This window comes from Ictalurus punctatus, chromosome 6 (genome assembly GCF_001660625.3).
Source record: "Ictalurus punctatus breed USDA103 chromosome 6, Coco_2.0, whole genome shotgun sequence".
Taxonomy (NCBI): Eukaryota; Metazoa; Chordata; class Actinopteri; order Siluriformes; family Ictaluridae; genus Ictalurus; species Ictalurus punctatus.
This window is the reverse complement of record NC_030421.2, coordinates 10,007,801-10,065,300: the sequence shown is the minus strand read 5'-3', so window position 1 is coordinate 10,065,300 and position 57,500 is coordinate 10,007,801. Positions and strand designations below refer to the sequence as shown.

The 57,500-nt window shown below is 39.8% G+C and overlaps 3 protein-coding genes and 1 long non-coding RNA gene across 7 annotated transcripts in view; 2 read left to right on the top strand and 2 right to left on the bottom strand.

Annotated features, from left to right (window-relative positions):
* Positions 1-1,229, top strand: part of LOC108271712 (uncharacterized) — a 5,808-nt gene extending 4,579 nt beyond the window's left edge. For both annotated transcript variants that reach the window (XR_008396534.1, XR_001813909.3), the window contains 4 exons: positions 1-8; positions 256-337; positions 555-646; positions 1,103-1,229. The exon at positions 1-8 is cut by the window's left edge. This is a non-coding gene — a long non-coding RNA (uncharacterized LOC108271712). The remainder of the gene's footprint in view (positions 9-255; positions 338-554; positions 647-1,102) is intronic.
* A 2,723-nt stretch (positions 1,230-3,952) lies between these two features.
* On the top strand, positions 3,953-33,083 carry serpine3 (serpin peptidase inhibitor, clade E (nexin, plasminogen activator inhibitor type 1), member 3). Of its 2 annotated transcripts, XM_017479423.3 has the most exons (9): positions 3,953-4,423; positions 5,896-6,195; positions 7,118-7,345; positions 9,625-9,819; positions 11,794-11,992; positions 12,083-12,183; positions 29,077-29,163; positions 31,049-31,132; positions 32,898-33,083. In XM_017479423.3, the coding sequence occupies exons 2-9, from the start codon at positions 5,940-5,942 to the stop codon at positions 32,942-32,944; spliced, it is 1,197 nt and encodes a 398-aa protein (XP_017334912.1). In that variant the 5' UTR covers positions 3,953-4,423; positions 5,896-5,939; the 3' UTR covers positions 32,945-33,083. The 2 variants fall into 2 exon arrangements, with proteins under 2 accessions (XP_017334912.1, XP_053536831.1); XM_053680856.1 differs by lacking the exon at positions 3,953-4,423 and having other exon boundaries at positions 5,713-6,195.
* A 708-nt stretch (positions 33,084-33,791) lies between these two features.
* On the bottom strand, positions 33,792-47,194 carry ints6 (integrator complex subunit 6). Of its 2 annotated transcripts, XM_017479408.3 has the most exons (18): positions 46,703-47,189; positions 46,541-46,618; positions 43,132-43,281; positions 42,609-42,698; positions 41,953-42,136; positions 40,631-40,750; positions 40,200-40,348; positions 37,756-37,908; positions 37,394-37,526; positions 37,165-37,259; positions 36,979-37,089; positions 36,679-36,885; positions 36,436-36,562; positions 36,177-36,319; positions 35,884-36,052; positions 35,418-35,780; positions 34,331-34,424; positions 33,792-34,144 (listed from the first exon to the last, which is right to left on the bottom strand). In XM_017479408.3, the coding sequence occupies exons 1-18, from the start codon at positions 46,811-46,813 to the stop codon at positions 34,051-34,053; spliced, it is 2,571 nt and encodes an 856-aa protein (XP_017334897.1). In that variant the 5' UTR covers positions 46,814-47,189; the 3' UTR covers positions 33,792-34,050. The 2 variants fall into 2 exon arrangements, 1 of the variants encoding a protein (XP_017334897.1); XR_008396538.1 differs by lacking the exons at positions 33,792-34,144; positions 34,331-34,424; positions 35,418-35,780; ... (1 more) ...; positions 36,177-36,319; positions 36,436-36,562 and having other exon boundaries at positions 36,748-36,885; positions 36,979-37,099; positions 46,703-47,194.
* Positions 47,195-51,461: 4,267 nt separating this feature from the next.
* Positions 51,462-57,500, bottom strand: part of wdfy2 (WD repeat and FYVE domain containing 2) — a 15,730-nt gene continuing 9,691 nt past the window's right edge. Inside the window, exons 8-12 of the mRNA XM_017479422.3 lie at positions 55,381-55,486; positions 55,185-55,286; positions 54,732-54,862; positions 52,481-52,589; positions 51,462-51,786 (exon numbers count right to left, since the gene is read on the bottom strand). Coding sequence (XP_017334911.1) covers positions 51,757-51,786; positions 52,481-52,589; positions 54,732-54,862; positions 55,185-55,286; positions 55,381-55,486 — 478 coding nt within the window. The 3' untranslated portion in view covers positions 51,462-51,756. The remainder of the gene's footprint in view (positions 51,787-52,480; positions 52,590-54,731; positions 54,863-55,184; positions 55,287-55,380; positions 55,487-57,500) is intronic.

Here is a 57,500-nt window from a genome sequence, read left to right as displayed (position 1 = left end):
TGACAAAGGTGAGTGAGAAAATCTGCACCACATCAGAGCCTATATGTACAAAATAAAAATTGCATTAAATAGAAATGGTTCAGTGTAGAACATTAAGAACTCAAAAAATATATATATATATTATTTAGAATTTGAATTTTGTTACACCCTTACACTGCATCTGTTTAATACACATTTTCTAAAAGGGAAACAGAAGTGGCCCATTGTAGATGTAAACAAATCTGAATGCTAATTTTCTCCCTGGCTGTGTTTTAGGATCATCAGCAAACAGGAAGCTTACGGCATTCTACAGTCACAGTACAAGGAGACATTAAATCAGTACGACGAGTTACTGAATGTAAGCTTTTTCTCTCATTAAGCCATGAATGCTGTAGGACCACTATGGCAATTTTTAAATGAGATGCAATAAAAAAAAAGTCCATGTGGTGTCAAGTCCTTAATTTCTACTTGACCAAAATTCACTTCACTTTGAATTTCCTCCTTTTTCACTGAACTGAAGCAGCCCAGTTAGCACAAAAATTTAAACCTCTTCTGCTCCATGGTTGTGTTTGAAGAGTGTGAGCGGGAGCAGGAGGCTCATAGTATGCTGATGTCACAGTACAATCAGATGAAGGAAACTTTTACCCACGATGTGGAGTCGCTAAAGGTAAGTTTTTATGTATCCGCCACTTGGTGGTGGAGGCGTTATGTTTTCGGGGTTGTCCTGTACGTCCAAGATTCTCGTTAGCGCGATGTCTCAAGAACATATCAATGTTTGTAGGATTTATGTGGAATTATCACAGTAACCACCAGATGAACTGATTAGATTTTGGAATTGATCCAAACAGCATTGAGATCAGAGTGATGTTAAATGTCTGGAATAGTTTTTCTTCAGTAGCTTCCTTTCTATTTGAAATATATTTTAAGGGTATTTGTAAAAATAGACTTGTTGGCGGCAGAGGCATCCCTGTGGAGTTCTACTTGTTCTTCTCATGTAACTACGTCTGGTATTGTGAACTGTGTGTGTGTGTGTGTTGGTTGATATTTGTGTAGTCACATTTTGTCCACAAAACAGTTAAAAAACAAACAAAAAAAAAAACAGGTTTTGGTTGGTGACTTCCAGGAGGAGAAATACGAGCCGGCGATGGAGTCCAGTGCTCAGCTGGCTCAAGCAGGCTCAAGCCTCAGCACAGCAGCTGGAGGAAGAGCTCCATGAGATGTGCAGGAAATGTGACGAGATAACAACAGTAACAACGGTATTTGGTTTCCCAAATAATAATGATAAAGATATTAATTATGTGAGGATGCATGATGAGTTACACCACACGTTACGAGAGTAGTCTCTAGAGGTGAAATAAAAACAAACAAATTTTGTTGTTATCTGAAATGTTTTTTGATTAATTTTGGGTGTCTCTATTTTTATTTGTTGTTTGTCAACTTTAAAATCTATCGGTTGATTAATTGGTTATTGGCAGGTACTGCCCAAATTAGTTATCGGTAAAATCCACTATCGGTCGACTTTTAATCAGCATCATACCCTGATGGTACCTGAGAAGTTTGGATCAACTTCTTGGTCAAAAGGTATAACAAAATTTACAAATATGCAGGCTTTTCTGAATTTCATCCAAACACTATGAATCTCACCTCTTTCAATTCCTTAGGTCTTACAGAAACCAGTGATATACCTACTTTTTCGGGGTCGTCTTAGACCATTTATCCAATCTTCACCAAATTTCACATAGATCATCATCAAAGCATGCTGGCAAAATAACTTAACATCTGCTATCACAGATGCAGGCCCAACAGCAGCAGGCATTCATGAATCTGCAGAAGCAGCAACAAGAGATCCTGACTGAAGTAAAGTGGTGCTTTAAAGTTTGTGAACCCTTTAGTATTTTCTACATTTCTGCATAAATATGACCTAAAACAACATCAGATCTTCACAGAAGTCTTAAAAGTAGATAAAGAGAACCGAGTTAAACCAATGAGTCAAAAATATTATACTTGGTCATTTATTTATTGAGGAAAATGATCCAATATTAAATATTTGTGAATGATAAAAATATGTGAATCTCTAGGATTATCAGTTAACATAACATACCTAAACCAACACATTCAACACATTTTTCAACAAGATGTAGGGTTAATTGGGTTCTCTTTATCTGCTTTTCACACTTGTGTGAAAATCTGATGATGTTTTGCTCATATTTATGCAGATATATAGAAAATTCAACAAACTTTCAAGCACCACTGTAGTGGACGGGCAAGCTACAGACTGAGCCGCCATCCAGAGCCTGCTGACCTCCTCCTCTTCCTCCTTGTGAGGGTTGTGGAGGATCCAGGGCATATCACAGGAACACTGGGGCAGGAAAATACCTTTGATTTACCTTAAACTAACACTATTATCAGAGCAAACAGAAAGAATAGTTAAGCTGTTGGACTACTGATTGTAAGGTTGTGAGTTCAAACCCTGGGACCACCAGACTACCACTGCTGGGCCCTTGTGCAAGGCCCTTAACCTTCAGCTGTATAAATGCAAGTTGCTCTGGATAAGGATGTCTGCCAAATGCTGTTAATTAAATGTAATAAGTACTTAAATATTTATTGCTAAATTGCATGTTATTGCATGTTCATTGCTAAAGGTTAGCCCAAAACTACATGAATTTGTTTCATTAAAGTGATGTCTTACAGTCTAGCATGCTATTTTTATTAAATTTATTAAATGAATTGGTGGTAAAGCAGGACTTTTTGAACTGTCAGATATTAATTTTAATAACAGTGTTGCTCAGAATCTAATTAGGTTTAAACAGAACTAACACATCAGACAGCAGTGTAATGAGATAAGAGATAAGAACCCTTGAGGGGGATGAATACATGAGTAAACACTTTACATTAATGGTATGCAAACCATATTGTTACTCATACGCACACACACATACACACTGTAGGTGTGTCTTTTCCCATGTTGCCTTTGTTTTAGTCGCTTTTAATCCCCTAAGCGTACCTGGCACGTCACTACAGCGACACCGGCTCTGGCGCCACTGGCCTCCAGTCCCACTAATCCAGAAATAAGGACATGAAACTTGAGAGTGTTACTGCTTGATATTATACCAACCACAAACAGATAAAAAGTATGATGTTCTTTAAGGGATAACAATCATTGTGGTGTAAGAGGAATGTGCTGGATGTGCTATAATAGGGAAATTATCAACAGTAATACTACACCACCACCACTGTACACCACCATGTCACACCCTCAAGTGTTTTATTTCTTACTTATAGAATTTCATAATTCTATATAATCCCCAAAATTACTACATTAATCAAAAAAGTGCTATAAACCCTAATCCATGTGAATAATTTATAGAATATTATGAATATTATTTTGTAAAAATTATTAATATTATAGTATAAAATATGATTTGTACATTTGCATATGGATTCAATCAGATAAACAGATTAATGATCATAGAAGCCATTTTTCCCTTAAATACTATTAAGATTATTTTTACTTTGACTGAAGTGGAGGCCACATTTTAACTTGAACTAAAACTGGAAAAATTAATCGGTTCAATCAAAGAATGGTTTTATTCTAAGTGACCAGCCTTTTATTGCTTGTTTGTTTATTTCAGCCATAATTTAGAGGCTTATTCATGCTCAAATTACCGTGATGCTCCTCTATCAAGTCCTTAAAATTCCAAACGTTCTTGGATGGAATGCTGGGAATCTCCATTGATGGAAGCCAAATCAGCTGTAATGAACCTAGCCTGGTAATGGATTCAGAAAAGAACCCAAATGCCTTCCATTTCACAATATATCATGGGGGGAACAAAGGGTATCTAGGAGTCATAAGTAAATGTTCTGGTTTAAAGGATAGTGGGTAAATAACCTTCAACTAAAACACTAACAAGATAAATATAAAATGATAAATACAATTTGTGTTCAACTGGCTTCTGTGATTTCCCAATAGAAAAAATTCCTTTGGTCATGAATTTTTGGAAAATGTGCGTGTGTGCGTGTGTGTGTGTTGTGTGAGGGAGAGACTTTCTTTTCAGATCAAATATGGAATTAACAAACATGGAACAGAAATGCTGCCAATGCAGCAGAGTTTGAAATAGCTCATGAAAAGAAAAGCCCACTTGTGTAATTAAGTATTGTAACTTCCCATCATTTGTAGAACCGGAGCCAAGAGCCGTGTGTGTATGCATTTTTCCCAGCTCGAGCACGGATTTGCTGCTCAGCAGGTCAAGCCTCCCGCTGCCTGTCTCCTACTAGCCCCGGGAATTCTGACTGAGTGGTACAGACGTCGTCAGCTCCCTCTATAAATGGGGTCTCATGACCGAGAACTTCCTCAGTTAGTCGTTACGTTCACTTCAGAAGCAACACCACAGTTTTGGAATCGTCAGTGGTACGAATGCTGTGAATATCACGAATCTGTAGAAAGGTAAGATGCTTGAATCTGCGCTTAAAGACATCCAGGTCATGGCATTTAATTGTAGAAACAGTATATAATAGGCTTGAATAATCATCATGCCTTACCCATTGGTTGCTGGTCGAAAGAAACATTACATTTTTAATGTCAAATATAATATAACCATGTTATGTTATATTTGACATTTACTGGTGAATATTTTTACTGACCTGTTTTCAATGTTCATGTATTTGTGAAATTAGCAAATTTACTAGGGTTGTGCATTATGATAGTGGACTTCTGCACCAGCGTTCCAACTCTTTTCAGGAGAAGGTAGCTAATGCATACTCAAAACAGTCACCAGATATGGTCATATGATGTCATAGACTAATTTGCATATTCACTGAATCATCCTGATTTTTTGCCTACCAGCAAGCATGTTACATAAAGAAATAACATTTTATATAATTTCTTATAGAAATATGGCACCACAAACCAACTATTTATTTATTTACAAAATTCAATAATTTCTATGAAGAACACATGCAAAATGAATAACTCACTTTTCTCACGTGAGTGATTAGTTGTCATGAACAATGGTGACCTTTGAGAACAACGGTGATGGGTGATTGGTCAAGGACAACATTGGTGATCAGTGATTGGTCAAGGCGAACAGTGGTGATCAGTGATTGGTCGAGGAGAACAATGGTGATCAGTGATTTATCGAGAACAATGGTCATCAGTGATTTGTCGAAGGCAATGGTGATCAGTGATTTGTCAAGGACAATGGTGATCAGTGATTGGTCATGGAGTCCAATGGTGATCAGTGATTGGACATGGAGTACAATGGTGATCAGTGATTTGTCGAAGACAATGGTGACCAGTGATTTGTCGAGGACAATGGTGATCAGTGATTGGTCATACAGGACAATGGTGATCAGTGATTGAGAACAATAGTGATAAGTCAGGCCAATCCAAGTATAAATCAGTGAGGCTTTACACACTGCTTTCTTAACTCGTATAATCAGCAGCTGTGATGTGAGCTGGACAGCCATATAGAGTGCTGGACCATCTGCTCAAAAAGATGCTAGAATTGACTCAAGGGTTTTTTTTTTTGTTTTTTTTTTAATAAAGTCAATAAAATGGGGCTAAAAAGTCTCCAGATCCAGCAACAAAGTCAACAAGTTGGCAACTCTGTTCTGCACACCATATAAACAACTATTAGTCAAAAATATATATTAAAAAATACAATTCCAAACTCTGGAAGCTGGGTGATCTATGTTAGTAGTGTTTCTTTGCAATTTCCTGACACCTTATCTGAAGTCTTGGTCTTTGTATTACGTGGTACCTGATAACTATGGGGAAAAAAATTGCAATGTCAAAACAGGGTGCAGCTTGTGAAAAAGGGAGCTTATTTCAGTTTATTTATTGGTCATGATATTTCAAGGTCTTTATAAGAGGAGGCAAGATCTTACCTTTATTAATATGTCTGTATTTCATTCCAGAACCCACTGACCATTGTCAAGTGTTTCAGGAGTTCACAGCAGCCATGTGTCACCTGTCCATGACCTCCTTCTTTTTCGGTCTATTGATGTTGGAGCAGAAAACATGCAATGGCAGTTCAGTTACTAATTTTGACGCTGAGTTCAGCATCAGCCTCTATCAAGCACTCGCTGAGACAGATAACAGCTCCAACTTGATTGTGTCTCCAGCAAGCATCTCTCTGAGCCTGAGATTGTTGCAGCTTGGTGCAAGGGGAAACACATTGGCACAAATTGAAAGAACCATGGGATATGACATCAATGGTGAGCCAGGCGTCTACAGCGCTTCATGTTTTTGTTCGGTTAAAGGGAATGTGTCATTTAATCATTGCCTTTTGAGATACCATGAGAAGACAGTGTCCTTATTTGACACTTCAGTATAGGTTCTTGTATAAGTTCTAATATGGAGCAATGACCTGTTTCAGAGTAGTCGAGCCATTAGTTCCTTGGACTTTATTTAGAACATCTAGACATTTAGACATGATAATGTGCTGGTAATATTAAATGGCAGCTATAAGGCTATTTAGAAATGCCAAACAAGGCACTGTAACAATATCAATTACGTGTCTATATCATGACTGTTTGGTTAGTATTGCGTTTTAGGAGATCCATCGTCATCCATTGCAGGAGGAGAGAAGAAAGCAGATGTTTTGGTACACAGGTACCCAGCCCTGCACATTTTAGTGTATTCCCTGTTCTAACACACCTGATTTACCTAGAAAAAATTTGGAAAGTAGAAAGGTAATGGTGTTGGGAGAAAATTTTAAAAATGGGACAAGGAAATGCAGTCACGAAGGTCCTTGAGGATGGCATTCCATAGTTTGGGACTATGCCACTATAGGAACTTCCCACCATTAATGTCAGTCTGGTCTTGGGCAATACCAGCAAACCAGAATTGGTGGACTTGAGATTCAGAGCAATTAATTATTTGGCTAATTAACAGCTTTTCCTGACTTGAAGTGGGTGTGTTGGGGTCAGCAAAAACACTCAAATGAGCAGGACAGGGGTACTCCAGTACTAGGGTTGGGAACTTGTGGTTTAGTATAAAGAAGAGGCACAACATCATCAGCATATCAGTGAAAATCATGGCCATGTTTCTGGATACTTTGACCAAGTAGACCATGATCTAGGTAGATTTGTGAATGCCATAAAGTTTTGATAATATAATTCTTTATTCTGCCCATAGACCCTACTATCCAGGAAGCTGTATCACAAGCCAGATGTGACCTGTACAATTCTAGCCAGGGTGGTCGGCTTCAGTTTACTAACACCCTGCTTATACAGAGTGGAATCCAGCTTCAGCCAGAATTTACCCAGCATGCTATGCAATGGTGCAATAGCAGCCTGATTAGTGTGAACTTCAGCCTTCCAAATCACACACAAGTTCGATTCCAGCAAGTGCCGACAAGCAGAGGTGAGTTGAACCATCCCCATGTCAGTCATAATGGAGTTACGAATGAACATACAGTGGATATAAAAAAGTCTACACACCACTGTTAAAATGGCAGGTGATATAAACCAATGAAATCAACATAAATCATGTCAGAACATTTAAAAACTTTTTTGTAAAATGTTATCCTATTAATTAAAGTGAAAATCAATAAGAATCCTTTTAGGGGGAAACAATTAAAAATAAAAAACTTCAAGCTTGCACACCGTTTTATAATTGGGAATGTGGCAGTGTTCAGAATGTACTAATTACATTGAAATGCATGTTAAATACTAATTAGTATACACTTGCTATCTATTAAAGTGACGGATTAACCCCAAATAAAGTACAGCTGTTCCTATAGGACTTTCTAGACAGCTTCTTGGTAACATCCAACTAGAAAAGCTAGTTGGATGTTATAAAACAGCTAGGGGATCTCTTTGTTGAAAAATATCAGGAGAGGGTTACAAATTTTTTTTACAAGACTCTGGATATACCATGCAACACTGTACAGGCAATAATCAACAAGTGGAGAAAATATGGCACAATAGTGACACTACTAAGAACAGGATGTTTTGGAATGCCCCAGCCAGAGTCCAGACCTAAATCCAATCAAAGGTCTGTGGGGTGACCTGAAGAGGGCTGTGCACAGGAGATACCCAGCCAATCTGAAAGAGTTAGAATGCTTTCATGAGGACGAATGGCAAAATATTGCTAAGTCAAGGTGTGCCAAACTGACTGACTCTTACCCAAAAATATTGAATGCTTTAATAAAATCTAAAGGTGCTTCAACTAAGTATTACAGTAGTTTAGAGGTGTGCACACTTATGCAGTCAGGTTATTAGATATTTTTCACTTTTCCCCCTAAAATGATTCATATTGATTTTCACCATAATGAATAGGTTAACATAGGTTACAATAAAGGTATTAAATGTTCTAACATGATTTATCTTGGTTTCTTGTTTTTTTTTTGTTTTTTGTTTTTTAACATAACAGAAACCATTTTAACAGGGGTGTGTATACTTTTTAGATCTACTGTAAGTGGGGAAGAAAGATGCTCCACCTACTTCCTGTTTAACATCCTATAACTTTCCATATGTCCCTTTCTCTGATTAAGATTCGGGACTCACCACCTCCCCATCACCTCCCCACTATTCAACAACTTCTATCCAAGAATAATTAGTTGGGAATCTGGCTATCTAGTAAAAAGCAAAGCTCCCCTGAACTCCAGAAAAAGTTCTGAGCTCTTCCCCTATTATAGCAGCACAGTCACTCTTGATGATGTGGCCTGAAGGATGATGTTTCCTGTTTTTAACATTGCCGCATCCACTACATTTTAACTTGGCTGAATCTGTCTTAATCCAATCCACCATCTTAAGTCACTGTTTTTTTTTTAAACTCAAGACATAGCCCATAGTTTCCTTTTCAAAAGAGCTCAAAGATAGTGTCTATGTGTTATGATTTGTTGTGCTAAAATTGGGCTTTATGTAGAGGACTGCTCCTCAGTAAATGGAAGTTAATGTAACTCTGTTACTTTACTCTGCTAACTGATTGTTCATATCTCCAAGGAAAATCCTCTATATAAAAAAATACACTCCGTGTGTTTTAACTTTGTGCTGCAAGTGGCCACGTGTGATCTACGTGATAGAAATTTGTTAATGTGACTATCAAAAAAGAAATATATTTATAATATATTAAAATATAATATATTTAGCCTTGCTAAAACTCATGATACTCTTGCAACATTATTTGTACTTTATACCACAGTGCTGTTAAATTCTCAATTCTGATTGGTTAGAAGGTGTAGAACAACAGCTCCAACAGCATCTGGAAGTCACAGGTTTATATTAATGGATGCATTCTAATACACTATTGTTTATTAGGGACTTTTAATGGATTTTAAAAAATAAATAAATAAATGTAAGTGATAGCAGAAATTAACTTTAACATTAAATGTAACAATTAATCAGTTATGATGTTGTTATTAATAAATAATCATTAGACTTGACAAATTGTTGTGATATTAGTAGAACATCTGGCATGCTGTTCCAGGAAAACAATCAACTTCAAGGTGGTAACTGTAACTCTACTTCATCATACCAGCCCCATTGTTGATAATTTTCCTACAGCATGACAAGTAGCTTTTGTATTATTTTTATATTGGACCATGCCACACTGTATATAGCTAGGAGGATGAAATGACAATGTTGATTAGAATTCACTGAGGATTTTTTGTTTTTACTGAGTTGGTTTTCACCACACAGGTGAGGCAAAAGAAGTAATGCAGGCCTCATGGTGGGCCACTGTGCCTCATATGGCATTGCTGAGCTCAGTGGACTTCCAGGGCAGCTGGCAGAAACAGTTTCTGTTTAGAAGGACACAAAATCTGCCTTTTTCTTTGGCTAATGGCAGTAACATCAAAGTGCCCATGATGTACCAGTCGACTGAAGTAAAGTTTGGTGAGTAAGCCTGTGTTTTTGTGCTGTTTTTCATTTGTCATACAACCCCAGTTCCGAAAAAGTTGGGACAGTATGGAAAATGCTAATAAAAACAAAGAGGAGTGATTTGTAGATGTACTTTGACTTGTATTTAAACAAAAAACATATAAAGACAAGGTATTCGACATTTTACCTAATCAACTGCATAGTTTTTTGAAGATATACATTTATTTTGAAATTGATGCATGCAACACGTTCCAAAAAAGTTGGGACGGGGAAATGTAGGACTAATAGCGATGTGACAAGTTGAAATAAGAAGGTGACGTGAAACGGATGAGGCAATCATCTAATCATAGCATGTAAGGAGTCTCCAAAAAAGGCCTAGTCTTTCAAGAGCAAGGATGGGTTGAGGCTCGCCAATCTGCCAACAGATGAATCAGTGAATAATCCAACACGTTGAGAACAAAGACAAATCGGGTTTTGGGCATTTCACCTTTTACAGTGCAAAATATAATTAAAAGATTCAAGGAAGCCAGTCAAATCTCGGTGCATATAGGGCAAGGCCGAAAACCACTTCTGAAGGCGCGTGATCTCCGATCCCTCAGACGTCACTGTCATAAAAACCGTCATAAGTCTATAACGAATATCCTGAAATGGGCTTGGGAATACTTTGCTAAACCTTTGTTAGTTGACACCATTCGCCGCTGCATCCACAGATGCAAGTTAAGGCTTTACTATGCAAAGCAATAGTCATACACCATCACTATCCAGAAGCGCCACTTCTCTGGACTCGGTCTCATCTGAGATGGACAGTAGCTCAGTGGAACCATGTTTTGTGGTCTGACGAGTTCAACATTTCAAATAGTTTTTGGACAAAACAGCCGTTGTGTTCTCCGGGCCAAAGAGGAAAAGGACCATCCAAACTGTTATCAGCGTCAGGTCCAAAAGCCAGTGTCTGTCATGGTATGGGGGTGTGTCAGTGCCCATGGCATGGGTAACTTGGACATCTGTGAGGGCAGCATTAATGCAGAAAGATATGTACACATTTTGGAGCAACATTCTGCCCAGATTACAAGCACATGGTTGCGTAAACATAGAATGCGGGTGCTAGCATGGCCTGCCTGCAGTCCTGACCTGTCTCTGATTGAGAATGCGTGGTGCATTATGAAACACAAAATAAGGCAACGAAGGCTCCGTACAGTTACGCGGCTGAAGAAATGCATAATGGATGGATCTGGGAAAATTTTGCTTGCTAAATTTAACTTATCTTCAGTTCCCAAATAATTAATGTGTTATTAAAAGAAAGGGTGATGTTACACAGTGGTAAACAGTTAACTGTCCCAAATTTTTTGGAGTATGTTGCAGCCATCAGATTTGAAATGAGTGTATATTTTCAAAAATAAATTAAATTCACAAAGTAAAACATCAAATAATGTGTTAATTATGTGTTTTCAATATAGTACAGGGGGCGCATGTTAGTGGTTAGCATGTTCGCCTCACATCTCCAGGGTCGGGGGTTTGATTCCCACAGTGGCCTTGTGTGGCCCTGTGTGTCCCTGTGTGTGCGTGTTTGCATGTTCTCCCCGTGCTGCGGGGGTTTCCTCCCCCTAGTCCAAAGACATGCATGGTAGGCTGATTGGCATGTCCAAAGTGTCTGTAGTGTGTGAAGGTGTATGCGAGTATGCCCTTTGATGGATTGGCACCTTGTCCAGGGTGTACCCCACCTTGTGCCCGATGCTCCCTGTGATAGACTCTAGGTTTTCCCGTGACCCTGAAGGAAGGATAAGCGGTATAGAAGATGGATGGATGGAATATAGTACAGGGTGAACTGAATTTTCAAATGACTCTTCGTTGGTTTTTTGCATTTTCCATACTGTCCCAACTTTTTTTTTTTTTTTTTAGAAGTGAGGTCATATTACAGAAAGGAGTCATCTTCCACAACATTAAATTAATTTAATAAATGAATTCCTGTACCACCTCCTGTTTTTCTTGCAGGTCAGTTTCATTTGCCATCAGATCAGCGCTACTCCGTCCTCGAGCTGCCCTACTCTGGCCAATCCCTAAGCCTTTTGCTGGTGATACCAAGTGAAAGGAAGACCCCACTCTCACTGTTTCAGACACAGCTCACCCGACGCACTTTGGCAATCTGGAATACAGGACTGCGGCACACCAAAATGGACATCTTCCTCCCCAGGTGGCATAGCACTGAACAAACAAAAACACAAACCTAAAACAATTGTGAAATCGTTGTACCTACCAGACTTATTGTGGCTGTGTGTTTCAGGTTTAAGTTGCACTACCAGGTCAACCTGAAGCCAGTTCTCGAGTTGCTCGGCATTTCCGATGCTTTCGATCCAATCTCTGCTGACTTCAGAGGTATATCAGGTAGATATGCTGAAACCTTTGATAACGTTGTACATCTCCTTGCATGGGTTATTATTTCAGAAATAGTTTCATTTAAAAGTCTGCCACTGATATATATATATATATATATATATATATAGTCAAGTCCATAATTATTTGCATACTGACAGTGTTATACTTATTTTAGCTGTCTACCGCCGTATATTGAAGTAAAAATTAAATAATGAATATGAGCTCAAACTGCACACTTACAGCTTTAATTTCAGGGTATTTACATCCAAATTGAGTAAATGGGTGTAATATGTTATATGTGGTCCCCCCTTTTTAAGGGACCAAAAGTAATTGAACAATTGACTGCTCAGCTGTTCCATGGCCAGGTGTGTGTTATTCCCTCATTATTTCACATACAGTGCATCTGGAAAGTATTCACAGCGCTTCACTTTTTCCACATTTTGTTATGTTGCAGCCTTATTCCAAAATGGATAAAATTAATTATTTTCCTAAAAATTCTAAAAACAATACCCTATAATGACAACATGAAAGAAGTTTGTTTGAAATCTTTGAAAATTTATTAAAAATAAAAAACAAAAAAAGCACATGTATAGAAGTATTCACAGCCTTTGTCATGACACTCAAAATTGAGCTCAGGTGCATCCTGTTTCCACTGATCATCCTTGAGATGTTTCTACAACTTGACTGGAGTCCACCTGTAGTAAATTCAGTTGATTGGACATGATTTGGAAAGGCACACACCTCTCTATATAAGGTCCCGCAGTTAACAATGCATGTCAGAGCACAAACCAAGCCATGAAGTCCAAGGAATTGTCAGTAGACCTCCGAGACAGGATTGTATCGAGGCACAGATCTGGGGAAGGGTACAGAAACATTTCTGTAGCATTGTGTCCCAATGAGACACAGTGGCCTCCATTATCTGTAAATGGAAGAAGTTTGGAACTACCAGGACTCTTCCTAGAGCTGGCTGCCCAGCCAAACTGAGCGATCGGGAGAGAAAAACCCGATGGTCACTTTGATAGAGCTCCAGCGTGTCTCTGTGGAGAGGAGAACCTTCCAGAAGAACATCTCTGCAGCACTCTACCATTCAGGCCTGTATGGTGGAGTGGCCACACGGAAGCTACAGCCCACCAGGCACCTGGAGGACTCTCAGACCATGAGAAACAAAATTCCCGTGTCTGATGTTAAAAAGATTAAACTCTTTGGCCTGAATGGCAAGCGTCATGTCTGGAGGAAACCAGGCACCACTCATCACTTGACAATACCATCCCTACAGTGAAGCATGGTGGTGGAAGCATCATGCTGTGGGGATATTTTTCCCAGCCTGTCCCTCAAATCAACCACAACCTCAATGTACAGCTCGGCTCAACCACACTCAAGCCAACCAGGACGGCCAAGAACCTTGGGGTGATGTCTCATGAAATGTCTCACGCATGTATCATTCAGGGAGGCATGTGTTCTCGCTTTGACAGAGTCCTGGCTGGACAAGTCTGTCCTGGATACCAAGGTTAGCCTGGACGGTTTTGACTTCTTTCGGGCAGACAGAACCAGTAATTCGGGGAAAAAGCGCAGTGGTGGGGTGTGTATGTACATCAACTTGCGGTGGCGTACTAACATCAAAGTACACGGGAAATCTTGTAATCCAGACCTGGAGCTGCTCACCCTGTCCGCCCGTGCCTTTTACCTTTCCAGGGAGTTCTCGACTGTTGTGCTTAACTGTGTTTATGTTCCACCAAGCGCCAATGTCAAGGCAGCAGCTGAGCAGATAGTGCATAATACACAGACTATGCTCAGCAAATACCCAGATGCTCCAGTACTACTTCTTGGAGACTTCAACAGCTGTAGGCTTGATTACGTATTGCCAGCCTTCAATCAATATGTAGATGTACCAACAAGATTTAATAAAACTATAGATTTATATTACAGTAATATCCCGGAAGCCTATAAAGCTAGAGCTCTCCCACCGCTAGGATTAGCAGATCATAATGTTATCCATTTACTTCCTGTTTACAAACAACGGCTGAAACAACGCAGGCCAGTAATACACAGTGTCCCTCAATGGTCGGAGGATGCTATTTCATGCCTTCAAGGCTGCTTTGCGTGTACAGACTGGGAAGTCTTTGAGGGAGAGCTTGATGAGAAGACTGCGGTTATTACTGATTATATTAAATTCTGTATGGGTTCCTTGATACCGGTAAAGACTACCAGAACATACCCAAATTCAAAACCTTGGATCAACTCATCTCTAAAATCTCTTTTCCAAAAGAGAAAACTTGCCTTTAAGCAAAAGGACTTTGCTGGTCTCAAAATCATACACCAGGTAAAACTGAAATATTCAAGGCTAAAAAGAAGTATAAAAACAAACAGGCTTTTCAGCGAGTCAGGTCTCTTACTGGACAAGCCGTTAAACAGACTGTCTCTGTACCAGATCCCACCACCTTTACTGTTAATCTTAATAATTTCTATGCCCGTTTGATACCCCTGATTTTTCAGCAGTGTGAGATAGCCTTCTGGATTCTTTACCTTCTCAAGAGCTGGATTATGAGTCCCTTCTAACTAAGCAGGATGTCTATTTCCAGCTTATTAAGTGCAAATTGAATAAGGCTCCCGGAGCCAGATGGAATTCCAGGTCGGGTCTTGAAAAACTGCGCTCTGGAATTAACCCCCATTCTTCATTCTCTTTTTCTCCGATCACTTTGTACTTCAACAATACCAGTCACATGGAAAACATCAGTTGTTACTCCTGCTCCCAAAAAACCTCACCAACAAAGTTAAATCACTACAGGCCGGTATCACTAACTTCAATCATAATGAAATGATTTGAGAAAATGGTTCAAAACATTATGCTTCCATATGTTTCACCTTTTTGGATTGCCTCCAATTTGTATATAAACAGAAGAGAGGTACAGAGGATGCAGGCTTGTCTCTTGCACTGTCTACTTCAACACCTGGATATTCCTGGAAACTATGCCAGACTTCTTTTCATTGACTTTAGCTCTGCCTTTAACTCAATTCAGCGTCATCAGGTAATCAGGAAACTACATTGTCTGCAAGTTCCATCACCACTAGTACACTGGACTTATAAGTTCCTTTCTAATAGACCACAAGTTCTAAAGGTGGACAATGCATTATCACCCATTATTGTTCTCAACACTGGTGCCCCTCAGGGGTGTGTACTTAATCCACTTCTTTATACAAATGATTGTCAGAGTCCAGTCACCACCACTCATTACTTTAAATATGCAGACGATACTGCCATTGTTGCATTGCTTAATAAGGACAATGATTCTTTTTTGGACTATCAACGCTCCATAGCACATTTTTGTACATGGTGTGATGATAACTTTCTCCACCTTAATATCAAAAAGACTAAGGAGCTCTTCCAAAACACTTACCCATCCTTCTAGTATTACCATTAATGGAGAGATGGTTAAAAGTGTGGAGCATTTCAGATATCTGGGTATTACATTGGATAAACATCTCAACTTCAATCAGCACACTCTAGGTATTTACAAGTGCTGTCAACAGAGACTCACAGTTATCCGTATACTTAAATATCTGTCTGTTCAGCCTAGTCTGCTTCTTCTTCTGTACCGAAGTATTATTGAACCGGTTCTTATGTATGGTGCCATTTGTTTTTTCCATATGCTAACAGTAACCAATAAGAACAAACTTTTGAAAATAACTAATTTAACGAGAAAAATCATTGGTATTCCCACCCCCAATTTATCGGACTGTGTAAGTTCATATACGCTCCGGAAGGCAAATAAAATTTTGAATGACTCAAACCACCCACTATAAATATTTCAACCCCCTTCCTTCTGGCCACAGGTATAGACTACCCATGTGCAGAAAGGCCAGCTATGGTAGGAGTTTTGTTCCTTTGGCTATACGAGCGTTAAACACATAAGTACCAGATGCATTTGTTGTATGATGATGTTTTTTCTCCTTGTCCCCTTCTCCCCTCTATGCCTGTGATTGTTTATGTTGGTTTATATGTATGATGTTGTTATGTTTTTGTATGCACCCACTGTGGAAACAAATTTCCTCTTTGAGGACCAATAAATTATCTATCTATCCAACAAAGTATTGAGCAAAGGCTGTGAATACTTATGTACATGTGCTTTTTTGGTTTCTTAATTTTAATAAATTTGCAAAGATTTCAAACAAACTTCTTTCATGTTGTCATTATGGGGTATTGTTTGTAGAATTTTTAGGAAAATAATGAATTTACTCCATTTTGGAATAAGGCTGTAACATAACAAAATGTGGAAAAAGTGAAGCGCTGTGAATACTACCCGGATGCACTGTACAAGAAAGCAGACAGTAGGTCTAGTGTTGATTTCAATGTGGCATTTGTATTTGGAAGCTGTTGCTGTTAACTCTCAATATGAAGTGCAAAGAGCTGTCACCTCCAGTGGAACAACCCATCATTAGGCAGAAGAAACAAAACAAACCCATCAGAGAGATAGCAAAAACATTAGCAACAACAATAGCAAAATGGTGATCTCAGGAACACCAAAAGGCCCGAAAGATCATGGAAAACAACTGTGGTGGATGACAGAAGAATTCTTTCCCTGGTGGAGAAAAAACCCTTTACAACAGTTTGCCAGATGAAGAACACCCTCCAGGACAATCAAGAGAAGACATCACCAGAGGGTTTATAACAAGAACAGGTCTCTACGGTAACAATTTTTTTTAGGAGCACTTGTGCTCCTAATTACAAAAATTTAGGAGCATGGTTGAAGTTTTTTATTATTATTATTATTATTATTATTATTATTATTATTATTTTTTAGAGATGGTAACATTAATGTGCCATAATATAAGACACAAGTAGGCATGAGAAAACTTGAGCTTGTAAATTATGACAGAATTTATGAACATGGTGTGAGCCATGAAACATTAATTTACCTTCTGATAAACTAAATTTTATATTTTCAGTTAATTTTACAGGCTGTATGCAAAAACAACCGTTAACCTGTTCCACCTTGTAAACAAATACAAAAAACCTCAATGTTCAGTATTTGAAGTCTGCTCCTCTTAAATATATTTAAAGCTACACTATTAGACATTTTCCACTGTCATGATGCTGGGCTGGAGCCAATTCTCGAACCACTCTGTGTATATTGTACAGTGAGGGAAAGAAGTATTTGATCCCCTGCTGATTTTGTACGTTTGCCCACTGACAAAGAAATGATCAGTCCATAATTTTAATGGTAGATTTATTTGAACAGTGAGAGACAGAATAACAACAAGAAAATCCAGAAAATCGGATGTCAAAAATGTTATAAATTGATTTGCATTTTAATGAGAATTAAATAAGTATTTGACCCCCTCTCAATCAGAAAGATTTCTGGCTCCCAGGTGTCTTTTATACAGGTAACGAGCTGAGATTAGGAGCACACTCTTAAAGGGAGTGCTCCTAATCTCAGCTTGTTATCTGTATAAAAGACACCTGTCTACAGAAGCAATCAATCAATCAGATTCCAAACTTTCCACCATGGCCAAGACCAAAGAGCTCTCCAAGGATGTCAGGGACAAGATTGTAGACCTACACAAGTCTGGAATGGGCTACAAGACCATTGCCAAGCAGCTTGGTGAGAAGGTGACAACAGTTGGTGCGATTATTCGCAAATGGAAGAAACACAAAAGAACTGTCAATCTCCCTCGGCCTGGGGCTCCATGCAAGATCTCACCTCGTGGAGCTGCAATGATCATGAGAACAGTGCGGAATCAGCCCAGAACTACACGGGAGGATCTTGTCAATGATCTCAAGGCAGCTGGGACCATAGTCACCAAGAAAACAATTGGTAACACACTACGCCGTGAAGGACTGAAATCCTGCAGTGCCCGCAAGGTCCCCCTGCTCAAGAAAGCACATATACATGCCCGTCTGAAGTTTGCCAGTGAACATCTGAATGATTCAGAGGACAACTGGTTGAAAGTGTTGAGGTCAGATGAGACCAAAATGGAGCTCTTTTTCATCAACTCAACTCGCCGTGTTTGGAGGAGGAGGAATGCTGCCGATGACCCCAAGAACACCATCCCCACCGTCAAACATGGAGGTGGAAACATTATGCTTTGGGGGTGTTTTTCTGCTAAGAGGACAGGACAACTTCACCGCATCAAAGGGACGATGGACGGGGCCATGTACTGTCAAATCTTGGGTGAGAACCTCCTTCCCTCAGCCAGGGCATTGAAAATGGGTCGTGGATGGGTATTCCAGCATGACAATGACCCAAAACACACGGCCAAGGCAACAAAAGAGTGGCTCAAGAAGAAGCACATTAAGGTCCTGGAGACTGGGTAGGCCACTCCAGACCTTAATCCCATAGAAAATCTGTGGAGGGAGCTGAAGGTTTGAGTTGCCAAACGTCAGCCTCGAAACCTTAATGACTTGGAGAAGATCTGCAAAGAAGAGTGGGACAAAATCCCTCCTGAGATGTGTGCAAACCTGGTGGCCAACTACAAGAAATGTCTGACCTCTGTGATTGCCAACAAGGGTTTTGCCACCAAGTACTAAGTCATGTTTTGGGGGTCAAATATTTATTTCCCTCATTAAAATGCAAATCAATTTATAACATTTTTGACATGCATTTTTCTGGATTTTTTTGTTGTTATTCTGTCTCTCACTGTTCAAATAAATCTACCATTAAAATTATAGAATGATCATTTCTTTGTCAGTGGGCAAACGTACAAAATCAGCAGGGGATCAAATACTTCTTTCCCTCACTGTATATATATCTGAATAATCTCATATAGAATGTGATTGGGTGAGTTCATTTACCCGTCAGATGTAAAGCGCTTTAGTTTAATGGTGTTCATTAGGGATGCACCCATCAGGATTTTTATGACCGAAACCGATCGAGATACCAATCTTTTTTTTTTGTTGTTTAAACTTTAATCAGGAGGTCTGTCATAAACAGTTAAATGTAAGCTCTCTCCTCATGGTCACTGTTAATTGAGTTAAAATAATAGTAATGAGAAATACCATAGGTTAATTGATAAATAAACAAGCATAAAATATTTATTTTTTAAATATTTTACACAATAAAGAGTCCTAATTAAAAGTAGACTAACACAAGCATGATCCATATTAGGAAAAAGGCTAATAGCCTTCTAAGGAGATAGCAAACTAAGCTTAATGTAAACTTGATATTAAATGTAACCCATAGTAATTAAACATTATTCTCATTTTATTTATATTTTATGAAGTTATTATAATATGTTTTTTATATTAAATGATTTATTTATAACTAAGAACATTTTATGTCTTTACATTTTATTAGTTTTTTGTTTGTTTATCTATCAGTTGTTCCTTTTAGATCGGTTCCCCCAGTACAGTGTTGCCATGCCTGCTGATAATATTGTGTTTTTTGGGGGATTAACTCAAAACATGGAAACTCTGAGTTTTCTAGTGATATCTGGCAACCGTGAGTTTAAATGAAGTGAACGTGCTGTGCATGTGAGGCGGGACGAGTTAGTGAAGAGAGTGAAGGAGAGTGGCAGGGTACTGTATGTTTACAGACTGAACAGTTGCTACTCTTGATTATGATTGGTGAGGAATTATTTAATAAAGAAATTTGAATTAAACCCACCTTGTAGAATTAGCATTATTGTTAATTTACTCCGCTGTGGCCAAACGAGCAGGTCACAGTTGCAGGTTCAGGAAATTTTGCATGATCAATAAAAGATGGCGGTTTGTGAGATCGGCAAGTTGACATTTTATAGTGTGGGTGTGTACGACTGCTAGGGTAACTGGTTCCCTTGTATTTATCGATGTGATGGTAAATGGTCTGCACTTATATAGTGCTTTTTAAGCTTAGCAGTTCTACAAAGTGCTTTACACTGTTTCTCATTCACCCATTTACACACACACACACCAATGGCAGCAGAGCTTCCATGCAAGGCTAGTGCCTGCCATCAGCGTCCTGCTAAAGCAAGACTTCGGTGTGTGGAGACATGTGGGCCGGGAATCAAACAACTAATCCTACGATTAGTGGCTCTACCACTTGAGCCACAGCCACCTGATGTGAAGTGTATAGGGTTATATTATCTCTTCACATTCAGCTACATGCATCAAAACCCATTGGACAGCGCTTCACACTGCAGATGACCTGAAGCGGAATCTTCCAAAAGTGGAATCTTCTGTCAATCAATGGCCAAGTCAATCACCTGACCTGAATCAAACTGAGCTGCATTTTACTGCCTGAAGAACAAGAACATGCAGGAACCAAGACTGCTGCAGTAAAGGCCTGGCAGAGCATCAAAAGTTAATTCCTACACTATTCACCTAATTTGGATGTATTATGATTGTAATTTCAACTCCAAAATACTGTAGTAGACAGCAAAAATTAATAACTTGGTTAATGTCAAATGTTTATAGACCTGACTCTATATGCATAAAAAAATACCAAATCCGACTATTCTGCCCCTGCTGCAAATAGTATGCACCTCGACAGATAGCTAAACAGGTTGAGGACGGAAGGAAAGTCGAAACCGAAAGAATTCCTTTACAGTGTCTTACTTTGGAACTTCAAATCCACAACGTCAATTTGTGAAACTACAATACACACAAAAAAACACACATTAAGTATAAAGATCAAGGCACTGGAAAATTAAGGAAAGTGCTAAGAAAGAAAACATAGCCCCACGTTATTATACAAAGAGAGGTAACTATAACCTCCTTTGCTAAATGTACAGCAAATGTTTTAAATTCCATAAAATACTCCTTTAAACATAGTTGACATTAAATAAACAAATAAACTTACAAACAATGGCTTCTTTGGCATGAAATAAGAGAATATGCCTTTTTATCCTACGAACATCTGCTGCTGTATCACCGCTGTGTGCAGCGAAAACTAAAATGGCGGCCATGACCTCTAACCTAAGTCACATGACACATTTCAACCAATGAAATAAAATAAGTTAAATAACTAGTTCAAGAGTCAGAACACTCCCCGTCTGGTATTTTAGAATACCACTATAAACAAATTAACAAATTATTATTGTATTACAATAATATTAGTTCTTCTGTTCTTCTGATGACAGGAGAAGAATCACTTGGGACACAGATCTCAGCTAAGTTCTATAGTTCCCATCCTTGGTGAACTTGAATTCGATCGTCCTGACCTTCTGATCTCTGTCTGGGAATACCTTAGTGATGAGAGGCATAGGCCAGTTATTTCTTTTGACTTGACATTCCTTCATAAGTACTACAACTCCTTCTTTGATGTTAGGCTTGTTTGTAAGCCATTTGCGGCGACTCTGAAGATTGACTAGGTACTCACATCGCCACCTTTCCCAAAAGGTGTTGGCAAGCTGTTGAACTTTCTTCCATTTCTGGCGACAAAGATCCTTTCCAAAGTCCCCAGGAGGAGGAGATAGCACACCGACTTTCTGGGGCAAAAGTGTAGCTGGAGTCAACAGGGCTAGAGAGTCTGGATCACTTGAGATAGGTGCAAGAGGTCTTGCATTCATAATAGCAGAAACTTCTGCCAAGAATGTTACCAGCATTTCATGAATGAGATGAGAGTGACTTTTGAAGCAACATGGAGTCCAATATGCGACGCGCAACTCCAATAAGTCTCTCCCAAGCTCCTCCCATATGAGATGCATGAGGGGGATTAAAGATCCAGTGCCATCCTTCCTCACTCAAGTAGTTACTAAAGCTGGGCTCCTCTGCAAACATTCCCAGCTCCTAACAATCACCCTTAAATTTGTGCCGCAGTCTGATCTGATTTGTTTCGCTGGACCCCTTATAGCAAAGAAGCGTCAGAGGGCATTGATAAAGGTGGATACATCAAGAGAATCAATCAACTCGAAGTGCACTGCTCAAATACTCAAACAGGTAAAAATGACTACCCATCTTTTACAGTTTGCCAAGCCACCTCAAGAGGTGACCATCCAAGGCCCAAAGATGTCAAGGCCGACATAAGTGAACGGTGGATCAATGGCAAGCCGATCTGGTGGAAGATCTGCCATTTTTTTGTTCAATGACTCTTCCCCTGAGTTTTTGACATATGATGCATTTGTGAATCACACTATGAATGCGTTTCTTTGCCCAAATTATCCAGAATCCTGCATTTCTGATGGCACCTTCAGTAAACAGATGGCCTTGGTGTCTGACACATTTGTGAAAGTGTTTCGTGATCAGAAGAGCTAGGTGGATTTTCCCTGGAATGATAATGGAATGCTTTTCTCTTTGCTCTATGGAAGCATGCGTGAGTCTGCCACCTAGCCTCAGAAGCTCGTCTTGGTCGATAAAGAGATTTAGAGTTCTCAGTCCACTCGTTTTTGGGATTTCTTCCCCTTCAGAAAGGCGAAAAACTCAACGTGGTAGCTCTCTCGTTGCACACATTGTACTATCACAACTTCTGCCTGTGAAAGTTCCTCAGTGAGTGTTTTTTCACAAAGATGCCATTTTTTACAAGTACTTGCTAGCTCCATTTTATTCCGTTTGAATGAATGTATGATGTGGATCAAGTTGATTTCGCTCGTAAGAGATTTTTCCAGGTCGAAAAGCGTTCAAAGCGATGTAAGCCAAGTTTAACAGGACAGTCATGGGGCGTCAGATCCATACAGTTGGAGCGTACTTCAATATCTGAATCAGGCTCATATAGGCTGTATGAGGGGTTGTCCTCAAGACACTCCGTATCAGGACGAGAATGAAAAGCAGGCCCAGAAAGCCATGTGGAGTTCTTCAAGTCTGAGGCGGGCGCTGAATGTGTTGCATGATCCGCAGGGTTCTGAGTTGTGGAAACATAATGCCACTGTTCTTGCCTTGTTGATCTCCTAATCTGCTGGACTCTATTACTTACATATACATAAAACTGTCTTGTTTGGTTATGAATATATCCCAACACGACTTTACTGTCAGAATAAAATTCTACAGTATTTGGAGTGATATCCAACTCATTTTGAATGATTTCTGCCACTTCTACTGCCAGCACTGCTGCTCCTAGCTCTAATTGAGGTATGGTGTGAGGAGACAGAGGAGCAAGCTTAGCCTTGGCTAGGACAAACCCTACATTGTATGAGCCATTATCATCCTTCACTCTCAAATAGGCTGCAAGGAATGTTTCCAAGCCTCCCATTCAGCTTCCCTGCCCATTGGTAGAGGGGCATCCCAGTCTTTTGTGTCTGCTGTCAGGTCGCAAAGGAGCCAGTCCGAGAGGGTCAAAGACACTGTTAACAGTTGCTAAGACACCTCTACGAGTGAAAGGCTTCTCTTTTACATCAAGGCGGAAGGTGAAAGTGTCTGTTTTAAGATTCCAGCTCAGCCCAAGACTCCTCTGAATAGGTGGTGTATCTTTTTCCAGATCAGGGTCCTTGAGGTCTTTCACATAATCTTCCACAGGAACTGCATTCATTACAGAAGGACTGTTCGATGCTATTTTATGAAGTCTCAAGCTGGAATTTGCTAGCATCTCCTGAGTTCTTTTCAACAGATCAACTGCTTCCTCAGCGGTGGGCACTGATTTCAGGCCATCATCCATGTAAAAGCCTTCACACTCGATGAAGGTTTTTTCATTGTTCCCAAACTCAAACTCTCCATGTTGAGCAGCACGATGAAGTCCATATATCGCTACAGCGGGTGAGGGACTATTCCCAAAAATGTGGACTTTCATCCTATACTCAGTGACGTCTTTAGAGAGATCATTGTTCTCAAACCACAAAAAGCGGAGAAAGTTGCGTTGATCCTCTCTAACCACAAAACTATGGAACATCTGCTCAATGTCTGCAGTGAATGCCTCTTTTTGGAAACGAAGCAAGATGCCTAGCAAGGAGTTGTTTAAGTCAGGTCCTGAGAGAAGCACTTGATTAAAAGAATTGCCTTTGTACTGTGCACTAGAGTCAAATACAACTCTAAACTGTCCTGGCTTGCGAGGGTGATAGACACCGAATATAGGCAGGTACCAAGCGTCCTCATCTTCCTTCACAGGTGGTGCTAACTCTGCATGACCAGCGTCGAAAATCCTTTGTATGAATGTGATGAAATGTTCTTGCATTTGCGGCTTCTTCTTTAGTGTCTGATGGAGTAACAGGAGACGTTTTGCACTCTGGTCTCTATTGTTAGGTAGCCATTGGTGTGAAGTTCGGAAAGGAAGAGGTGCCACCCAACTGTTAAAGCTATCAATGAACATTTCCTTGTCCATCAGTTTCAGGAACGCTCGATCTTCAATGGACGGGGCCACCTTTTCATCATCTCGTGTCCGTTCAAAGATAGTGTTACCCAGCAAGTCCTCCGGGCAGGTGGATGGAGAGAGGTGACAGCCATGGGAAGAAATGGCATGATCCTTGCTGTTTAGCTTCTCTTTCACCTGTATCTGATTAGGACATGGATCACATAAACTTGGACGCCCATTGAGAAGCGTGCTTGTGCAAAACACATCAACTGTGCTAGGTCTATGTGCTGACCCCAAGCAGATATTTCCAACTATCACCCAGCCAAAGTCAAGTCTTTGGGCATATGGTGCCTTGTTCAATCCATTAAGCTGTTTTCTCACTTTGTGGACCTGGATGATGTCTCTCCCCAAGAGGAGCAATATTTGAGCATATGGATCAATCTCTGGTATTTCATGAGCAATGGATTTCAGGTGAGGGAACTGGTGTGCAATGGTGGAGGATTGGATCTCAGAATGGTCATCAGGCATGTAATTACACTCAATAAGTGTTAGGAGTGACATGTATTTTTCCATCCATAGATACAGCTTGAAACCCAGTGGCTCTTCTTCCAGACGTTTCTGTCACCCCAGCACAGGTTTGAAGAGTGTATGGATGCTCTGTTCCTTTTACTTTGAATAAATAAATAAAAACTCAGATTTAACTAAAGACCTGTTACTTTGCTCGTCAAGCACAGTGTACATCTTCACCATACTCTCCGGATGACCCTCAGGATACACCCCTATCAGGCATATCTTAGAGCAGGGGTGTCAGACGTACGGCCCAGGGGCCAAAACCGGCCCGTTTGGGGGGGGGGGGGGGGGGGGGGGGGGTTATTACGGTGTAGCCTACCCTATTTTCTACTCGGACAAATGTGCCTCAGTGAGCTTAGACTCATTTTATCATTATCTCTTGGCAGGGTATCCCAAATGAACAGCCCTGGCCGCAAAAAAATTTGTGCATTCTTGGGACAACCTACCTTTGTGAACAAGTTTTCTCAGTAATGAACATCAAAAAAACAAAATTGTGCTCAAGGCTCACACAGGAACACTTAAATGACATTCTGAGATTGGCTGCTACTCAGGACATGATGCCTGATAATGATGCACTTGTGCAGACAAAAGATGCCAAGTTTCAGGACCAAAAACAAAGTAGACTAGACATGACTAACTCCTTTAAAATGCTGCTTCAGACACTGATTGCACTTAAAGAATACAGTTCTGTGAAAATGAATCCTTGCTGTAGTAATAGTTAAAAAATGTGCAATTTAATGTTAGCCAACAGCTTCACTACAAGAGAGTTTGGTTTGGCGGAATCCTATTGTTCATGCAATGCCATAAATTTTAAAGTGCAATACTATATTTTTCAGTTCCAAATACCTGTGAATTAAAGTTTTTTGCATTTGTTCAAACACTGTGACCAGTTGTAATGCGCACATGTAAATGATAATCAGAAGCAAATTGCACGTTTGTCTTAAAAAATCTGAGGTTGTTCATGATATGTTTTGTAAAACGATATTTCATTAAATATGAAGATTTTCCTAATGTACTTGTACTTCTTTGCACAAAAACAAAGAGAAAAACATGGACTCATTGTTATTTATAGGTAATTATGTTATGAATTTACTGGCCCGGCCCACTTGACATCTAATTAGGCTGTATGTGGCCCCTGAACTAAAATGAGTTTGACACCCCTATCTTAGAGCATGATTTGGGTATTGGACTGTCTCCACAAATCTCAGTGCATTGTGAAGTAAAATTTGCAGGAAGGCTTTTATCGTTCTCCCCGCTATGCTCTGATGAGAGGTATTTGATGGCCCAAGGAGGAGGACCAGGATGAAGTGCAGATATATGCTTGTCACCCTTACATTCACTGCACTTGATTACTGCCTTGCAGTTCTTCACCAAGTGATTAGTTGAAGCACAGCACCTATAGCACACACCATTTTCTTTAAGCAATATGTGCCTTTCTTCTAGAGTCTTCGCTCTGAACCCACGGCAACATCTCAGAGGATGAGGTTTATTTTTGTGTATGGGACACTCCTTTTCTACATCAGTAGGCTCGTTAAAGGAACTTCTTGTAGGAAGAAATCAAATTGTTGTTGCCACACCTGTCTTGTGAGTAGACACTGCAACTCTTCTTTGCATTGGCCTTTTAACCAACAGCTCTGTCTTGATCTGGGTTGTGCTGAATGTGCCAATACTAAAGCTTGGACCATTTTGAGCCCGTGCTTCCCTACAGACAAAGTCAGTAAAAATGGAGAATGGTGGGAAGGTAACGTTATACTTCCTTTTGTACTCAGAACCCTGATAGATCCATTTTTCTTGTAGGTGATAAGGCAACTTCTCCACAATTGGATTGACTCCTCTGGAAGTGTCCAGGTAAGAAAGTCCTGCTAAGCAGCCTTCAGCTTTAGCAGACTGTATCTCGCATAGCAGATCTCCGAGCGCTTGTAATTTCAGAGGATCTTGTTTATTAATTTTTGAAAATTGCTCAATTTTGTCAAAAAGTGCATTCTCCACCACCTCAGGGGACCCATACATCTCTTCTAGACGATCCCAAGCCATTTTAAGCCTAACCTCAGGATACTTGATATTCACTGACCTGATGCGTCTTGCATATTCTGATGACTGACTGCCAAGCCACTTAAATAGTAAGTCCAACTGTTTGCTGGAAGTGAGTTTCAACCCACTGGTGGCATATAAGAAGGAAGACTTCCATGCCCAGTAGTTTTCCGGGTGGTCGTCGAATTTTGTGAGCCCAGAGTTAATAATTTCACTACGGGCAAGAAACCTTGCTAAATCGCTCATTTCAGCTTCTCCATGAAAAGGTGGTTGAGCAGGGGTTTGGGCATTGTATGTCTGTGCAAGGGGCCAGTAATTAACTGGGTTGTATGTGGTAGACTGAGGTTTGTCGATTACAACAGCTTTAGGCTATGAGACCATATCATTGGCTTGTCTAACACAATCAGGTGGCACACTCTTTGGAGAGCTTTCCGTTGACTGCTTGTTTTCGCTCTCATAAGGTCTCACAGAGTCAACATGTGGTGTAGCTAAACTTGTTTCCACAGGGGGATCAAATATGGAGTGATTTGAGTGCTGCTCCGCATAATCGCTAGTGTGCTGCACAGGGTCTGCAGGAGGAGTGATACGGCTAATCAAGTGGTAACTGCCTTCCTCCATGCTCTCTATAGCCTCCTCCAATATTCTTGCCTCAGCCATAGCGGCAGCAGCCTCTTTTTCATGTTCTAGTGCTGTAAGACTGCCTTCCATATGCACTTTCTCTACTTTCATCTCAGTTTCTTTCTTGAGGTAATATGCAGGTGTACGCTCTGCCTCAGCTCTAGCTCGTGCCTTTGCTGCAGCCATGACAGCTGATGTCCTACTAGACCTTTCAGACATTGTTGTTGAGCATGTGACAACAGATCTAGTTTCCAATGTTTTCTCAGTCCCTGATTTTCCGTCACCCTCCATGGCGTGTAATGCATGAATCGTACCTCTCAGTCGAGGACCGTAATGACAAGGACGAATAAGATAAGAGGAGAGACTTCATGTAAAGGCGACTCTGTAGCTCGATTGAAGAGGTTACGTCTTTTCACTATTCTGCCCCTGCTGCAAGTAGTATGCACCTCGAAAGATAGCTTCCATAAAATACTCCTAAAATGACGGCCATGACCTCTAACCTAAGTCACATGACACATTTCAACCAATGAAATAAAACAAGTTAAATAACTACTTCAAGAGTCAGAAGACTACCCGTCTGGTATTTAAGAATACCACTATAAACAAATAAACAAATTATTATTGTATTACAAGAATTACGTTAAATAACTACTTCAAGAGTCAGTACAGCGACTCTTTCTTGGTTAAGCCTAGTGCTGCTAGTACACATTTCTTTACACAATTTACTGTTCAAATAAACTGTTGCAAATAAAGTGGCCCATGAATAGATCATTTTTATATTTTATTGTAAAATATATGCAAATGAAGTATCTTTGGGGAAAAAGCATGGGATTTTGAGGTATGTGCCAATTGGCAAACCAATATACCACAGTTAAGGATTCTTCTATACTGATATCAGCCTGATCCCATGCTCATTTACTCATAAAAATTCTCAGACACCAATATCAATTTGTGATGTAATCTTAGTGTACACGCTAATGAACAGACAAAATTAAATGACAGCAAAACTGCAGCATCTTCCTACAATACAAGTAACCTGATAAAACATCATTATGGTGTGTAACTAGTATGTTTAATAGAGAGGCCAAGGGTAGCTGACCTGAGCGCACAGAGCTGAAAGCATTGAAAATGAGCCCAAGGTGCCGTCAACTGCACATGCACAAAGGTATTTGGGAGCGTGGAAGTAAGTGTGCAGAGAAACTCTTGCACGTGGGAGCACTTCTGTTCAATGAGCACTGAGCCACTGGTGCTTGTACTTATTTGAAAAACCATGCCCATTGATTCTCCTCTGCAAAAGATACTGTTTAAAAGCCATAACATCTTAAACATAAAAACAGAATGTAAGCAGGTTACTCAACTTGGTATCAGTATTGGTTCTGACAAGTATAAAAAAATAAAAAAAATTAAAAAAAAAAAACATGTATGGTACTGATGCATCCCTAATCACATTATCATGGACATTTAAAAAATACCCTATCATTTCCCTTGCGAGTGAACAAATGTTACATGAACAGAAACTTGTACGTGTTCTGAAAAGTTTTCTCTCTTGCAGATACAGAGGGCTTCTATGTTTCAGAGGCCGTCCATAAAGCTATGATAGACGTGACGGAGAATGGAACTGCAGCAGCGGCAGCCACAGGTAAGCACAGAGTGTTACAAATGAATTCAACAAAAGACCCACCTCGTGGGTCTGGGGCTGAAGCTCTGGAGACGAGGACACCACGTTGACCTCCGGCTAGAGCTCTGCAGGGGAGACGGCCTTGTGGGTCTCAGGCTGAACCTGTGGATATGAGGTTGCCACGTTGACCTCTGGCTGAAGCTCTGCAGGGGAGACAGCGTCGTGGGTTTCTGGAGCTCTGGAGTTGTGGAAGCCACCCTGTCGGTCTGGGGCCGGAGCTGGGCTGTGGAGGCCGCCTTGCCGGCCTGGGGCCACAACTGGGCTGTGGAAGCTGCCCGGTCAGCCTGGGGCTGGAGCTGGGCTGTGGGGGCCGGAGCTGGGATGTGGAAGCTGCCCGGTCGGCCTGGGGCCGGACCTGGGCTGTGGAAGCTGCCTTGTTGGCCTACCCATAATAGGTGGTGAACGGCAGAACAGCTTCACTCATATGGATGGTACCACCCAAAAGATCATCCAGGTTAGCGGTGTACTCTGGACTCCCAAACTCCTTTACAAATAGTCCCACAAACTGAGTTATATTATTAAGCCCACTGGATTCTGTACTGGCCAGATGCTCCACCGACTGGTGGGCTGGGCCAAAGAACCGGGACAAAATGAACCCAAGCCACTGCTTCTTGTTGGGCTTGAGGCTCGCCATGCTCAAAAAATATACCTGGCAGTCCGTGAAGAAATATTCGGAATAACTGAAGAAACTATCATACAGGTCAAGGAGGTCTATCGCAGTCCACCAGGGGAACTGGATCGAGTCAAATGTAGGCAAAGTTTTGTTGGGCTCCCTGGTGTGATGTCTCCTCTGCTTCCCTGCTGCATCCATGTTGTTGAAGTATTCTGCCATGTAATTATTTAAGGAGACAGATGCAAGTGTACTTAAGAGCTTATTGAAGAATTGGGCAGACAAATCCAAATCGTAAAGCAAAACCGTGGTCAAAAACAAGCAAGGAGTCAGGTGATCGGCAAACAGGCATAAACTGGGCTAGGAAAAGAATCGTGAAATGCAAGGCTATAACCAAGTACAAAAACCATGAAACAAAGAAACACGGATCATAGGGCTTGGTAAGGTAGAAGCACTATTCAATACTTTGCACCCGAAAAAGACACGAGGGGTTTAAATACTTAATAAAATCAAAGGTAAAGCATAAACAGCTGTGAATAATAATGACACATGAAGGACACATCCACTAATGTAACAGAGGCGGAGACAAGACATAAGCGATAACAAAACATGTGTAGAACATAAACAAGGTCAATGTTACTGGAAACCTGGAAGCGCACGCTATCGCGCCACGGGCTGTTGAGCACGCTGCTCGCTCTGGTGCTCAGAGCGAGGGGAAATACCTGACATGACAATTATGCAACATATTACTCAGTCTTATGCAAACAATGCAATGTTTTCAAGTTGTCTGTCTGAAATTTTGGTCTATGTCTCAAAAATGAATGGTTGAATGTTTGTATTAAATATATGGAATCATCATTGTAACATTATACTTGAGATGAACTGACTAAATTTTGGAAGTGGTCCAAAAAGGACAAGGTCACAGTTTGGTTAATGGTTCTCAAATATACACCATCTTAATCAAGCATGCCCTGAAATAACCATTTATTAATGTAAAACATCCTATAATGGTTATTATTAACTGTGTTAATCCCAGAACAGCTTTTCCCTTCTATTTGATAAGTACGAGCATTAACGGAATGAGTACACACCGAAGCAGACTTGTGAATTAAAATATATGAATCCCCACAAGAATCTGTTTTGTACATGCCAAGCTTTTAGATGAGAAAGGTTTGAGCCAGTGCAGTTAAATAAAGCAGGTTTTTATGAACTCGATCATCTTGTTGTCCTTTGTAGCCATGGTGCTGTTGAAAAGATCCAGGGCGTCTGTGTTCAAAGTGGACCGCCCATTCCTCTTCATCCTACGGTGTGTAAACGGAGGTAAAGGCAAATTCCTTTTAATGCTTGAGCACCTGCATCATCTCTGAATGCCTGACGTTTGTCTTAACATTATCTAGTGCTAAACATTTACTATATGTCAAACATTATTATTATTGTTGGAATTGTATTTTTTTTTAAATATTATTTTTGTTATAATACAGTTGCAATCAAAATTATTCAACCCCCATTGCAAATCAGGTTTATTGTCAAAATTTACAGTCTTTCAGCTGCAATGAACAAATCAAACAAAACCAATTGAAATAGTTGAATTGAACAACACAATGAATTCTTCTAGTGGTTTCCCCAAATTCAACTGAAAATACAACTTATAATGACTTCTCCAGTTTCAAAATTATTCAACCCCTTCATGGCAAGCATCTTTAGTATTTAGTAGAGCACCTTTTTGCTGTTATGACCTGCTGCAAATGAGATGCATAGCTTCTGGCAGCATTCCTGAGGAATCTTAGCCCATTCTTCATGAGCAATGGCCTCTTGTGTTTGCGTGCTGCAATCGCCTTCTTCAAATTCCACCAGAGATTTTCTATGGGGTTCAAGTCAGGTGCTGTGATGGCCCTGTAGAATCTTCCAAGCCTTGGTGGAATTTGAGGTACACTTGGGATAATTGTCCTGTTGGAAGGTCCAATGTAGCCCAAGTTTCAGCTTCCTCAGAGATAGCATGATGTTTTCTCCTAGGATTTCCTGATACTTCAGTGAATCCATCTTGCCTTCCACACGCTGCAGGTTTCTGGAGCCAGAGAATGTAAAGCAGCCCCAGAGCATCACCGAGCCACCACTATGTGTGACTATGGACAGTGTGTTCTTTCTTCATTCTTCTTCCTCCAGACATACTGCTGATCTATCAAGCCAAAAAGTTCCAGTTTTGTTTCACCACTCCACACAACAGAATCCAAAAATGATTTTTCTTGTGCTTTTGGGTCAGTAGTGGTGTACGTCTTGGATTTCTGGCATGGAAACCTTCTGCGTTTAGTACACACCTTACTGTGCTCACTGAAACCTCAATGCCTGTTGCCACCAAGTCTTGCTGCAGATCTTTTGCAGTCACTTGAGGGTTTTTCACAACCTGCCTTCTCAGAAATCAGTTTTTTTCTGCCCCGTCCAGGTAGTTCATGTATTTTCTACCCCAGCCAGGTATTTCATGTGTTCCAGCTCAAGCACACCTGGTGCAACTAATGAAGCCCTTGATTAGTTGTATCAGGTGTGCTTGAGACAGCACCTGTTTTGCATATTTGTTCTGTTGTGAAGGATTGAATTCAGGGGGCTGAATAATTTTGAAACTGGAGAAATTATTATAAGTTGCATTTTCAATTGAATTTGGGGAAACCACTTGAAGTATTTGTTGTGTTGAACTATTTCTTGTGTCGAACTATTTCAATTGCTTTTGCTTGATTTATTCATTGCAAACAGTGGAAAGTCTGTAAATTTTGACAATAAACCTGATTTGCAATTTATTATTATTATTATTATTATTATTATTAATAATCAGCAAATATATAAATTAAGGTTTTAAGAGCATGATGTGTACCTATTAGGTAAACCTATAAGACGTAAATATGTTAAGTGTTTACTCCAACTGCTCTTAGGATAGTAACTCAGGATTCACAAGATGTAAATATCAGGAAATGTAGGTAGCTGTAGGTCATTTGTTTTTATCCTCCACTGTCCCATAAGACATTCATTTTGATTTTATTATCTGTAATTAATAAAACAAACACCAATCTATTTCTATTTTCTTCCTTTCCTTCAGGTTCGGTGCTGTTTATAGGCAGAGTAATGAATCCAGCAAAGGAGTAGAATAAATACGACACACACTGTCCTCAACATGCACACAATACCCAGTAGCACACAAACCTGATCTCTCTTCTCCCTCATGGGTGGTTGGGGTGAAAGGTCATATGGGGACCAATAAGAGGGATTTGTACATATTTGTAAATAAACCCTTTTTTTGCACCAGAACATTTGAAGTCACGCATTTATTAGAAACAGGCATTCTCTTTTCCTGACTGAAATTCTTTTCATTTTCAGTCCACCTCTTACTATACACAAACTAAAACAAACTCTGTTTACAGCAAAAATGTTTATTTCGAATACTTATTGACAGTATAAAATAGAAATTTTATTCATCCATGTACAAAAAAAAAAGTAGGCTTTCATGAGAAATGTCCTTTAAATAATACTTTAAATTTCCATATTTACATTTGTACAACTTGCACAAAATAAGCAGAGCTTGGAGTGCTTGGTCCCTATGAGGAGTCAAGATGAGATCAGCAGGGTGTGATGGTGGTGTGAAAATAAGAGAGGAGTTACTATGAAGGACGGATCCAAAACAAAGAGGAAAAAAAAAAAAAAAACTTGATGGGAGAAAGGAGACATTCCCAGCATTCCATGGACAAAAGACATTTTCTTTAAGGGAATGACAACCTTGTTTGTTATTGTGTTGTCTTGCTAAACTGTTGTTAAAGTAATTCTAATAATGTTCTTGAAGAAATCCTTACAGAAGAATTTCATTTTTAATAAACATTATTAAATTGTGAAGACTCTGACCACTGGTTGTTAAAATGAATGATTGCTTGAGATGTCCAATTTAGAGCCAATTCTCATGATGGCACAGATTGTCCTGATAGACAAAGGTTTTAGTCCCCCCCCCCCCCCCCCCCCAAGTCGAACTTAGGATTCAACTTCATCTGCAATAAGGATTGGGAATTTTTTTTAACTAGACAATGCACTTGACAAATCCATTCATCTTTGGCATAAAGCAGGAGAGATAAAGAGATAAGAGAAGCACAGGAAGGGGAAATGAGGTGGAGGATGAAGAAAGCTGTGGGGGGGTTATATTCTACCTTTCCCCTTTGCCCTGAGGTGTGATTACGCCGAAGTGCTCTCCGTGTGATTGCCTGCGATTAGAAGTCGTCCAGATGGTTCATGCTGTTTGCACGTAAATGGATCTCTTCCAGGAAGTTCTCTAGCTGCTCTATGAGCACTCGCTTTTTAAATCTGAAAATAAACACACAGAAGAAAGCGCTAGCTCTTGTGTACAACTAGATCTAACAGGGATTAAACAGGAAATTCTATCATTCCTGTTTACACTTATAAACCGAATTGATCACTTTTTTGATTAACAGATTAATGTTTATTCATTAAAATGATTAATAGACGTTTCCTAGACAGAGTGCTGTGTACCTCGCTGCCTCTTTAATGATGTTCTGTAGAAAGATGAGTCTCGTTTCCAGACTGCCCTTGATCTGCTTCAGGAGGTAGAAGATTCTCTCATAACCTGCAAGAGGAAAAAGAGAGAGAAAATCAAGAAAATGTCCTTTAGGACTTTGATGAGTACACTTCACATAAAAATATAAACTTTAAGTGTACTACATATAGAAGTGAATGTTACACCACCTGATGGGAGGATACTTTATATTGAGCAGATATAAAGAATAAGCATACTTCATATTGAAATGTCTATTTTATTCCAGTAAATACATTTCAAAAATAAAATGGGTTTTATATAAACAGCAGGAATGACCAAAATACTGATTATTGGCATAAAAATATTTATATAACTGTTATATATGTTATATATATATATATATATATATATATATATATATATATATATATATATATATATATATATATATATATATATATATATATGTTATATAACTGTATTTTTGTTCCCCACTGACTGTAAAAGTTTTTTTTTTTTTTTGAGCGTCACGATGAAATTAACATTTTAATTCTAACAACATCCCAAGACTAGATCTTTGGGTTTAATATGCATGCAAATTTATGCATCTTTAATTTAACTAGATGAAGCCTCATTTGCATAAACATCACTTTTGAACATACAAAAAAAATAAAACCTTATCAGATATTAACCGACAAAGACCGATTGTCTCATCTACTGTCTTAAAAAAAGACCTCATTGACCTGTAGCATCTTGCCTCGAGTGTGCAACATTTAGAGCTAATTATGCTACGCTGTATGTTGTCTGCTAGTTAGGATTTCTGATCAGACATAAGACCTCACTATAGTTGAGAAGCAGCTACTGTAGAAAATGTAAATAAACACGTGTGTAAATCTATCACATAATATCACAAACTGTGAAATTGTTAGCCAATTAACGTGATGTAAAAAATGCAACGTCATCACGTATCTATACTTCACACATCAGTTTTGTTTAAGGAAGACTGATCTTGGGGCTTCTAAGAACTAGATCTTGCTTTGTGTTCCACATTTTGTTGAACATGAGCCCAGCAAGTGCACCTACGTCGGCCTGGCTTCCTGATCTCCCTGGTGATGAGGACGCGGAGTTCTGTGTTCAGCTCGCGCCCTTCCTCAATCCTCCTCCTCTTCAGCTCCTCTTCCTCTGGATCGTCTCCACCGTTCTCCCGCTTGGCCTCCTCTTCCTCCGCCAGGTGATTTCCGTGGAGGTTAGAGGGGGGCAAGGATGGCAGTTCCTGGGTCCGTTCCAAATCGAGACAGCCCATGTGATTGGAGTCTGGGGCACGCTCCAATTCGACATGGCCTATGTGGTTGGAATCAGGGACCTGTTCCAAATCGAGATGGCCCATGTGGTTGAGCACTGGGGCTTGCTCCAATTCGAGGTGGCTCACATGATTAGCATCCAGAGCTAAAATTGATTATGAAAAGGTTACGAATATACACATGAATTTGTACTGAAATTAAAATGATTTGGAACATGACGCTAAAGGACGTGTGTGTGTGTGTGTCACCTCTGGGTGGTGTCTTATTGGGCGGGGTGTATGCACGTCCCAGGCGCAGTAAAGGCGACATGCACCTCCTCCGTTTTGGAGCACCAGTAGGTGTGCTGGTATCGATGGGTCGCTTGCCTTTCCCCTGAGTCCCAGTCACAAACTCGTCTGCTTCATCCACCATCATCGCCTGTCAGCGACAGAACAGAAATATCATTATTCATCATGTTTATATTATTCAGTGAGACAGAAAGAAGACAGATTAATTCATTGAGCCACCCAAAAGTAATCAGCATAAACTGTCATCATAGTACCTTCTTGTCCAGTTTGAAGGGGTTGCCAAAGGTGTGCAGTCGCCTCGGCTGGTCCGGGTCCACCTCTCTCAAGGGGGCGGGGACAAGTTTCAGGAAGTCCTGATAGTTGCCCATTTGTGCTATGGGCACGCTGTGGAGCTGATCTAGAAGAGAAACAGACAAACGTGTAAAGAATAACTGGATGTAAATATATAGAGGAAGTCATAACTTTTTATTTTCTTTCTTTTTTTTTTTAAACAAACAAACAGAACAGTGTCACCTTGGTCTTGGCCCTTCAGCACACACATGCTGGTGTTCAGAAGATTTCTCCTCATGCGACTCAGCTGGTCCAGCAGCTGAATCCTGGGTATGTCATATGGGTTCCGCAGACTCTGTGGCTTCAGGGCCTACACACACACACAAAGAAATAATTTGAAAAAACTGCTATACTGAGTTGAATTAATTAATAATTGATCAATTGTGTGTGTGTGTGTGTGTGTGTATCCGAGTGTATGTGCGATACCTTGTTCAGCACAGCCAGCTGGAACCCTGAGAACTCTTTGGGGTTAATGTCAAGCGGGCCATCTCCCATGATGCTTTGCAGCAGCTGTGCAAAGTCCTTTCTGTGAGCTAACGAGAGAGCGGAGCCTCGGAGGCGGAGCTTGATACCCACATCAGGCCCCGCCTTCTTACCAACAAATGCACAAACACGGTCTGCCTCCACCTTCGCCTGGAACACACACACACTTTGTCTTAATGAAGTAAAACAACTACAAAATGTCTTGGATTTGGATTCAGAGAGCTTAAAATTTTGAGGAACTACCTGCTGGCTGAGTTTCTTCAAGTATGAAGCAACACTGTAGCTCAGGCCGTACTCCATGCTTTCAGCCAGCAGAGTCGGTGCTCCCATCATCCTCAGCGCCTTCCTCAGGGGCTGCAAGCAGCTAAATCAAGTTTACACACAAGTGGTGCGCGTGTATGTGCTCGTGTACGTGTGTGTGGTGCTCACCGTGATGTAGTATGGTGGCATGGTCTTCAGGTAGCTCTCGAAGGCCTGACGCCATTTTGGAGTAGGCTTGAATTTGTGCACTCGAATCAAGTCATCTAGAGGCAGACAAAACGATACATGACTTGCACGGTATGGAAAAGCATATTGCCATGGTGACATTTCTTTATGTTATGGTACTAATTCTTTAAAGGGTGCACAAGGGGCACATTGTGTGTGTAAAGGCACTTACCGAGTAGGGGCAGCACCACAGGGTAGTTGTAGGGCATGATGAAGAGGTTGACACAGCTGAGAGCTGTACTCGCCTTCAAGTAGCCGAACGGCTGCCCGAGTTCGCCATACTTAGCGCTGTTACCTACGTAAACCTGAACACAACGATTAAAGGAACAAAACGTACACAAACACACCCTATTTACTATGTCGTGTGTTCATAACCTAAGAATGTTTATGTGACCTGAATAGTGAAGATGGTGGGTGCGATTTGGGAGGCATCCACATTGACGGTGTAAAATGTTAAGTCCCCAACAAAGGGAACAGGGAGTAGGGTACCATTTGAAACACATGCGAGGGTGTGTTTGTGCACATGTATGTTACCTGCCAGCAGGTGTGTGGTGACTTCCTCTCCAGAATGTACTGTGTTAAAGGAGACGGCTCCAGCTCATACTTATCGAAAGGGACCTTATCTACGACCATAGGCTCTGCCTCCAAGCAGGAAAAACGCACCTGTGGATGGGCCATTCGTGGTGGCTGTGGAAACAAAACACACACACACACACACACACCCCCGACACACAATGAGACATAACCATAGAATCTGAGAAGACTCCATTTTAAAAGGCAGTATAAAGATTGAGCACATTAGCACTGTAATGACCAGTGAAACATTTAGTGCGCAAAAACCACTAACTGTTGCAAATCAAGGTCTGGAGAGATATGAGTGAGTTGTGCACTCCCTGTAGAGTGATGTAGGATGTAGATGTCCTCGGGTGTGCCTCTCAAACTTGAACTAGTGCATGCATTAAAACAGCAATAGCTTTTTTAATATTTCTCATTTATCAAACTTTTAGTAAAGTTGGGTGTAAATGTTCTTGCAGGCCAAACCTAACCAAAACTTCTTACCAGATTTTCTTCACATGGGAATTAACGCACATTTTGACAAATGCCAACTGCCAAGCCTGTTAAGAACACAGCTGATTTACATATGCATAAAAGGAAACACTCACAGTGAGCTTTGAAAATAACCAAACGATGACTAAATAGTGAAAGAGCGCCTCCAGAGCCATGACCAGTAATGCAGCTCAACCACTGCAGCACATCATCGATCATAGACACACACTAAGACCTGTTTCACGCTGAAGCAGGAGAAGTACCACTTTTTTTTTTTGCCGCCCATGTTAATAGGTTAAAGGATTCACCCTGCATGATCGTTTCGGCACCGAGTCTATTTCTGCTGCACTGCTCATGCTGAATTAAAGTGACAGTACATTGTTCCTGGTCATAAAAAACATGGGTTGACATGAAAAATTTTCTTTCACACAGTCACCACATGAGTGATGTTTCCATCGCAGTTTATGCACGTTTTCTTCTATAAAAAAACAACAACAAAAAAAACAAAAAAACAAAAACATTTACCACCTCAATTGAGTGCGTACGTTTATGTGCATTTTGGAGATTTGATTACATTTTATTTGATTTTATTCACCTCTTGACCTTGGTGATGATAAACCGAATCAGATGATAAGTTTTTCGCTTCGCTTTTGCACCAACCAGCAATGGCCATTTGTTGTGTCATGGTACATTTCGTAAAAATAAATAAATACCAAGGAAAAATGATCAATTGTAACTCTGTAGGAGCATTATTTAAACCTGAAATAGAGCTCAAAATTTGACTAAAATGCCTGGTTTCCATGACCTATTTCTTGAGAACTGCAGATTGCAGAAGTGCGGGACTGGTGTCGTTTAAAGATACTGATTATTTTTTTTTTATAACCGATACTTTGAATGTTTATGTGCCAATAACCAATATGCAGAACCAATATTTATTTATTGTTTTACTTTGATACTGTTTTTGACACATTGATAACACCACTGAACAAAAGTTTTATTTATAACAATTTTGTCAATTTCACATCCTCCTTGTATACAGAACAAAACTCTCATTTATACACCAATAAACAGAGGGCTCTGAAAGCGTGCAAACAATAAAATAAAAATAAAAGCTTCAATGAGGTACATAGATTATGTGACTCAGTGAGTTTGTCTCTATTTCTTAGCACCAAGCTGCTTAAACAGCATACCAAGCATTTATGCAACACATAATTTGTGTATTAATGGCTCTTATGTTAAATAAAGTTTATTAATTAACGCAAAGCAAGTATACTTTACGAGTCAACAGGACTCGTCTCCCCACAGATTTAGTGCTGCAATAGCGCTCCTGCGCACAATTCTAAATATGCCCACAAGATGACACCATTTATCGTTTTTTTCCGATATTGCAATACTTTTAATCAATTATGGAAAAATGCTTAAATTTCTGGGAAAATATCGGTAAAACAGATTTACAGTCGATCTCTACATATTTGAACTCTATAGATGCATAATTAGGAGCAGTGGTGGCTTGATGGTTAAGGCTCTGGGTTACTGATCGGAAGGTCGGGGGTTCAAGTCCCAGCACTGCTAAGCAGCCACTGTTGGGCCCTTGGGCCCTTAACCTGCTGACCCTCTGCTCGGACCCCAGCTTCCTGACATGCTGGGATATGCGAAGAAAAGAATTTCACTGTGCAGTAATGTATTGTATATGTGATTAATAAAGACTCATTCATTCATAATGAATAGAATGCTGATTACCACGATGTGAATTCCACGATGCACATCTGATTTTTGCAGTGCGATGCATTGTTAAACCCTTTTATACTTTACATATTTGTATTTGATCTGAATTGAAAAAAAATGGTATTTTTGTAAGGTAACCATTTCCCCATGTGAGTGAATATGTATATATATATATATATATATGTGTGTGTGTGTGTGTATCTCACCAGAGTGGGGGAGTTCTGATCAGGCCAGAAGGACTCAGGAATGGGCCAGTGGCCAACAGGAACCCCCGTTTTAGGATTAGGCCGCACATAAATGAGCTTATGGCAGCTGTGCCACTGCTGGGGGCCAGATTTGGCTTCTGAAGGACCATCTGAAAAGGATTTTAAAAAGATTTAAACCTTCATTCTAGACCACAGTTGTAATTGAGAATGGATTTCAACAGCTCCTGAAAAATATATAAAAATGTACGGAATGTAACCATGCATTAGTATGAGAAGGAATTATGATAATTATAGAGCTTAAGAATAAATCACTACAGGCATGCTATTGTGGAAAAATAACCAACGATGAGGTTGGTAATGAGCCGTTACTATTACTTAGGAAGTTCATCACACTGTAATGCCTATAAAGAGTCACTAATGACTTATTTTACCTTCAGCAGGGTCGGGTCCCGTCTTCTCAAAGTTTATCACGACTCCGCTCTGGATTTTCTGCACCAGAGACTCCAGGCACTGGTTCAGCATACGCTGAGAAAACACACTGTACGAGCGGCCTACACACACAATTATATACCAGTTATTTGTAAGTAGTATAAATACATAAAAGTATCTTAAATTAGCTAAAAATATATTTTAATAAATTGAATCCCAAAGAATTCAACACAGATGGTTCAAGAACTATTGTATTTTTAAAGAAAAATACAATGAAATCATTCAAATGTGTAACCACTACCACTAATAGACTTTAAATAAAACTTAAAATTAAATATAAATAATTGAAGAACGCTAGATTTAAATAACAATCTCTCACTTTTTGTTTATATTGATGGCTCTGGAGCCATTTTAAATCAGTGGACTTGAATTAAGGTTAAATATAAAGAGGCAGAATGATCGACTGTATTCAATAAATAACAGACAAATGATATATTATTATTATTATGAGGTATTGATGATTTAATAGAACTGATATTTTGATGTTTTTTTATTTTATAATAAATATTTTTTCTGAAACATTGTACATTAAATATGCTTCTTCATTAAATTTACTAAAACAAAAATAAAAGGAACTACTGAAGCTAGTCAATGAATTCAAGTACAAAATAAAATCTATATTACAACAGTTTTACTTAATTTTTGCTGTTATTTTTAAAAATGGAGTCATTTTATAGTTATATATTTTTTGTTTAGGATTAATACTAACGTGCAACATTTAACTACAGAACTGAACAATTTCTATTGTTGTACCCAGTCACACAATCAACCCTGTGCACGCTCTCTCTCTCTCACACACACACAAAGCAAGTTCCAGTACTTTCTTGAAATAGACAGCAAATTGACCCGCCTCTCTTGTTCAATGTGTGTATGCGTGCCAGTCAGCCAGCTACATCACTCAGCAGTTTAATTTAATTCATCAACAAAACATAATTTAAGAAACATCACTAAATACTCTAAATGCTCCACTCGCATCCATCTGTGATAACTGTTTGTGTTAATAGAATTTTAATAAACTTCCTTTTTAAAAACCCTCCTCTGGTGCATAATTTTAAATCTCACAGATGTTAACTACACGAAAACACGACTAACGTTAACTTAACGTTTACGTTACGTGCTAGTTTCGGCAATAAATCATGCTAATTACTACTTAAACAAAAACAAAGATCTACATTTCTCAAAGCACCTAACATTAGCTATCATAAGCAGGAAATCCATCCTAAATGTTATCTTCAATACAGATTCTCAATTAGAGAATACTCACCTCCTGTCACCTCACACATGGGCGTGACGGGGGAGGGGTCGGCCGGGACACCGCCCATTGGCTCAGGCTCCAGAGGGGCATGGCCTGAAATGCGGAGCACCAAAGAAAAAAGGCGCTGGTCCCAGCGGAATGGCTCCTTCGTCAACTCGCTGCCCGGCAATGGGGTCATCAAGGGTAAATGCAACTAGGTGAAGGGGAATAAAAACTGAAAGGTGTGGACATAGAGATGTAAACTAAACAGAAGCTATTAAACTAGACCGATTGGTGCGGATATGGTGCATCTGTAAAGAGATTAAAAGAGAATAAAATCACTCCTCAGATATCCCAATATCACATGTACCTTATTTTATACTGCAGGTTTAAAAAAAAAACACTCTCCAGAGACACCAACCCTCTCTGCTAGTTCCTGCCAAAAAATTTTCTACGTAATGTCTCTAAACATATTTAATGAGAGGTTGTGTTTGACAGGATATGAGGAAACCATGGTTAGAAATGTTCTACTCAATCTGGATGCAGAACTAACTGGAGGTAGGTAATGTTGTGAATGGGGAAATGAAAAAATGTCGTACCACACGTCATATGATGGAATGAGGAATGATATAAGGCGATCATTTGAATTTGCCGCTTTACAGTAACCAATAAATCACACATCATACCTCGTCCTGCACTCCTGAAGTGCTGGTCAGTTTGCTTCCATCTGTAATGGCGACTATGATGGCAGGCTCCAGGAAAAATGGGTTTCTTCCCTGCAGACAGACAGAGCTTACAGTATATAGTCGTTTTCCCGGACTATTTTAAAGAGAAAAAAACACATCATAGTGTGGGTTCATAAGGTGTTGGGCCACCGCAAACTATCGAACGGTGTCAAATGCACAGCTTCTACAAGTCTCTGGAGCTGTACTCCATTCTTCAAAAATTATTTTTGTATCATGGTTTCTGTAGAGTGACATCCAATACTATCAAATCAGATCAAAACTTTATCATCTTCACTAATGCACTTTACAAAATGTGTTACACAATGGTAGCCGTGAATAAAAGAAGAGATCAATTGCTAACACTTAATGTTCTAGTGCCTGTGTCTCATATCGCTGCAAAAGATTCCTTGAACCTCAGTAAAATCAAAGGCGGAAACAAGGGGTCATGAGCATCTATATTTATCCCACTGAGCAGATAGGGTACCTGCCCGTAGTTGTCTATCCCGGAAATTAAACGGTTTAGGTTAAGCAAATCGAAAGAGGTCCTTAAAGACTGGCCGAATGTGGTTAAACCAACAGCTTGCAGGTTCCTCAGTTCCGTCATGAAGATGGCGTGGCTCTCTTTCCATCCAGCCTGAGAAGAGAGACAGAAGTAGAGTAAGAATGTCAGCTCTTCCCATAATGAGAAAATTGATTTACTGACACGGTTTATGACAAGAACAGTCATGAACTTCGTATAACTTGGTAACAGAAGCTTGCAGAAGGTCGGCTTGATTATTAAGACGACATCAGTATATTATCTAGACCGATACTGGCATTGTATGAAACAGGCTGCATCCCTATTGAGACCGATATAGGTCTGATACCAACCCTATAGTTTCCCTACATTATCAATTGCTAGCGTGAACACTGGTTTAGCAAGATAGTCTTAATCCCGATCCTAGTAAATTCTGGTGCAGCTCTACAGCAGTGAGAAAGCAATTTGACCAGAATGCACCAAACATGCCATGTGTGGGGGGTTTTTGTGCAGATGAGAGACTAAATTATGTTGGTTTAATGTTTGAAAATGGTTATTAATACATGGTATCAGCACTTTAAATTTAATACGTTTTAATAGCATATTCAAGACATTTCTTTAAAAAAAAATAAAAAATAAAAAAAATATGTAAGACCTGCACATCACGTCAATCATGTTACTCGCTATATCAGCTATAATGGATTGTGTTCATGCATACACATCCATTTCCGGTTTAAGTTAACTATAGCAGGGTAAACAACTAGAAAGGTATATGAGAGACCAGGGCAAATATCATTTTTGCATTAGCCTTTGCTCCAACAGTGAAAGAAACACAAATCCAGTATGTCCTTTCCATGACTTTCCAAGAGAGGAAAAAAAGGATTACGGCAGTCAGAAATGAAAAAGATGTAAAATTTAAACAGCAGCTGTATTAGAAACCCCCTCACAGCAGTGTTTGAGGTTTTTTTGTGCAATTTAATGCCCGGGTAATGTAACAAGCAATGCTATAACTGTACAGAAATTTTTTTAAAGAAAAAATTATTATTATTTTTTTTAAACTTTGCTATTTTGTAATATTACTATTGCACTAGGGATGTCACGAGAACCAATACTTCGGTACCAACATTCCACATTAAAACGCGACGGTACTTGATTACCGTGGGTAATGAAGTGCTGAGGTGCAATTCTTCTGGAACTGAAAGGGGCAGCAAATACGCACAAGTGTTTTAGTCGGTCCACAAGTGGTAAAGAAGAAGGACGCCTACAAGCACACGGGAAAACTACAGAAGATGGCGACAAGTTTAGCTCCACCCCGACTTGTTGGGAGGATAGATGGTAAGAGTCAAAAATGGAAATACTTCGCATTCGAGGCAGATGACAACAAACATATAACTGATGCTCTCAAGCTGGTTTGCAACCGATGCTATCGTTCATTTCAAACAAAGCGAGGAAACACCTCGAATTTGGCAAAGCACCTGAAAGACGGACCCATCGCATTGTGGCCGTGAAACCAGCTAATGTTATGCTCCATGTAATGTTTGTGATAGGCAGTTATTTGTTAACGACGCTAACGCATTTCAATGTTATAAACTACCTCCTAATGGACCACCATGCATCGCCATTCAGCCCGTGTCCTGTCAGCAAAATGTAGCCTAATGTCACTAATAATTATTCAAATGTTCATGCTTTTAATAAATCTTTTTGGCCTGCCACCATATCAGTGAATTTAAACTAATGCTTGCATTCAGAGTATAACGGGGGACATGTTAGTGCACCTTAGCACTTGTAGCCTCCACTGTTTTATTAGTCATTGTCAGACAGTGTTTGATAACCAAGATATCTCTCTCTCTCTTTTTTTTTGCCAGCATCAGCCAGAGGAGGATGTCCTCCAGGACAGTTTTTTATTTAATTTTTTTAAATTTTATTTTTATACCACACCGTGGTATTGAGTATCATGTGCTTTTGGTGGTATTGGTACCGACTACTAGATTTCTGGTATCGTGACATCCCTATATTGCACTGAATAATACTTAACAATAATAATAAAAATTATTTGGGGGTACAAATAGTAATATATTTCTGACTTGCATGTTTCATATAACTCACTTTCATGTGTTAGACTTTGTGGCTTTTATTTTGGCGGAAAATCGCAGGAAGACCTCCTTTTAGTTGGCGAAAGTTTTTTGTTTTTTTTTAAATTCTGGAACTCACTTGAGTTCCAGAAAATCCAAGTATGCACAGTAGAGATGTAAGAGCCAGTGTAAGTTTTTTTTTTATTATTATTTTTTAATAAAAATAATCAAGTGGTTTTGGCATTTTAAAGGTTAGTTAGGTGCTCATGAAAGAGGTGGGTCTTTAACCGTTTCTTGAAGATGGTGACAGATTCAGCGGTCCAGATAGGGGTTGGAAGTTCATTCCACCACTGAGGGACAGTTAGTGTGAAGGTTCTGTAAAGGAACCTTGAGCTACGCTGAGTAGGCACTATTAAGCATTGGTCTTTAACCGATCGCAGATTGTGTGAGGGAACGTAAGCCTTCAGGAGAGTGTTGAAGTAGGGAGGTGCTGTTCCAAACAAGGTCTTGTACGTGAGTATCAAGGCCTTGAATTTGATATGGGCAGCTACAAGTAGCCAGTCTTCCCGGCGTCTATACTTTAACTTAAACTGTAAGCCATTATATATAATCTCATTATAGTATATTATACACACACACACTATAATAATAATAATAATAATAATAATAATAATAATAATAATAATAATAATAACAACATAGTTTAATCGTTGTAAAATTAATCGTATGAAAGAGTTCTGCCGCTAGTACACTTCGTTATAGGAACACGCTATATGGAAGTAAAGTCGCTGGCTGAGATTCTACAGGAAATATGTAAACTGTGTTCGTGCATAGAGTCTACTGACAAATGAATTAAAGTACATTAGGGAAAGTACATCATCAGCCCTATGCATCTCAGCCAACATTTTTGCTCTTTTAATTATGAGCAATATGAAAACAAATCAAACCAAAAAAACTAAAACAAAATTAAAAAGTACCAATTTTGCTGTGATTCTGTGTCAGCAGGCAGACTAACAGCCTCAGGACCCTTTATAATCCTAATTACAGGATTATAAATTATTACCCGTTCTACCCTGCATAGTTCCAACGCAGGGAATATTTTCGACCGTTCCACCCAGCGCAGTCCCCTTGCTCCTCACATTAGAACAAAATGTCGGCCATGTTTTGAAAGAAATATCGCTGCTTGTCGGAATGCTTCACACACAGCGGGCACAATAGTTGACAATTTAAAAAGTAAACAACTCAAACGGAATAGAAAGTTGTGTTTTTGAGTCTCTGAAGAGAAAATTACACTAAAACACTACCTTTATCCCGGCAGGAGCCTCCTCGAAAGAAACTAGCATGTATCGGTCTCCTCTGCTCGCCGGATCCCTACTCCTGAGCTGCGTGGACACATGAAAGAAAAAAAAAATCACGAAAATTTATTTTAAAACGCTAATTATTTAGGTTTGCGCCATGTTATTTACCTTGAGGAAAGTCTCAACAGCACCCTTAGCTATGTCCAGATAGGTAGTGCCCAAACGGGAGCGCTGGTTCATAGAGGCGGACGTGTCTATCAGAAACAGGATCACAGGCATCGTGTTGCTTTTATGACACCTTATACATGTCACTGCTAATCGGCCAAATGAAGGAAAAATAACCAAAATGTCTCTTTTGTTCTCCTCCTGTCGCTTCTGTCAACACGCCGCTAGCTAACACTCATGCTAATGCTAACGCTAACTGCCTTACACATCCTCAAAGTGTAAAAAACAGTTAACTGAATGTAAATAATTGCCCCGCTTCGTTGTAAACTTGAGAAAAGCTATTAAAAAACCCTTGGGTGGGGAAAGATTAGTGATACAAAAGGGTAAATAAGTGTCTTTTGGCAGGAAGTTGGAAAGATAAGCCTAACTTTCATTTCGGTGCAACTTAAAGACCAGAAACCTCTTTCGCCGCCTCACTTCTTTTAACTCTGGGCTCAGGCCAGGATCCGCCCTTAGTGTCAACGTCACGGCTTGTCAAAAAACGATTTCGCTGATTGGTCCTTTTTGGGGGACGTTATTATCATATGCAAATAAAGAACATTTATAGTGACGGGAATTCCGATTCTTTTGTGTGAGTCAAATCATTCGGCTCAGCTCATCAATAAGATGACTCTCGGTTCACAAAATGCTCATTAAAAAAAGGGGATATTTTGGCCTGTGATTGTTCTCAAAATATTCTCAAATGTTCTCAGAATATTCTCAAAAGATAATATTTTGACAGCTCCACAAGCTCTTTTTGTGATTGGCGACAACATAATAGTTGAAGTAACATAAGGTTTGGCATCAAATTTAGTTTTCCTCAACAGTTTTTATTATCAATCTGTTAAGGTTAATCAAAAGATTACCACCGGATAATTCTCCACTTGGAGCGGTTACTCAGTACGTAACTGAACGTCAGTAAACGAAGACGGCAGTGTTGTAATTTTATATCTTCAGTGAACAGAGGCGAGACCAATCAGACAGGGTTTATAGGAAAATATGTTGAAATGCTCGTGTCTTATTGGCTGACAGCTCTCAATACTGCTGAATGCTAGCTCACAGTCAGTTAGTGTAAGTGGAAAAATTGATATACACCAAGTAATGGTGTATATATATATTTTTTTACCAGTAAAGGGGTTGAAACTAACACTAACATTCTCTGATGCTGGAAACAAGGTGTGTAAATATCTATATAAGTTCCAAGTTACGTGAACATGATATGAGCAGAGCATAAGGACAGATAATGTACTCTGCATGCTACTGTATCAGCTAAACACATACAATGATAGCTTAGTTGTGCCTTCCTATGGCTTGCAACACCAAACTAGGTTAGTGTCACGTTAGAAAAACTTTGACATTTTTCGGTCTGGTAGTCCTGCAAACAGTGATAATACCCTAGGTGAGGTTTATGATAAAACTAACTTTTTGTCCAATTTTCAATTTTTTTTTTTAAAGCAATTAGCCCTTACATGCAAGGGGGGAAAATGCATGGAAAGAGTTTATTTAGAAGCATTTAAAGAGAGAAAAAAAAAAGTTGCTTGATGGAGAATAATCTGGGCTCAACCCTGGATGATTAACAGTCCAGCTAATGCCCCTGCATTAGTTTTAATCTCTCAAAGTCTGATCTTCACAACACATGTTTGTGGAAGTGTATCATGGCACGGACAAATGAGATTTCTGAGGACTTCAGAAAAAGAGTTGTTGATGCTCATCAGGCTGGAAAAGATCACAAAACCATATCTAAAGAATTTGGACTCCACCAATCCACAGTCAGATAGATTGTGTAGAAATGGAGGAAATTCAAGACCATTGTTACTCTCCCCAGGAGTCGTCGACCAACAAAGATCACTCCAAGACCAAGGCATGTAATACGCTCACATTGGCTAATGTTAATGTTCATGAGTGAACCATCAGGAGAACACTGAGCAACAATGGTGTGCATGGTTCATTTTGTCTTATTTTTTAATTGGGTTCTCTTTATCTACTGTTAGGACTTATGTGAAAACCTGATGATGCTTTAGGCCATATTTATGCAGAAATATAGAAAATTCTAAAGGGTTCACAAACTTTAAAGCACCACTGTAGGTGGATTCTACCCACCATCTACTCAAGCCAACTGGATAATGGCCATATTGAGCTGACCAATCGGAACATGTTCTCGCTCCAGCTAATCATTTTTTGTTTTATAATCAGGGTGGGAACAGAGTCATATTAAACCAAACTCACATATTATAAAGGGTCTCCAACATGGTAGATCAGGAGGAATCATGACAGGTGAGTGGTTCTAACCATCTAAACACATCACTGTAACAACATCTAGAAGAAAAGCAACATTATGGGTCATAAATGTACTGTTATTATAGATTAGTGGTCTGATGGATTAGTAACTATGCAGCCTGCTAGGGCAACACCTTCTTGCCAACGCCACCTTTTCACGATACACAATCGTTCAATTTACATATAAGATTTACATTTAGATGTAACATTTAGATTTAAATTGAAAATTTAGATTTAGATAAAAGCGTATTTAGATTTATAGTTGATATTTATTTTTAAGTAATAAAATTGTAATAAAAAAGCCACAATGCTTATCTGTGTGAATCTTGCAAAATCTGTTATTGTAGTTAAATCTGAGAAAATTGGACCAGTTTTTGTTACACGTTATTTTACAAACGGCACTTCTTAAAAGAGAGTTGTTTTTTTTTAAAAATTCATCCCCCGAAAAATCCCAAAGTGCCATGGATCTATGCTTGTGCACCCAGAGGCAGTATCTTGTGGTGCCTACTGTCTTATTATTGACTCTCTGAGTATCTCTCAGACATAGTTCTTGGTTTAGAGGCTCCCTGCACCAAAGACCCTGATTCAAAGTCCATCAAGCCTGGCCTGACGCAAAAAAGCTTAAGAAACTTAGTCTTGGCTACCTAGAATCCTGATAGCTCAGAGCAGCCATATAGTCACACTACCGTGTCCCCTTTGCAGATCGGAAGTCGTATAATTGACAAATACAGTTATCTCTAACGGAGCCAAGATGCACTAGCCCATGACTGGCCTTTAGACCTACAGTATGTGTCTCCATCTCAGATCAAACCACAGAGTGCTACTTGTGGCCCCAAAATGGCCACTGAGACCTGGTTACTCTCGCTGTTTGTGCCTGTGGGTTCAGCCCCTCTGAGTGGTGAACAATTCAGTGACAGTGATATAGCAGTTCAAGAAGCAACCCTGAGTGACAGAGCTCCTAGTACACAGGCTTTATACACTATCAGGTAATAAGTGAGAACTGCTCTGTCAGTTGGACCCGGTGTGCTTCCCAGTACCTAACTGATATACTTTTTGCAGGGACTGCTGGATAATAGCTACACTGCCTACACAGAGAGAGTGTAGAGGGCATTTGGGAGATCATAAGCTCATATCAGCATTTTTGAACGGAAGTAGGCACCTCCACCTTTCATTCTTCCCACAAGGAGCCTGCCTTGGGACTTTCTTCTCCTTTTGGAGTACTTCAAGTTATCTCTCCATGAGCATACCCAGGAGTTTGAAATGGGTATGTGTAGAACCCTGGTGTGTAAGGGTGGGGAGGCAGGCGGAATTTTAACTGAGCTCCCAGATCATGTTTATTCAGACATGCTTTTCAGCTTTTCACTTGGTGGCCATTGGGATATGCAGTTCATTCCTTTGCTGTGCGGAAGAGCTGGGCTGTTCATTCGATTTGAAGCCACATGATGTCGCCCTAACATCACACACCACAAGAGCCACGTCTTTAATACATTTCCTCATATTCTGTTATGGTTGAAGTGAACCTGTATGTTGATGTAAATGTGTACTTATACATTCATATAGATCTCAGAACAGAAAAGTGGCAATTATAGTTAGTTTCTGATCTCTTGTGCCAGCTCCTGACCATCAATATCACCCTTAGTGACAAATTTCTGCTCTGACCCTGCATTAAATGCATAATGCAGGAGATATCAGTCATTCAAGAAGAGACAAACTTTTATAATACTGAGTTAGTCCGGTACTCTGGATACTGAACTACAACTAACCTAGAGCTGAATTTATTGTCACTGCCTAATGTGTCAAGAACTGTCTTATTTCCCAGCCCCACAATACCAATGTAATGTTGTGCCAATTATTGCTTCTTTCAATACCAACCAAACAAATATATAAAGTGTACTCCGCAATGTTTAAAAAAAAATTTCACTACAACCAGTTTCTGTATGATGCTGCATCCATGCCACTATGGGTGTCATTATAAGCCCAAGACATCTGCCAGGATATTAACCAGCATCCATCCATCCATTTTCCATACCACTTATCCTACATTGGATCAAAGGGGAGCCTGGAGTTTGGGTGAGTTTGTGCCCACTGTAGAGTCAGATTCTTGACTGAAAGGAGTGGTACCAGTCATGGTCTTCTGCTCGCGTATCTCATCCACCTCAAGGTTTAATGTGTTCTGGAGATGCTTTTTTGCTCACCACAATTGTAAAGAGAGCTTATTTGAGTTACTGTCACCGTCCTGTCAGTTCGAACCAGTCTGGCCGTTCTCCTGCGACCTCTCTCATCAACCAGGCATTACGACCCACAGACCGGGATGGTTTTTTGTTTTCGCACTATTCTGTGTAAACTCTAGAGACTGCTGTGTGTGAAATTCTCAGGAGATCAGCAGTTTCTGTTCCTATATAAAAGTTTGATCATTTTGTCTCATACAAAAGAATGACATTACATCTATAATCAATTAGATCTTTTATTTGTGATTTTTTTTTCCACATGTAAAGACACACAAATACAAGCATTTTCTTGGAAAACATGTCAAAACGGTACATTTGTTAATCTAAAAGTGCATTGTAATGTTCACATATGGTACAAGACTTGACAAATGTTAAGTATTTACACAGTATGATGAGAATTGGCCCACTGGAACATGACTGCACCTGTTCTCACACACACACACCGCTTGGATATCATCAAGGTCATTATATCTCTGTGGAGTACATCCTGTGCAGTGAGTGCTGTAGTGATCTTTAGGATACCACAGGCGTCATGTCCCATAGCTACACACACACACACACACACACACACACACACACACACACACACACACACACACACACACACACACACACACACACACACACACACACACACACACACACACACACACAGAGGGATAGGACCAAATATTAATTATACAATTCACTATTCAACTTTACATACCAGTCACAGACACATAATGCCTCAGTTGATCCTTATTATTAAAAAATACATTAAAAAAAACATCAACAGAGGCACCAATATTGCTAACAAGAGAACGCTAGCAGAGGAAAAAATTACCACAAAAATCCTCTCAGGCAGAGAAAAAAAAGAGAATATTACTATAAAAAAATATCTTAGTATATGTAAGATAAGATAAAACCGAGTTCAAATCCAATCACTGCCACCACTGGGCCCCTGAGCAAGGCCCTCAACCATCTACTGCTCAATTGTATAAATGAGATAAACACAAGTCACTCTGGATAAGAGATAAATTCTGTTAATGAAAAGAATAAAAATATTTCTCCATTGACTCCATTTGTACGCTACCTTGTTTTGTGTCTCATCATCCACACTAGATTAGAACACACTGGACTTTATTATAATTACACGTAAATTTATATATATTATATATATATATATATATATATATATATATATATATGTGTGTGTGTGTGTGTGTGTGTGTGTGTGTGTGTGTGTGTGTATAAAGACCTTGACGGCCCTGTCCGTCCCAGAGGTCAGCAGCCAGCTCCTGGTTGGCTCGTAGTGAACATACACAATGGTGTGTTTGCTGTCATGGAATGTTGCAGTTGGTGCTCGCCTTAGAAGAACAAACAATGCAAAACTTTTTTTTTAACAGTCTCACACAGCTTTCCAGACTTACAGTAATATACATTTATACTCATCAGGCTGGAAAAACTTCCAAAATCATCTCTAAAGGGTTTGGACTCCACTAATCCACAGTCAGACAGATTGTGTACAAATGGAGGAAATTCAAGAAAATTGTTACCCTCCACCGGAGTGATCGACCAACAAAGATCACTCCAAGAGCAAGATGTGTAATAGTCTGTGTGGTCACAAAGGAACCTAGGGTAATGTTAATGCTCATGAATCCACCACCAGGAGGACACTGAACAACAATGGTGTGCATGGCAGGGTTGAAAGTCACTACTCTCGAAAAAGAACACTGCTGCCCATCTGCAGTTTGCTAAAGATTATGTGGACAAGCCAGAATGTTATTGGAAAAATATTTTGTGGACAGATGAGACCAAAATAGAACTTTTTGGTTTAAATGAGAAGAGGTATGTTTTGAGAAAGAAAAAAAATGCATTCCAGCATAAGAACCTTATCCCATCTGTGAAACATGGGGGTGGTAGTATCATGGTTTGGGACTGTTTTGCTGTATCTGGGACGGGACGGCTTGACATCATTGATGGAACAATGACTTCTGAATTATACCAACGAATTCTAAAGGAAAATTAGCCATTCTGCCTCCCTGGTGTCATGTGACTTGTTAGTGTTACAAGGTCTCAAGTGTGAATGGGGAGCAGGTGTGTTAAATTTGGTGTTATCACTCTCACACTCCCTCATACTGGTCACTGGAAGTTCAACATGGCACCTCATGGCAAAGAACTCTCTGAGGATCTGAAGAAAAAAAAGAATTGTTGCTCTACATAAAGATGGCCTCGGCTATAAGAAGATGACACTGAGCTGCAGCACGGTGGCCAAGACCATACAGCGGTTTAACAGGACAGGTTCCACTCAGAACAGGCCTTGCCATGGTCGACCAAAGAAGTTGAGTGCACGTGCTCAGCGTCATATCCAGAGGTTGTCTTCGGGAAATAGACGTATGAGTGCTGCCAGCATTGCTGCAGAGGTTGAAGGAGTGGGAAGGTCAGCCTGTCAGTGCTCAGACCATACACCGCACACTGCATCAAATTGTTCTGCATGGCTGTCGTCCCACAAGGAAGCCTCTTCTAAAGATGATGCACAAGAAATCCCGCAAACACATTGCTGAAGACAAGCAGACTAAGGACATGGATTACTGGAACCATGTCCTGTGGTCCGATGAGACCCAGTTAAACTTATATTGTTCAGATGGTGTCAAGCGTGTGTGGCGGCAACCAGGTGAGGAGTACAAAGACAAGTGTGTCTTGCCTACAGTCAAGCATGGTGGTGGGATGTCATGGTCTGGGGCTGCATGAGTGCTGCCGGCACTGGGGAGCTACAGTTCATTGAGGGAACCATGAATGCCAACATGTACTGTGACATACTGAAGCAGAGTATGATCAGTATGTATTATTCCAGCATGATAACGACCCCAAACACACCTCCAAGATGACCACTGCCTCGCTAAAGAAGATGAGGGTGAAGGTGATGGACGGGCCAAGCATGTCTCCAGACCTAAACCCTATTGAGCATCTGTGGGGCATCCTCAAGGATGGAGGAGCACAAGGTCTCTAACATCCACCAGCTCCGTGATGTCATCATGGAGGAGTGGAAGAGGACTCCAGTGGCAACCTGTGAAGCTCTGGTGAACTCCATGCTCAAGAGGGTTAAGGCAGTGCTCGAAAATAATGGTGGCCACACAAAATATTGAAACTTTGGGCCCAATTTGGACATTTTCACTTAGGGATGTATTCACTTTTGTTGCCTGCGGTTTAGACATGAATGGCTGCGTGTTGAGTTATTTTGAGGGGACAGCAAATTTACACTGTTATACAAGCAGTACACTCACTACTTTACATTGTAGCAAAGTGTCATTTCTTCAGTGTTGTCACATTAAAAGATATAATCAAATATTTACAAAAATGTGAGGGGTGTATTCACTTTTGTGAGATACTGTATGTAAAGATGTATAGCTCAAAAAAGAACGCAAGAAAACATCTTATAAGCAGGTAAATACAGCATGTAACTATCTATCTGTCTATATAAATAAATCAGGTTTCTGTTGAACACTCACTCTTCATCAGTGATGGATTTGTGGCATTCGTCACACACTCGCACCTGGAACTCGAAGCCCATCAGAGGGATGGTGGAGCGCTGGGATGAACACTTGCCACACACGGCCTGGCCGCACTTCCTACAGTGATGCTACGAGGAAAGATGATCACATGAACCTCACACAAATAGTACACTGTGTGTAATGTTTACTGTCAGTCTGTTTCCTGCTGATGGAACTGTAGCCCAAGCACTGAGCTATTTATTTTTTATTTATAACTGCAGAGACAAGCATTCAGTAAGCTGCTGATAACGTGGTTACCAACATTCTTTTATCCTGTCTAACTAGAGGGGGAAAAAAACACCCTACTGATTATTGCAAATCAATTTTTGTATTGTTTTAAATGCAATGGTCCTGTTACGTGTGTGTGTGTGTGTGAGTGAGTGTGAGAGAGAGAGAGAGAGAGAGAGAGACCTGGCGCAGGCCGATCTTTTTGCAGTCCCACATCTGTTTAAAGTTCCAGAAGAACGGCTGCTCGCATTTCTGACAAGAGTCGCTGTCCAGCCATTCAGGAGTCTGGAACACACACACACACACAGTGCAACTTACACAGCTTATACACAAAAAAAGTCAACAGAAAAGGAAATTTGACATTGTGTCTTTTGTTCACCTCTTGTCGTGTGACGTCCATGTTCCATACGACAATTCCACCATCAGCTCCACAAGAAATAAGTTGACGAGTGTGTGGAGCATAGTACAGCCCTTGTACCTTGTCACTGCGCGCGCGCGCGCACACACACACACACACACACACACACACACACACACACACACACACACTTTTCTTAGTATCACAAAGAAAAATCCTTTTCCACCAAATTAGCACAAAATAGCACAACAGCGATACAAACCCATGCTGTAAGTTTTTATATGTACATGTATGATGGTTCAGTGAATTCATAATGTACAGTTTAAATAATGGTGATTTTTCTGATGAAGGATTAACTGTATTCTTCCTCCCTTAAATGAAAAGTCTTTCTATGGGTGAATGGTTTTGAATATTAAGAGTTCCTTTGATCATTTTAGTTTAGACAGGTCTCAAGATGATGTAAGCCAAATTTGTTGAAGATTGGACAGAATATTTGGAGGAAGAATAACAAAAGTGGTAGTTAGATGTAATTATTTTTAACGTTATTGTAACTTTTGACCAGTAGGTGGTGCTGACACGAAATTTGTTGCAAGGTTTTGCTGAGATACAACCTCATTTCCTGTTTGGTGGCTTCGCATTGTTGGTACATTACGGACAAACCGTTTAGAATATTAACAATCTTTTGACAACTTTTGTCCAGGTTGGTCATTGTATGATATATGCCAAATTTGGTGACGATTGGACAAATTTTGGAGGAGTAGTGAAATTTTGACAAAATCCAAGATGCTTGACAGGAAGATGTTAATTAGCCAAATTTGGTGATATTCAGACAAATGTTTTTAAATAAATCCAAGATGGTTGAAAATCTAATTTGGCAGAAATTGACATCATATGGTCCATTAAACACAGCATGATCCAAGGAATCTAGGGAAACCTTACATTGATGTTTTGGCCACACAGTTAAAAAGTTATGGGCATAAACATACTTTGAAATTTGGCCAGAATTTGACCTGTTGGTGGCACTACAGCTTTGGGAGCTTGGGACCCAGATTTAGTGTATTTGTAGCTTAATGTGTCCTGAAGCTGTGTGCCAAATTTCACAACTTTTTACCACACACGTCTATGGGCTGCCATAGACACACTACCCAGAATAATAATAAACAGAATCCGTAGAAAAACAATAGGTACCTTGCACCGTTGGTGCTCAGCCCCTAATAAGAAAAGACAGAACAACAATAGGGTGCCTACGGACCTTCGGTGCTTGGCCCCCTAATAATAAGTTTGTTAGTGTGTCAGACTTGTTAATTCAAAAGAAAATAGAGCAAAAGAATAGAGCTGGGACTAAGGACATCCGAAATCAAGAAATGTTACTTATTTCAGTGTAACTAGCTAGTGCTAAATGTCTGTGCTAATTCACAGCACAGCATGAAAAAGTAAAGTCTGTGTGCACAAGCAGAATAACAGCTAACATCAGCCAACATTTTACCTGTGTTATTGAATGATTTCAAAACGCAAGACTTTTCTTCATCCCCTAAACTAAAATAGACCTAGCAAAAAAGCATACAGTGACATGCTATTAGTGTAGCCGTACATCATTAGCATTCACACTAGCTCGCATTTGTCACAGGTGGACACGAGCATGGTTTCAGTATCTGAGTCTCGATTTGCATCGTAATATTCCCAGCGATTTCATTAACCTGCCACATTTGTGCTCCTCACTAATGTTATCTAAATTCATTTTAGTCAGCTAAGCATGCAGGTTGTGGAGCTTATTTGGAAGCTTCCGCCCACATAATAAAGGATTCAATCTGATCGTTGTTGATGTCAGATGAGCTGGTTTGAGTATTTCAGACAATGCTGATCTTGTGGGATTTTCACACATACAACAGTCTCTAGAGTTTCCACAGAATGGCGCGAAAAACAAAAAACAGTGAGCAAGAGTTCTGTGGGTGGAAACACCTTGTTGATAAAAGACTTCTGAGGAAAATAGTTAGAATGGTTTGAGCTGCCAGGAAGGATATAATAACTCATGAATGAGTAGGTGTACAGGTGTTCCTAATAAAGTGGATGTTGAGTGTATATTTTGATGTAACCCTGCTCACACAGTTGTATGATACACTTTATATGAGTCACATTCACCA

What these genes read in the sequence shown, in the direction of transcription:
- serpine3 (XM_017479423.3), top strand. Translation starts at nt 5,940, where the DNA reads ATGTGTCACCTGTCCATGACCTCCTTCTTTTTCGGTCTATTGATGTTG. An exon ending in GCAAGTGCCGACAAGCAGAG is followed by an intron (nt 7,346 to 9,624) that starts GTGAGTTGAACC and finishes TTCACCACACAG; the next exon opens with GTGAGGCAAAAGAAGTAATG. An exon ending in TGACTTCAGAGGTATATCAG is followed by an intron (nt 12,184 to 29,076) that starts GTAGATATGCTG and finishes TCTCTCTTGCAG; the next exon opens with ATACAGAGGGCTTCTATGTT.
- ints6 (XM_017479408.3), bottom strand. Translation starts at nt 46,813, where the DNA reads ATGCCTGTGATCCTGTTTCTGATAGACACGTCCGCCTCTATGAACCAG. An exon ending in TGTGGTGCTGCCCCTACTCG is followed by an intron (nt 37,260 to 37,393) that starts GTAAGTGCCTTT and finishes GTCTGCCTCTAG; the next exon opens with ATGACTTGATTCGAGTGCAC. An exon ending in CCTTCAAACTGGACAAGAAG is followed by an intron (nt 36,053 to 36,176) that starts GTACTATGATGA and finishes TGTCGCTGACAG; the next exon opens with GCGATGATGGTGGATGAAGC.